Below are 60,948 nucleotides of genomic sequence, written 5' to 3'. Positions count from 1 at the left end.
GAAACTCAAGTCATTAACCTCCTGTTTGCAGAACTGGTGTATAAAAACATTACCACAGTCGATCACACTTTGAATCTGAATATCAGCACAAGAGCAATCTTGCTTTTGATAATGTTGTTGTTACTGTATAGAAAGATGTTTGAACACAATTTCAGAAATGTTTTGATAGGCCAAATTTTGTATTCTCACAGGAAAACTTTTCAATTATTATCTTTTTTTTTATTATCTATTATTATTATAACTTAAAAGGTAACAAGGCCACTATAATATTTACATTTATTTTCCTGGCAGACGCTGCACCCAAAAGAAAAATAGTTGTGGCTTGATAAACAGTGAATTTAAACACACAATGGAGATAAAGTGAGCTCTGACTTGGCAGTAAACTGACATTTTACCCAAACTGAAAAAAAAAAGTGACCATATACAAAGTGGGTGGCATGCAAGTGATGTGTTACTGTGAGTGACAGGCCATTGTTGGTTGGCTTTCTTTCTTTACTCATTTGGTGAAGTTTGGGTTTAGCATCACAGTCCCTGACCCACTTTCTGCTCTAGCCAATAAAGCAATCCAGTCATCAACAACAATGACGACAACACACGGTTTCAATCTATCAACACCGCCAAGATCGTTTGAGTCAGAGCTTAAACGATGCTCTGCTCTTAAAGAACTATATTTTCAAAGGACAAATAGGTCATATCATCAAAATTTCTTGGTTACGTATGTAACCCTCATTCCCTGAGTAGGGAACAGAGACGTTACGTCGTGATGACGAATGGGGTTTCGCTTAGAAAGCCTCTCACCTTTGAGTATTACAAAACGAGCCAATGGCAAGGAAATGTCATGGGTCTGCCAGAATACACATATGACCCGGAGGGGGCTGCATATGGAGAATCACTGGGGTGTCCAGCCCGCAGGGTGGAATGTTTCAACCCCAGGGGTGGCAAGGTGGCTTGCCAAGGGAAAGACACATGCTCACAGAGGCTTACAGTGGAAATACACATGTGGGGGTCGCCCAAGGGGCGAACCATGCACATAGAGGCACCTAGCCAACACGAAAGCTGCCGGTGGCATAACTCTGGCGTTGACGTCAACAGCGCTGCAGGAACTCAGGGCTTCTCGGGGAAGCTCACCTGAGGAGAATATCGCACGTATTCAGTCCGAGGAGTGGAATGGCGAGCAAGCGAAGACACTTGAGCAGATCCTAGTACCGGCTAGTTGAAGCGAGTACATGAGAAGAAACTGGCTCCACTCAGAGATTGTAGAATCTCGCAAATGTATTGGGTGTCGCCCAGCCTGCAGCTCTGCAGATGTCTATTAGCGAGGCGCCATGCGCTAGAGCCCAAGAGGAAGCCACACTCCAGGTGGAGTGGGCCGTCACACCAAGGGGGCACGGTCGACCTTGCTGCTGGCATGCCAAAGCAATGGCATCCACTATCCAGTGAGACAACCTTTGCTTGGAGAGAGCCTTTCCCTTCAGCTTTCCACCATAACAGACAAAGAGCTGGTCTGAGGTCCTGAAACACTGCGTTCTGTCTACGTAAGTACTTAGGGCACGTACTGGACAGAGCAGTGCCAAGGCTGGGTCTGCCTCCTCCAAGGGCAGCGCTTGCAGGTTCACCACCTGATCTCGAAAGGGAGTGGTGGGAACCTTGGGCACGCATCCAGGGCTGCGTTTCCCAAAAGCATCGTAAGCCTAAGTTGATCGTAAAAACGATCGTACGACTGATCTTAATATTACGGTCTGTTTCCCAAAAGCATCGTAGCTTAAGTAGCACTTGAAAAACTTCGTAGATCTACGAGTGCTCTGGAGTAATCGTACATCCCCAAGTGCATCGTAAGAAGACAGATTTATGAGGACACCTGCAGGACAACCGGCAGATTACACCTTTAACTTTATTCAAATGTATGTGATTATAATATAAGGTTTTGATTGTACTTTATTGTACACTTTATTACTCTTTTTTGTTGTTGGTTAAATTAATGTATAAATTAAATATTTATATAATTTAATCTAATAATTTTAATCAAAATTAAATGAATGAATAAATAAAAAAATAAAAGAAATCCTTTAAATCTGTTAAAAATTACATCTTTGTTTCGCTCTATCTCCTCTAAAAGGACATTAATTTAATCTTTTTGAAAGGTATCTTTTCGTGTGTTTTTTTTTTTTTTTTTTTCAGCCATTTTGTCAGTGCCTCCGCCTTTAGGTGCTTTATATATACTTGTCTTGATTGCTAATCCAGAACAGATGACAATTATTAGGTTAAACGTTCAGAATACGATTCCATATAAGGTTATATTTCAGCACTTCGCGAATGGACAGCGACTCTTAAGTAGCACGTAGAGCGCGTTCATGTTAAGTCCATTTTTGGGAAACGCTCGTGGAATTGCTGCGAGCGTTCGTAACTTTGCACGTAGAAAGCGCTCTTAAGAGGTAAGATACATTGTTATCGGGAAACCCGGCCCAGGTCGGGGTCTCAGGATCACGTGAGGATAGGCCAGCCCGAACTCCAGGCACGCTTCGTCAACCGAAAATGCCTGCAGGTCCCCTATCCTCTTGATGGATGCCAATAAAACAAGGATTGCTGTCTTCATTGACAGGAACTTAAGCTCCACTGATTGCAGAGGCTCAAAGAGAGCACTCTGCAGGGCGTTTAGAATCACTGAGAGGCCCCAGAGGGTACGTCAGGGCAAAATGTGCTTTATAGCCTCAGTCTGCTTCTGGGCGGTCGAGAACTGTTGGGCGAAGTCCTCAGCCGCGCAGCCAAAGAGGCCAGCCTGGGATATGGGAGTGTCGAGGAAACGGGTTCACTTGTCATCTCTAATATTGGCCTGGTTGAGCCAGAGGTGTCTCTCCTGGACCACGTTTGTGGACATCACCTGGCCCAGGGAGAGTGCAGTCACCTTCGTCGCTCGGAGAGCGAGGTCGGTGGCGCCACGCAGCTCATCAAAGAGCCCTGGGTCAGTCCTACCCTCGTGCATGTCCCTGAGCATCCGTACCTGATAGACCTGCAGGATGGCCATGGCATGCAAAGAGTTCCTGTTTCGCAGTTTGCAGTTCCTGCGGCTGCCTACCCCGCAGCTCTATAGGACTTTGTGACAAGAGTCGACGAAAACCTACAGGCTTTGGAGGGATGCTTAGGGTCACCACGGGAGGAAGCGCTCTGAGGACGCAGTTGCATCGCAACAAAACGTTCCACCCAGGGAACCCCAGTGTACCCTTTGGCAGCGGCCCCGTCGAGGGGAGGAAAGGCATAGAAGGTCGCCGAGCGATCACGGGAAGACAATGGTGCCTACCAGGACCTCCTCATGCACTTCCGGGAAGAAAGGTATTGGTATACTCAAAAACCAATCGTCCAGCCGTAAGCGCTCAGAACAGGGTGGAAGGTTCTACTCGAGCCCGATGGTGTGGAGTGTGGAGCGTGGAATAGTCGCCACTTTGTTCTACATGTCACCCTCAGGTCACCTGTTCACCAGCCAAAGTACCACCTCTCGAGGAGGGGGTAGATTGGGGTGTGGATGAGGGGACTCTCCCTCTCCCTCAAAAAAACAATATGCTTTCTCAATAAAACAACTCTTGGCTTCAGTTTGTATATTTTATCAGTGAATTCTTGAATTTTTTGGTCTATTCTGCCATTTGCAGTGTGATTATTTTAAGTTCTTTGATGATGTTTGTGTAAAATTCTCAGCAAAGTCACTAAGGACACGAATATATATATATATATATTTTAATCATAAATCTACTTTAAAGATAATTTTGATAGTTGATAGTTTTAAGAATATTGCAAAACCATAACAATGTACTACTACCCAACAAACTGTAGTTGACGGGTAATCATTACACTCCTTGACAATAGGTCATTGGAGATAAACTATAGAAAATTAAGAGGATATTTTCCATGTGTTCAAAATATCCGCCGCAGAAAATGACATCACATGATGCTGGTCATTTGTTTTTGGGATAAACACTTTTTTGTCTTTTTTTTCAGGGGGATGTTTGGTTAGTAACATAGTTTGACAGAATATTTGCGGAAATGGATAAAATGAAACATTTTATTATTTATAATTTGAAAAATTTAATAGTTTTGAAATGTACCCTAAATTATAGAATGGCCCATCTTAAAAAAAAAAAAAAATAAAAAATCATTGAATACATTTAATGTGTATTGCCTGTTTGGTAACATGACTGCAAAAATACAAACCTTATATCATGTGAAAAATTAAAACAGCTCACCTCCCTGAAAAAGAGTTGCATGCCCTGTTTTTTTACACTATTCCTGGAAAGTGTTTTTTCCCCACTGTACGACTCTGTACAAGCCAAATTTGAATGAATGCAGTCAGAGAGTTAGAAAGACTGAACGTTTTATTAACTATTTTGATCATAATTTTAAATCTTGTACACACTGCCCAAACACATTATTTATGACATGCTTTAACCAAAAATAAAAAAGGCTGGACAACCTCTTGTACTACACAAAAATGTGTGTGGATGGCAGAACTGATCTGGAACAAATAATCTACCGCACAATCCTTTCAGGTGAAAAGATAAAGCTACACATATTTAAGATGCTCTTATAAAATCTAAAAGCAATGCAAAGAGCAATGCTAGTATTTTAGCCTGTGAAATACTTAAAACCCTTTCCATGAGCTGGCATAACTTATATGTTTAGTTTTAGAATGTAATAAAAATATAAGCACAGAACTGTAATCGTACCTTCATAGTTATTGCCCCATATGACCCTTCTTCATCCTTTGGTTACATGATATTAATAGAAGATATTGGTTGCACTTTATTTTACAGTGCGTGCACTTACAGTGTACTTACCTAATAAAGTACAGGTAATATAAGGTAACTACATGGGTTAAGGTTTGGTTTAGGGGTAGGTTCAGGGTTAATACCTAGTTATTGTAATTAATAAGTACATAGTATGTATATGGGGAACAGGACTGTAAAATAAAGTGCTCCCAAGAAATTTTTGGTTAATGCTTTGAACGGAAGTTTCAGATGATATAATCTTTATTCATGTTTATGCACAACATAATAATGTAATCATGAAATTTAAAAATCACAATATTTGAATCAAAGGAAGTACATAAGCATTTTGATTCCAAATAAAGTAGTATATAAAATAAAACCCTTTTATACCCAATAAAAACAAAAACATAAGTGAAAGACAGAAGACAACAAAATGGTCCCATGGAAACGATCAAAACTGATGGTGGCGTTGTATGGGGCAGACGCTATGAAACGCATCATACTTCATGTTCTCGCTTTCTCCTCTGCGTCCTTTGGCAATACTACTGTAAACCGGAGACACACTCACAGTCTCCTCTGTAACAAGACCTCTGAATCTCCCAAAATAAAGGAAGCCATGCGTATATTTCAAGCACACGACTAAAGTGTTGATCTCAGTAACTGATTATAAATATCACACTCATACAGTAACAACAGATACAGTGTTGAGTCACCAAATGCAGTGATTCACTATCAATATCTGGGTTTAAAACATCCTTACGAACAGACTTTTTTGCGAACCAATAGGTCTATTAGTATTTGGTACTTCAAATACTACAATATTCAAACAATTCATTCTCTTCATCAATCAGTAGATTCCCTTGTGCGAGATCAAACCTAACCTAAACTTCATTAAAATGTCACCATGTACTGTAAATCAGATCATACATTCACGTCATATTTGACCCTTTGTGTTGTAGTCATTTTACCTTCCTTTCCAGCAGGGATTTCATTCATTTCATTGCAACAAGAATGAAGAAACCACTAAAGATAATAAACATATGTATTTTAGGGTAACAGTAAGTCTCCATTTGCTATCATTAGATCACTCCGTAAGCAGCATGAACATTTTTTACAGTATTTATTAATCTAGGTTCATTTTAAGATATAAATATACTATTCATTGTTCATTCATATTTGTTCATAATACATTAATGTTAATTTATACATCTTTAAATTGTAAAAAATTGTATTAGAATACATAGAAATAAACATGAACCAAGATTAATGAATGCTAATAAAAGTACTGAACCTTATTATAAAGTATTAGCCTACTATTTTACAAACCATGAAAGTTATGTTTTAAATCATTGGATTGAGAAGACATGATCTCTAGACCGAACTCTAGTGGACATCAGCATTGGTTTAATATCAAATTCAGATAAAAGCACAAATGTGTCAAAGCTCCTAAATGCCGCTTTATGCTCTGAGCAAAGGAGGTTATCTATGGAAATCCCTGTGGATATGAAATCAGTAACAAGTGCATCCCCTTAAATAGCAGCAAACCGGATAAACTTAATAGTGTGCAAACTACCAATAAGCACTGATTCACAGTTGTTGTTTTCAGTGCCACATATCACTAGAAACATGTTTTTTTTCTTAGAGAAAAGCCTCTCGTGTAACTAAACGCAAACTGGCACGCCATCTTTGCTACACAAATGCATGTGTATTTGATGAGAAGCATCTAGATGTTTTTCTGGGACAAACAAAAATTATGAATAGAGCAATAAACAGCCGTAAGAGAAACGTGTTATTAGCCACACAGTGTGTGACATCAAGTGTCGCCACCCCATACCACGCCACCACTAAAAGACAAAAATGAAAAATAAATCACATTCCAGTCAACAGCAATGACATGAAGCCAGAATCATGCTCTGAGACGAGATACAGGTATAGGAGGTACACTTCAGGTTCTTTACGATCGTTCAATGAAAGCTGGCATGTATAAAACTCATTGTCTTCATGTTTTGATGTTCTGTACTTGCGCATATATGCGCGTGTGTGTGTGTGTGTGTGTGTGTGTGTGTGTGTGTGTTTGGGGCATTGATCAGGAAGTGTTTACTCAACAGTCACAGACTTGGCCAGGTTTCTTGGGCAATCAACCTGTGTGGGACAAAAAGAAAGAAAAAAAGAAAGAAAGAAAGAAAAGAAAAGAAGAAATATTATTACATTTTAAAACATTTTTAAGATGTAATTTATTCCTGTGATGCAAAGCTGAATTTTCAGCATCATTACTCAAGTATTCAGTGTCACATGTTCCTTCAGAAATCATTCTAATATGATGATTTGACGATCACGAAACATTTCTTCTAATTATCAATGTTGAAACAGTTGTGCTGCTTAATATTTTTGTGGAAATCATGAATGTTTTTTTTAGGATTCTTTGATAAAACATTCAAAATAACAGCATTTATTTGAAATAGATTTTTTGGTCACACTTTAGTTTAGGTCCAATTCTCATTATCAACTACAACTTTTGCCTCAATAAACTCCTAATTACTCCTTATTAATAGTGAAGGTAGTTGTTAAGTTTAGGTATTGTGTAGGATTAAGGGATGTAGAATATGGTCATGGAGAATTAGACATTAAAGGGATAGTTTACTTTGAAATTAAATTTTGGTATGTTTTAGCTTACCTCAAGGGCATCCAAGATGTAGGTGTGTTTTTTTCCACAGTAGTTTAAATTTTGATATTTTTAGGTCAAACCGTTCTTGTCTGTCAGTCATATAATGCAGGTCTATGGTCACTGTCTCAAAGAGCATGCACAGCCACGTCCAAGTGATCTGAGGGCACGCGCGCATCCTGGTGTGTGATGTGTGCACAGACTGGTGCATAGATATATACACTAGATGTCGCCTTAAAGACATTCGTTCCAATGAACTGCCGTAGACAAGGCGACATCTAGTGTATATATCTATGCACCAGTCTGCGCACACGTCACACAGCAGGATGCGCGCGTGCCCTCAGATCACTTGGACGTGGCTGTGTTATAAGAGGTAAAAACTATATAAATACTGTTCGTTTTCTCACACAAACAATGCCATCAATGTGTACTTACGATGGGGAATTGTTTAATTTGGACGATGGGGAATTGTTTTAAGACTCTGTGCATGCTCTTTGAGACAGTGACCATAGACCTGCATTATATGACTGACAGACAAGAACGGTTTGACCTAAAAATATCAAAATTTAAACTACTGTGGAAAAAAAGACACCTACATCTTGGATGTCCTTGAGGTAAGCTAAAACATACCAAAATTTAATTTCAAAGTGAACTATCCCTTTAATATGTGCTTAAGTAAGTACTAATAAACAGCCAATATCCTTGTACAGTAATATGCATGCTAATAAGCAACTAGTTAATAGTGAGAATTGGACCCTAAACTAAAGTGTTACCGTTAAAAAACATGAAAAGCCTTTACGGTCACTATTAAAAATGGCCTCCACAATCGCCAGATTGTGATCTATCAAATCCAATAGAGCACCTTTGGGATGTGGTGGAACGGGAAATTCGCATCATGGATGTGCAGCCGACAAATCTGCAGAAACTGTGTGAATCTATCATGTCAATATGGATCAAAATCTCTGAGGAATGTTTCCAGCCCATTGTTGAATCTATGCCACCAGGAATTAAGGCAGTTCTGAAGGCAAAGGGGGTCCAACCCAGTACTAGCAAGGTGTACGGTGAATTCAGGGTGATTAGGACACTTTTTGTATTTGAGATGACTTGGAAAAAGTGTCCCAATCAGCCTGACTTCACCCTACATAATAAAGTGGCTGGTGAGTGTATCAGTGAGAGGAAAGCGAGCGCTTGAGACTCACGTCGAATCCGCGCAGCACAGCGAGGTGGAAGGAGAGCAGCTGTAGAGGGATGACACAGAGGATTCCCTGCAGGCAGTCCAAACAGTGAGGCACTTTAATGGTGCGACTGGAGTTGTTGATGGTCTCATAGTCCTCCTTATCGCAGATTACGATTGGACGGCCCTACAACAGCAACAACCATTTCATATTAAACAGCAAAAACTGCAGAGATAACTAGGGCTGTACATAAATAGCAAGCTTTTTAATGATATTCAATCTATTCCTTCTTAAGCCACGGGCATAGTAGACACCTTATGTGCTTTTGTGTACTGAAACTTGGTTTACAACGTATTTAATCATTATTTTATATCTTGCAAGCATTTGCAGAACATGCAAATCTAGTAATGATAAATCTGAATGGCTCTTACCTGTCTCGCCACCACCTGCTGCAGTGCGTTTTGGCATTTGTTGTACGTATGGTCTCTCATGATGATCATTATGACAGGCATGAGTTTGTCCACTAGAGCCAGCGGCCCATGCTTCAACTCTCCAGCTAAAATCCCCTCTGAATGCATATACGTGATCTCCTTGATTTTCTAAATGACACACAAACAAGAGCAATATCATGCTACCTGAGAAGACTGACTAGACAGGAACAATTAAACCAAACTAAAACAAAGACAAACCCCAAAACACAACTGTTACATAATCCTAATTAGGGAAAAAATTGCTGCATCACATCTTAGGTTCAAATGCACATTTTTGTGGTCAGAGCTGGCTAATGCCTCAATGACAGTTTCCCCATCCTCACTTCCAGAGTAAGTGGGGTTTTTTCTTAACCAACACAGTCTAATTGCTTCCTGTGTTTATCTGCGGTTAAAATAAATGAGGCCAAACCTCTGGTAAAGTCCATCAGTTAGGACTCTTATTTTCTTCTTTGTTCTTCCTTTCCTGGTAAGACTTAAATGTACAGGTCTAATTATTCTTGAATGCGTAAATTACTCTCCAAACAGAACTAAAGCTAATCACCTTCATGTCTTTCCAAACCTGTACTTTTACTTTATTCTGCAGAACATAAAAGATATTTTGAAGAATGTTGGTAAATAATTTTGGTGAACATGTATGGATGGAAAAATAACCCAGACATTTCTCATAATATTTTCATTATATGTTCAGCAGAAGAAAGAAAATGACAATGTAAATGATGACAATTTTCATTTTTGGGTGAACTATCGCTTTTGTCCACTTTTTCCCACTTGCACACTGACACACACACAGCTGATTGCATGTGAACTGAACAAGCACAAATGAAATGTGAGAACTATGGAGGAGGAAAATTAAAAGCATTGTGTGAAGAACAGACCCAAATTAAAAGTCATTATTCACTATCATATGGCTTCAGGAGACTTGAAAAAGGGGTAAGAGGGGAGTGAGTGACAGATGGGTGGAGGAGGAGGAGAAGAAGAGGGATTGTGGTCTAACCAAAGCTCCCTCCAGGCAGGTGGCGTAGTGGTAGCCTCGGCCCATGATGAGAACACTCTTCTGTTGATACAGCTCAGTTGCCAACTTCTGAATCTCATCGTCCAGACTCAACACCTCCTTGATCAGATCTAGAAAAAGAGACACAGTGTAGCTTGTAAATTGTGCAAGAATTTGTGCTTTTGCACATTCACACATTAAATATTTAGTAACGGTGGGAATCACAGGGTACCTCACAATACTGATAATAATCACGACACAGCAATTCTGTGATAATCAATATATTGCTAGACAATAATGATACATCACTATAGCTGTCTATGAAAGCAACATGCCCGTGAAAAGGTTAAGTGCAGGTTTTCCCTCTTTATTCAAGTCCAAACTGTTAGAAAACAGCGCAAAAAATGTTCAGTCTGTAAATTAGATTAAATGAAACATTTTCAATGAAATCAGGGTGATGTCGTTGCAAGTGGCTTTGCGTGTTCATGGTATTACCTGTGCACTTTACTTTTACCAGGCAGTTCTTGTATGCCGCGTACTCTGTCAATTTTGTTTGTCCCACCAATGGTAAAAAAGCCTTTTAGTATAAAAGTGGGTCCAGACTTTGGACTTAAAAGTGGCTGGGGAATCTATTTTAATTAATCATTAATGTAATTTTATGTTTTATTTTTTCCCTTTAACTGTTTGTGGCTTAAAACTGGATGCTAGCTATAAACATGTGCACAGTTTAACTAACTTGCAAGAATCTTTCCAAACTGCTGCTCTACCACGACAATAGTTTAACTTAAAAGGAAACAACAGATATAATACCTGCTGCAGCACCCCTTGTGGCAAGACTGAGAATACAATACATACAATGTGTACACATTTCAGAATATAACTGTCATGTACTTGCATACAAATGTTTTGGGCTGTAAATACAGTGACCAAAACATGCAAGCATTAATGACAGAATCAGCAGTTTTTAGCATGAATAGGAAGCTGGAGTGCAGGGGGATCTGCCAACACATTCCCGACCTCACTGGCTTGGAAGCAGAACGAAAAATGCACAGAGGGAGAACGAAAGAACTGGAGAAAGGAGAGGGAGGGGCGCCCCAGCAGACACTTGTGGTCCAATAAAGACTTCCAACAATGACTGAGAGAGCTGGCCGAGGCCATCTGCTCCTCCCTGCACACCAATCCGTGAACACACACACTTAAACACACAGCTCTATGACATCAGCAACTCACCAACATAAATGTACACAAAGAGCACATGTGTACAAAAAAAGAGGTTTAGAATTCATATATTGTGAATTATGACTGGGACCACATTAGAAGCCATTCTTGCAGAATTCCAGACAATACTAAAACATTCACACACACACAGCTGTATTTGAGTTTACCTGGCAGCACTTTGAGGCCTTGTATGATTTCTCGTCTGCGCGGCTGCACTGAGATTCTGTCATCACACATCAACAGGGCGAACATGATGAGAGCCACAAATTGACTTGTGTACGCCTGCAATAGACAAAACAAACAGAACAAAACAGACTTCATATGAGCTCAACATGCAATTGGTTTGTATTGTTACATATGGTTGTCATTGTGTATTGACCCACAGTGGCCTGCAGTGCCGGAGACAGATCAGACATGAAATTATTTATTATATTTATTGAATAATCCACAATACTGCGCACCAAACAAGCAAACTATGAATTAGAGTTTCTGTGTAACTCTCAAAACGCAACTAACAACCATATGCAGCAGCAGCCAAAAGACACATCAGCAACATGAGACTTCCACTCTCACTTCATTCTCTTTCAAACAGAAAAAACAACAACCTTTTAATCTCATAGATTCTATATATAACCATTTGAGAAATGTATACACGTTTATACATTTCCCAGCTCATGATTTTTCTTTATATCGTTTTGCCTATATATTGATTCGAACACTTTTGAATGAATGTTTTAGTATTGCATAAAGTAGTTAAAATAATACACAGTTTTTTGTCATTTTTTGCAGATGTGTGTGAAAGGGGACAGTTGTCGTCTGTACGTGAAACTTTCCAAAAACGTACTGTACATTGTTGTTGCGTAAATGTACTCTCAGACATTTTGAATAGTGGCTTGCATATGCATATTTGATATATAGACCTTATGCGCCAGAGAAACGAGGGCGCCGCCATCTTTAGAATATTGTCTTTTAACTTCCGTTTTTGCGGTCGCTCTGTATATTTCAGTGGCATTGCTGCCCAGAAGTAATTAGCTTTTGAAGAGGATTTACTTAATGTAAAGTTAACGAAAGTTATCATGAGGACTGTAATGTTTAAAGCAGATGACTTAACAAATCAGTCAGTCGACCGGGAAGATTTTAAAACAAGCCGTTCATTAATAAACATGCAAAATCGCTGTGAAAATACAGACCGGAAGTCAAAAGACAACGAGCGCAGCGCACCTGGTCAAATGATAAAGCGAGAGAAATTGGGTTGCCAAAGACACTAAGAGGTGTTATAAAAAAATACCAAAAAAAATATTTGTTTTGGTTGAATGATTTGCCAAATAAGACCAGGAAAAAGAGAAAGGAACGGTGAATAACATTCTATCAGCTTCTTATTTGTTTCCTTGTCCCCATTTCTCACACGCGCCTGTGATCCCAAAGCCTCTGTGGTTATAAATCACTTTAACGGCATTCCTCAATGCATACGTTGTCACATTACATGTCTAACTGTAATCCAGCGCAATGCCATCATCGTTCAGAGCATATTAAAGCTACTCTCAGTCAAATATGAAGCACATTTATAAAGCATTCAGGACGTCTGACAACATGCTCTGGCTCACTTAAGGTTCTGTGAGTTCACGCAAGATATTTCCAGTGACGGTGGAGGAGCCATGGACAATAAACCCACCCTGACAAATCACTAACACATGAGAGCTGATCTATGGACATTACTGTGTCTCTTATTATTTGCAGATGCTTTTCGTCTGTGAAGGTTCACTACCTGCTCTAAGTCTGAAGTTAAGTAGCTTGGTCAAAGGTGTGATGGTAATTAGGGTTGACAGATTGATCTTGGTAAGTTGCTAGAACTCATAAAACCAACAACCTTTTTGTCTTTAACCAATTTACCAGCACCCCAATCCATAGTAATCCAAACCCTCTACGAGTTTTGTTTAAACTAAACAAACCCAAACCTGTAAAAGAAAAGTTACACATAAAAAGAAAGACAAACTCAAAACCAGTCATTTTGTTTGGTCCCAGTGGATTCAGGTCAAGTAACAGAGTTCTACTTTGCACTTACGTCCACTACCTTGCATGCATCTATGCAACATTGAGTCACCAAAGCATAGTATTGCTGACTATAAAGGCCGAGAGCCCCATTTGGGACCAAATCATAGTGTAAAAGTTTGTTTCCTCTAGTTGTCTCGAAAAAAAAAAAAACATTCTTGCTTTTACAATGCTATGTGCAGAGCTAAATGCGCTCGCTGTATGTGCATGCATATGTTGTTATATGATGGAGTTGACAATTCGTGAAGAGCTTATTAAATGTGTAAAGTAGTCAAAACAGCAGCCATCATCCCTCAGTCACAGACACAAACGAAGATCTGTCCTTTTTATGGTCGCATCTTGTGACATCATGTCCTGTTTTTAGTTTGTTTACATGTCATTGGTCCGTGTTGTGTTCATATTTCAGTCAAACCAGAGTTTGTTTGAAAGCAGACCAAGACCCATCTGTTCAGCGGTCTAGGTCCACTTGTTTGGTGCACACCAGGGTTCAGATGACTACGTTCACACTTATTCAAATGAACTGCACAGACCAATCGCTGCCAAATGTGAACACACCCTAAAAGAGGGGTTGACACTGACAGTGATTTGCCGTGACAAAGCGAACAGACACCAAAAAGGACAACCGTTTGGCAATGAAAAAAATTGATTTCAACTTTATGCACATGAGCAGCAATGTAAAGCAGGACTACCAATGGGAGTGCAGGAAGTAATCCGCCCATTACTGATACTGTTGGATACCATTGCAAAGTTCAAGTTCTACTTATTTCAGTAGTAGCTGAATATGAAGAGGCAGAAAAGGACAAGCAGAGCACCAATAATCTTGGTTTGGGGGGTGGGGGCTTTGAAAACGGTGACATTCCAAAGAAAAGAAAAACTTTTAGGGGAACACTGATGTTAAGTATGGAGTCTTGAACGAAATCAAAGCTTGCCACAGCAGGAATATTCTGGAAGAAAAGTGGCCTTGTGGAAGAGGGAGGACTGCAATCACAGCAAAATCAGGCAAACCAAGTAATATGTCACATCTACATCAAATACAGTGGCTCACAAGACGGGCCAGGCATGAGCTTACAGGCTGCAAGCTGTGCTGCAAAATGGTGCCTCTTGGTGCAAGTGGAAAAAAACATTTGGAGGGTATCTGTTGCCTGGAAAAAAGATGACTGGAAAGCGCAAACACGTTTGACCGGCAGCTCAACATTACATATAGGATGTTTTGAAAATGAGGTCAAAAGAGTCAGGAAAAGAGAACTGCCGTGTACTAGACACTCCCATTTTTCAGTCAGCAGAGAGTTGTCTTCTCCCCCAAACTTAAACTTCCCAATTATTACAGCTGAAATCTGGAAACCCAGGAGCGCAACACTCCAAAGTAGTTGTGGGTGTGTATTTAGAGGTTGCCCTAAGGGACTGCTCTGGTGCTGTGTAGACATGGGTGGATAGAGCAACGGCATGCATCTGTGGAGCAATCCCACAATTCTCAAAGGTCCTGACATTTTAAAAATGTGGTTTAAGAGTAATTTAGACAAGCAAAGAAGGCCAGATAACTTTCGACTTGAGAGAGCATGATTGTGCGTGTTTGGTGGGTGTTCTGTAAAAACACCCACTAAAGTCCTGTGCTTACACTTAATGCCCATGATCTGGAAAAACATGAATCTGGAACCAAATGGTAGGAGGATAAAAGAACAGAAGGATGGATTTCTACTTTCATTGATGGATAGATGTGAAAGTCAGAGTGTCATTCTCTTTGTGATGAGAGTTCCAGTTGGGAAACAGCTTCCCGAATGATCATGGTGTTTTGTAATCCCTCCGAAGGGAATTCATTTGAGACTCTTGAGAAATTATTACAATGTCAATGCACCACAGGAAAGAGACCACCATTTTACAGAGCAACAAAAGTCACTTTTCCACCATCCGGCCAAACCGTTCTCATTGATTAAACCGTTCCATTCTGTGCCGATCGGATATGGTTTCATCTTCCACAGTGGGGCTGATATAAGAGCTCTTTGGAATGTAATACAAATGTGTCAGTCATTGCCCTGGTACAGCAAGGATTTACAGATGATATAAGATGAGAATGATCAGATTTTTTTTTTTTTTTTTTATAAAATTGCGTTACCTTCACTCAAATAGCGCACTTGGCCAGCTACAGAGAAACTGGTAGCCAGGCAACAGACAAGTGACCAATCCTGAGTGGTAACGTCACGGTTTGTAATCGTGCCGTGCCGAACTTTGCTTAATTGGAAATAATAACTGGAACCGTTCCTTACTGATCTTAGAACCATTCATCCCCATGGTGAAAAGGTGCCTAAGTGTCAAATTACATTACATTAAATACAGTAACAAAACACAACAGAATCTTAATTTATCACCACACGACCAGGGCCGGTGGAACTGACTTCAGGTAATTTTACTTCCTGTCACCTTAGACTGGCATCATGAACCTTTTACCAGGACAGACAACCCCAGGAACCTCACTCAAGGAGACAGAGGTGATGGTTCATCATGGATCACTTCTTGGAAGTAGCAATAACCCAATTAACAGGTTTTCACCTTAATCACAACATGATTGCATGTTTATCATTAACATAACCAGTAATCTTGGATCTGCAAAAGTGGGCATCAATGCCAGAATGGAACTAAATAAGATTTTGCAGCTGACTATGCAAACACCATCTTTGGAGTAATGTGAAAAGGGCCCATTTTGATTTCATACTGACTTTAATATAACCTAACGAACAATCGGTTATGATCTATGCATATATTCACTGCTATGTGACTATAAATCCAATATAATACCTATAAATAAATTTTTATGGTAAGAAGGGGTACTTTTACAACTATGTAACACCTGGTCATTAACAACCTTTGGGAGTTTCTTAAATCACAACCTCATTATAATTGTTTTTGAAAACAGAAACAATTAAACCACAGATAAATCCAATATAATACCTATAAATACATTTTTATGGGGGGTGGGGTGGGGGGCACATCGAGGGAGTCTGTAACATATCATTTAAACTCAGTGAAAATGGCATGCACAGAAAGTAGAACTAAATACCAGTGCAGGATTTTGCCAGATGTCCTGGCTCCTCACCCTCATTATTTTACTCTGATACTTATATGAGCAATTATATCACCTAATTCAGCCTGCAGGCATCCATGTGAAGCTCTATCATAAATCGACTGGAGCTCTCGTCTTTCTTGCATGACAAAATTACAATCATCTTCCTTTTAAGAAGGGTGAAGGAAAGCAGGGGTAGAGAAAGGCTGAAGCAGCAAGAGTATGATGAGTGCAGTCTAATATGCATTCATATTTCTTCTCTCCATATTAATATCTCTTATCCAGCCAAATCCAGCTGCTCCCCAGACTCAAGATTCCAAAAACAGCTTTTTCTTTTCACATATTTGTTGTGACTTCATTTGACTTGTATGCAGTGGCCGAAACAATAGAACAGCGCTTAAAACAAATTCTCTAGATCTATTGAGCTGTAGTGCTCATACTGGAGACACAGGTTTGACATCCTTTTTCTTGCGCTTTTAATTCTCTGTAACTTGTTTGTGTGTTTTTTGCTCTTATTTTTGTATTTCCTTTTATGTACAGCAGTTTGGCCAACCAGGGTTGTTCTTCTCTTGGGTATAAATAAAAGTTTAAATTACACTTATAATAGTGAGAGTTTTAGAAAGTGGTCTACACAATAATAAATTCCCTTATCAGTCCAACAAATAGAAGCCTGTATACATAAATATACATAATTTAAATTTGCAGCAAACTACTGAATGCAAATTTAATAACAAAAGAAAGAAAAAATGAACAAAAAAAGACTTAATTATCAAAGCTTAGAAATTTATGTTCATTTATTCACTTCGTAGAATAATGGATAACCAAGCTCCCATGTCTACTCTAGTACTACTGCAATATAGGGCTGTGTATTGACACAAATTTCACAATTCGATTTGATTAACTTGGATATCAGGATATATATCAGGTACAGAACATTGGAAATTTCCTCTAGGGAAAAAAAAATCTCTCAAATAATGCTATAAACTATACAGGGTAGTACATTAATAAAATATTGAAGGTTAAAATTAAAGTTTTTTTTATATGTTTTTATTTCTACTCCAATTCGGGTTTGTTTAATAAAAAACATTTAAATGGAGGCTGTCATAAAAACTTGATTGATTTATTCAAACATACATTGAATATTGAAGAACAGTAAAAAAAAAAAAAAATATATATATATATATATAGAGAATATGTGAAATGGTGCATATATTCAACAAAATGCTCCTCTGTAGTGTTTTTCCAGCTGACTAACGAGTTTATGGTCATTGAATGGCTTTTCTGAGGTAAATGTAACGTGACTGTTTCCACGGTTAAAACACTGATTTCGGTAAGTTGTACTGTATCTTTCAACATGCCTTCTGATCTTTCCGTGCTGTAACTAGTGAAGCAGAAGAGATCAGTTCAAGTGATCCGTGACGTCACATTAAAGAGCGCCAATGCTGTATTTATTGTTTGAATAAAATGAACAGAATATAAAATCTGAGACTTTGTTTCATATTAACAGTGAATGAATGAGGCATTTATATAGAGCTTTCATATGTACTACTGTACACCCAAAGTGCTTTACAAACATATCAGGGAATCTCTCCTCAACCACCACCAGTGTGCAGCATCCACTTGGATGCTGCGACGGCAGCCACAATACAACGGCGCCAGTGCGCTCATCACACACCAGCTCCAGGTGGAGAGGAGAGAGAGTGATAGAGCCAATTCAATTGATGGGGATTATTAGGAGGCCATGATTGGCAAGAGCCAATGGAGGGAATTTGGCCAGAGAAGTGCTATAGGATTGTTAATGACCACAGAGAGTCATTAAGAGAGTCAAAAGTAACAAAGCCCAAAGCTTATTGGGATTTATTGGATGGGAGGCGCGCTAAAATGTTCCATCCATTTATCATCTGAAAACAGCATTGACTAAAAGATCGATTCTTGAGATTTAACAATCAATATCAATTCATAAAAATGAGAATCGATTAAAAGAGTAATGTATATTTTTTACTCATCCCTACTGCACCATATTGAAATAATTGGTTCTTGAACAAGGCCCCCTGGCTATGGGATAGCTGCGGTTAATAGGCCAATTTAAAGCACATAATGAGGGTTGCCATGTGGGATGTTCACTTGGTCATACAAAGTGAATGGTTAAAAGAATCTGTTGTACAGAGCATTGGATGCTAGCAAATTGGTGGAAATAGGTTGGAGAATGGTACGAATTATGAGGGGGTTTGTAGGGGGTCTGACATCCCTAATTAAGGCTTGAAATACCCAAGTGTTAACTGTTAAAAGTTTTAATCCTACATGCGACATATGGAAGATTTCAAACCATTTTCAAACAGTATTTCTGTAACTTAAAAGTTAAGATGACAAGAAAAAGTGTGTATTTTCAGATGCTTGTGAACAGAACAGGAAATTCACCCGTGGGCTGCTTGAGCATTAGTACCGGTATCAGATGGTACACAGATTAAAAACAGAACTATCATTATTTATGACTGGATTATACATTTACTAAGTAAATTAGTTACAATTTTGATAAAAATTAATTGCAATAATATGAGGATTGATTTATTGTCAATTAATCACATAGGGTCAAAAGTAAATACCTATATATATATATATAGAGAGAGAGAGAGAGAGAGAGAGAGAGAGAGAGAGAGAGAGAGAGAGAGAGAGAGAGAGAGAGAGAGAGAGAGAGAGAGAGAGAGAGAGAGAGAGAGAGAGAGAGAGAGAGAGAGAGAGAGAGAGAGTCATCTTCATTCATATAGCGCTTTTAACAATGTAGATTGTTTCAAAGATTTTTTTTTTTTTTTTTTTTTATGTATAATTAGTGCAAATTAATTGCACTTAATAAACATGTTAATTTGACAGTCCAAAATCTTTTTTTTTTTTTTTTTTTTGAATGGCAGACGACAAAAAAAGTATTTGATAAATTAAGAAACAAACAAACAAAAAAGCAGAACCCACCTTGGTGCTTGCCACACCAATTTCTGGGCCAGCGTTGATGTGAACGCCACAGTCTGTTTCCCTTGAGATGGAGCTGCCCACAGTGTTGGTGATGCCGACCGTCAGAGCGCCTCTCTCCTTACAGTAGCGCAGAGCCAACAGACTGTCTGCAGTCTCCCCTGAACACACACACATCAGAGTTCAGAAACCTGCCTTTTCCCAAAACACAATACACAGCTTCACACACAGACACACGAGCTAACCTGACTGACTGATGAAAAAGCACACATCATCTCGGAAGACTGGTGTGTTTCGGTCCAGGAAATCACTGGCTAGCTCCACCATGACAGGAAGTTCAGTCAGTTCTTCCAGTACCTGACGAGTCTAAGCAGGAAACAGAACCAGCAGGAACCAGTTATTATGTCCTAATCAGGCATGACAATAAAATGACAATAAATGTGATCAAGTGATAAAGACATTTTATTTGTCATATCCTATAATTTTTTTTTTTATCATTTTATTGTTTTTACTCTGAAGTCCACTTATGACTTAATCAGGCCTTTCTGCAGCTAAAGTTTTTTTTTTTTTCATAATTTCCATTCTTTTTGGTGAAATTTTGCACGCAAAAAGGGATTATTGTTTGTAATCAATGTAGTAGTGTATGAAATCACTTTCAAGCCTTTTGGTCAACACAGTGAATCTGAGTAACCAACTTGAACCAATCGCAAAATCTGAGTTGTGAAATCAATAGCCCTCATGCAAAATTCCACATCATGTTGATTTCTATTGAAATTACTGGATTTCTCCCACAAAAATTCAAACAAAGGCAAATGAGATTTTTTTTGTAAATTCCCTCTTTGCATGTAAAATGAGTAAAAGCAGGTCAAATATTCTGCGCTTCCCCATCTTTTCATAGCAGCTATTAACATATCATTATAATGTTTTTGCAGTGGGGGCGCTACTGAGTTGCGCATGGAGTAGACGCGTTTCATCAAGCTCCAAGTTTTTAAATTGGTGAAATTAGGTGCCGTCTTAATATTTTATTTTGTGTAAGTGTATTGTGAACTTCTACATAGCTTGTGTCTCTCACATGGTCTACACCTGGATATGCGAAAATGCTTTTAAAACCAGCAAAAGCCTTGAAAAGTTCTGGCCCTCAACCAACGGCTAACGTTAGCTATGACTGAACAAATCTCGCCGATAGTCATGATTCTACCGACGATATGCCACTGATGAGGGAAAAGATATCAAACAAGATTCTTGCAACCATAAATGAAAGATTCGACAAGTTTGAGGAAGACTTTCGATCTCTACAGAATTCGGTACGGGAATTTGCAGAGAGAGTGGAGACTGTCGAGGGTCACTAGGGCCCCTCTCTCGAAACGGCTTTGTCAGATTTGCAGAAGAAGAATAAAGCTCTTCAAGCGAAGGTCAATAGCCGCGTTTCCATTACCCTTCAAATTGCGCAAATTGAAATTGCGAATTGAAAATACGCTCAATGGAGGTGGTTTTTCAGGCAATTCGAAAAAGAAATATTTCGCGAAACTGCAATGGAAACAGTTTTTGCGCATTTACAGGTCACCTGACTTAGAAGGCGCGGTGTGTTTGGACAGAATACGAGACGGAGTTCTTTATTGAATTCATAAAAGACAAAAGAATGACAGGAATACTGGATTCTAAACCTCAAGAAATGCCACAATCAAGACCTCGAGCAGAAATGAGTGAGAAAAACCCAGAAACACTTCATATGTGCTGCTCACAGACACAGTATAAGGGTCTTTCCTTGCCATTAATGCTTGAATAACACGCTCCATTAATAATAATAATGTCTAGTGCGGTACGTGGCTGTGATATATATAAACTTACCAACATCCGTTGCCATGATTTTTGGAATGACTTATAGCGAGACAAAAAAAATTATGTTTTAGTCGCATAACATCGGTTAATGGAAACGCCGTCATTTCTCAATCGTTTTTTATCGATATTAAAAAAAAAAAAAAAAAAAAAAAACGCTAAAGTTTTGCACGAATCTTTAATGGAAACGCGGCTAATGACTTAGAAGGACGATCGCAACGCAACAATATACAAATAATTGGTATCCCCGAGGGAGAGGAGAAAGGGAGATCAACTGAGTTTGTTGCAGCGTTGATCCCAAAACTACTGGGCGAGACTCACTTTCAGGTACCGCTGGTCATTGACCGTGCTCACCGTGCCAAGGCCGTCAGATGGGGAGAGACCCCGCATCATCATTGTACGAGTGCATTTCTTTCAAGAAAAAGAATTAATCCTTCGACTTCGCCGAGATCGCACCCTGGACTACAACGGACACAAGGTGTATCTTTCCAGACTATACTGCAGAAGTGATGGAACAGCGAAGAGCGTTCAGTGATGTGATGCGTGAGATGAGAGAATTAAAGGTGGCACACAGTCTCCGCTTTCCTGCGCACCTCCGTGTTCAGCACAACAGACAGTTCAAGACCTTCACTGACCCTGCAGAGGCTGCGAGTGTTATTAAGAGTGTTTACAAAATGCATATACATGTACGGCGCTACTGTTAATTGTTCTAGAACTTGAAATTTTTATTACTTGGAAGTGGAGTTGAGCGGAATCGAAGTGACTGGAGATGGATCCTCTTACTACTTACATGTGAGTGGTGTTCTCGTTTGAAAAAGGGACCAAGTGCTTCTTTTCGGGGAAGCCAGATGTGTGTGTGTGGGGGGGGGGGTGACTTTGTTCTAAGTCCTGAAGAGTTCTGTAGAGTTTAGTGACTCATCAATGCAGACTCTCAGGAACAACTGGATATCTCAGGTTTACCAGGCCCCATTCAATGCCAAAGCTAAAGGTGTAGCTATTATTTTCCGTAATGTTCATTTTCGATTTTCATCCATGGTTGCTGATCCTCAGGCTAGATATATAATGGTATCTGGGCATATCAATTCTCTCCCCATAACTTTGCTTAATATTTATGGCCCCAATTTTGATGACTCGGAATTTTTTCGCAAAATCTTTAATGTAATTCCAGATGCAAACTCTTCAAATGTAATAGCAGGTGGTGATTTCAACTGTTACTTAGATCCCTATATGGATAGACTTTCCCCAAAACCACCACCTACAATTACCTCCATAAAAACACTTCATAACTTAATCAAATCTAGAAATATGGTTGATATTTGGAGGCTGCAGCATCCGACAGATAGAGATTATTAATTTTATTCTCATGTTCACAAATCATACACTAGAATTGATTACTTTTTGGTAACGTCTGAATTGGTTTGTAATACTAAATATCATAATATATTAATATCTGATCATAGCCCAGTTACATTTCAACTTGAAAGAATTTTTCCAAATAAAAATTACTGTTGGCGTTTCAACCCAATGTTAATCAAAGGTTCAACTTTTATATCTTATTTAACTGGAAAAAAAGAGATGAGTTTTTTGCAACTAACGAAAATGGAGAGGTTTCAGGTTAGATTTTGTGGGATACGTTTAAGGTTGTTATGCGAGGCCATATCATATCATTTGAGTCATTGAGTCAAATTTCCACTAAGGTGGACAATAAAGTCTAATGAATGAATCTGAACTCTCAATTGAAAATTTATTAGAGGCAATTCATGCTTTTCCATATGAGAAAGCTGCAGGCACGGACAGGTTTGGCTGTGAATTTTTTTTTTTTTAAGGTTTTAGTAAGAGGCTGGCTCCTTATATGCTAAGAATGCTACAGGATTCAATCCAAAGGAAGAAACTTCCTGATTATTTATATGATGCAAATATTTGTGTCGTTTAAAAAAAAAAAAAAAAAAAAAAAAAAGGAAAACCTGAGACCGATCCAGCTATTATAGCTATTATAGACCCACTGCACTCTTACATTTTGTTAAAAAAGTTTGGACTAAAATACTGGCTTCCAGGTTAGCACAACACATCTCAACGATTATCCATCCTGGCCAGACTAGGTTAATTCCAGGAAGGTTTTCATTCTGTAAAGTCCGCCTATTTCTTAATATTTTATACGCAGACCGTCAGTTAGCCAACAATTCTGCAGCTATTATTTCACTAGATGCCCAAAAGGCCTTCGATCAGATTGAATGGCCATTATGTTTGAGGCATTAAAAGAATTTGGATTCGGGGACAGATTTATCGACTAGAACCTCATCCTCATCAATTTTGACCAATGGTATTAGATCCAGCTTTTTTTAAATGCACCGGGGTGTATGAAAGGTGATCCTTTATCACCTCTTCTTTTCAACATTGCACTTGAGCCATTAGCTGTAGGAATCAGAACTCATCCACATATTCATGGTATTTCATTGGGCAATGCTGAAAGTCTGATAAATGTATATGCAGATGATCTTTTACTGTGTGTTACTGATCCTGTGGTCGCTGTCCCTAAAATTTTAGATTACATTGACACATTTAGTAAACTTTCAGGATATTCAATAAATTGGAGTAAAAGTGAATTTACGCCCCTAACAAATAACTTAAGTGATACCTTTTTGAACAGTACACCATTTAAAATAGTGGAGGATCAATTTACATATCTTGGCCAGAAAATTCCAAAGAACTTTAAATATTTGTTTAAATAATTTTTTAGACATTAACAAACTCAAATTAAGCATTGAAAGCTGGAAACTGGTTCCTCTATCACTAATTGGCCGTGTGAATGTGATAAAGATGGTTACACTCCCTAAGTTTCTATATCTCTTTCAAAATCTTCTTATTTATTTGCCGGCAACCTTTTTTAAACAACTTGATTCAGTTATTCTGTCATTTGTACGGAACTATAAAACACCTCGCATAGCAAAAGCCCACTTGCAAAAACCTACTGATTGTGGAGGCCTCGGCCTTCCTATTTTTAAGCATTATTATTGGGCAGCAAATGCCAGAGCTCTCACTTTCTGGCAAAGATTTATGCTGTATAGGAGATCTCTATAGATGATCAATTTGCGTCTTTTTCACAAATTAAAAGCAAGATGGCGGAGAGGACATTGGCACATTTATTTTGGTTTTGCCCTAATTTGCATGATTTCTGGTCTAACATCTTTTAATTGTTTTCAAGCGCATACATAATTAACATTCAACCTGACCACAATCTGGCTATTGGATATTGGCTTTTCTGATGTAATGGATACTATCCCTCATACTCTTCAGCATGCTCTAATGGTAGGCTTAATTGCAGCCAAAAAAGTAATACTCCTTAATTGGAAAAATTCACAAGCCCCTTGTTTCTGGAGATGGTTAAATGAGACGCTGTATATTATTCAAATGGAACAGTTATATTTTGGTGAGCTCTGCTCACAAAAAAGATTTGAAACCACATGGGGATCTCTCCTGAGACTTTTGGAAGTTTAACAATGATATATTCTGTAAGCCTCCCATCTATTTATTTATGTATTTAATTATTTTTTATTTTCTTCTCCTGTGGTGAGGATTTATAAAACAATTATGAATATTGTAATTCACGTTTATATTATAAACATGAATTACAATATATTTTCAATAATTATTTTGCATATATTTGCTGACTCAGGCAATCCAGATGTTTTTTTGTTTTTTGTTTTCTGTTTTCTCTGGTAAGTGTTAATGTATCTTTTGTTGTCCTAACTGTTTTATGCTTTTTTGTTAGTTAATTTAACTTCAAAACTTTAAACTGCAAAAACATTATTATTATTTTATTTAGTGTCAGTAGATGATCCTTTCAAAATGAGGTGGAAAAGTTTTGAAAGTTACTTAAAATGTTTCATATTAGCACACTGAACTCTAATTTCAAAAGATCAAGGAGAAAAATGTATTTCTCCAAATACAAGCCCGTTTAAAAGCTGAACTTGAACTTTTACATGTCTCTGTGGGCCCTTCACACCAGACATTAACATGCATTTCATATCCGGACAGTCTTCAGCTGGATTGCATTGTCACCTCGGACTCCAAGTCTCCAATGTGATCGGATTCAAATATTTCAAAATTATTTCTTTCATTTGACAGACAATAAATAAGAAATAGTCTATTGCGTTTTCCTACTTAGAAGCTGTCTGTGAAGATTCAGCAAATATGGAAAACTCACACACAGAGAAAGGCAAAATCTATAATACTTTTCATACATTTACTTTCTTTGTTTAACAATTTGGACAAATAATTTCTTAGCAAGTACTGTTAAACAAAGAAATCTAATAAAGATGGAGAAAAGGTGATGTTCTCTGCGTGATCATGTTAAAAGTCCCGCCACTATCAATCATTATGCAAATTATCGGGGAAACAGAAAAACTTATCAGCTGATAATTAAGAAATCATTTATATTATATTGACATTCCAGCCATTGGCGATATATATTGGTTGCTCACTAAATGAAAGTTTTAAAATCAAATGTTTTCATGAATGAATTAGCATGTACAACTCAATGTTGTTAGAATCTGTCCCTGAATAGCTCCGAATGTGGCGTCACACTGTGTCTTCAGTGTGTGATCCATTTGCTGGAAAACCCAAAATAATGTCAGGTGTGAAGTGAGCTTGTGTTTATTTGTTTGGTGCTGTACATACTGCAACTCCAGCATGATAACTGGTCCCACAGGCGATCAAAATGAGCCTTCGACATCTCTGGATCTCTTTAATGTGATCTTTCAGCCCTCCCAAGGTCACTGCGCACACACACAAACACACGTTAAGAAAATCTGGCATAACAAGTAGAAAATCCAGGACAAATCAGCTATTTCCAGTAAATTTGCTACTAATCATTCTACTGAAATCTGACACATTGCTACGGAAGCCCAGAACCGCAACGAAAAGAAAAAAAATTTAAGTCTAAATATTACGAGAATAAAGTCTAAATATTTAGAGAATAAAGTAAAAATTACGAGAAGTCTTCCGTAGAAGTTTGTTTGTTTGTTTTTGTGTGTGTGTACGTGTGAAATCACGGGATCCAACCAAATGATTGGATACAGAATGAGGCACTTAAAATGTGTCCAGAAAGGATTTACGGTGGAGAGGGAGACAGTGCGGTTACTGTTAAGTGTTCTCAACCCAGATGGCGATTGCCTATAGACGAGCACGAAGACACATAGGCTTTGAGTCAACGTGCCACATAAAGTTTGGACCAGGATTGTGGTGCCTACTCCGGCGGAGTCTTTGTGCTCGTTCATAGGTGTCCTAAGACAAATGGTAATGCCATGTTGGTAGATTAGCACCTGTAGAAATTCCTTTTGTTGATAGCTCAGATAAAAGTAAAAAGCTACTATTATATTTAGCAGTTTGACTTCACGAGCGCATTTCTTTACAAAAAAAATATGAATAAATAAGAACTTCTACTGAAGACTGTATTCTCGGAATATTTCGACTTTAATCTCAAAATTCTAGAAAAACATTTTTTTACAGATTATTATTCTTATTATTATTTTAAATGTACACATGTTGCGGTTGAGGGCTTCCGTACATTGCTCATGAATCCAGTTTTATGGACAATAATGCATTTTACTGCAAGTGTAAAAAAAAAAACATTAGTGTCATTGTTAAATGTTGGGAAATCATTCCTTTGGAATGATTTGTTTGGAAATGTTTGGAAATCATTCCTGTTAAATCAATGTAGTTGTTTCTAAGGAACTGTGAATTCCCTAGAAACTTTACCCATATCTGGTCTGGAAGTGATTCACTGATCTGAGCACAGCTGGGCTCACCTGTGTTGTTCTCAAAGTTAACTCTTCCTCTCATGGTGTTGACCACTGACTCTGGCTGCTCAAAGATCTCCTTCTGCATGAAGGAACTGAAGTTTCCTGTTTTAAAAGAAGAACCAGAGAGATGTTAACAAGTGGTAAACTACATTAGAATATCTTAGAATACTGTGCTGGAGCATGAAAAGGAGTTTATTCGGTTGTGTTGAGTGAATTGTCATATTTTTGAGGAAATATCATCTGGAACTGTTCTCGTCTCAAATGGCATCCAGGAGGCGTTGTAAGCCACGACTGAAAAACTATTATCATAAATTGCCGATTACAGACAGTCTCTTTGACAGGATTAAGAGATTTTAGCCACTGACACCAGTCAAAAACAAAGCCCTTAATGTTCTGCTCAATTACAAACTCTCAATTAATTATTTTCTCACATAATCATTGAGGAACACAGCAGGAATGCGAAAACAACTGAGGGAATGCTATACCCCGAATTTAGGTCATGAGAATTGGGTTATTTCACAATAGGCCAGATGAAATGTAGGGGGTGAGGAGAAAGGGGGGAAGGAGTGGATGGAGGAGGAGGAGGAGGAGCAAAAAAGGAGGAGAAATACATAGCAGTGCACATCTGAAGCGATGTACTGCCCTCTGGTGGCCAGAGAGCAAGTTGCACATTTGTTCTCTAATACAGGGCAGCTCCACATGATCAACAGTGCTATATGGACTGCTATGTAGTCTCCATCTCAGACCTCAGTCAGTCAGAATGCTCAACTGCAATGTCGAAACTCTTCCCTGACAGGAATTACCTGGACGGAGACATCTAAAGAGGAACTCAGCTGTACACAACCACAACCTTTTGTTGTGTTTTCACCATTTTTCTAATGACAGCTTTATGAAACATGCAGTTCGATGCAGGTCAGATGTTATAAATGATAGTAATAACAAGAAAGGTCTCAAATAAAGAATAACCACCATAAAACGTCCTGAACAAGTCTTGGTTGCGAAGGTGTATTGTATGTTTTATATTTAATATATGATATATTATATGTCTCTTAAAGACACTTTATTTTTCAAGAAGCTGTTTCACTCAGATATATGTAACAATAGGGAAGAAAATACTATTACAACTTTCGTTTCATGCTGACTTCAAATCAAAACTTATATATTAATACAAGTGCACAAGACATGAATGACCCATTCTTAGACATTTCTAAGATGCATTTGATCTTATCAAATAATATTAAATTGTAAATAAATTAAAAGATTCATCTATGACGGTTTAGTTTTTCCCAAATTCTGTTTTCTGTGTTTCATTTTAATGTTTTGATTCCATTATATATATATATATATATATATATATATATATATATATATATATATATATATATATATATATATATATATATATATATATATATATATATTAGTGGTGGGCCGTTATCGGCGTTAACGCGAGACTCTTATCGCGCGATAAAAAAAATATCGCCGTTAATCTATTCCCCAAGTTGGGTTGGGAGATGGCTCTACTACACAAGCTATGATGACGCAATCTACCCGCGGCCGCGAGGTAAACCCGGCTGCAACGCATATTCGTCGTCATCTTAAGTAAACACGGCTGAAACTGAAAGCTGCAACGTCCATTATTTGGACTTGGTTCGGATTTAAGCCGTCCGACAAACAGCAGCAAACTATCCGAGTGTGTGGGGTAACGGTTCGGTAAGTTAACACACGACTAATCCGTTCTACCACCTCAAATTCAAAACGAAACTGAAACTGATATCACTGAATACCAGCGCGCGCGTATTATTCTCATTCCAATATATCTTAGTGGTGTAACGTTAACACATAATCTCTGTCTACGCCCGATTTTAAGAATCGTTGTTGTGTTTCTTTTTAACTGAAAAGACATCAGTTAGACAATATTATAACTTTAAATTTGGGGTTTCATAAGCTCAAAGCTATAATAAACATTAGACCTACTTAAAATCTCTGCAGCTAGTGTACTTAAATTTTATTTATCTGCAAAATTATGTTGTATACTTACAGTTTTGCACAATATATGTTCTCAAAACTACATATACCCTTTAAAAAAAATAGCAGTTGTTTAGCAGGGTCTGTGTAACCTGTTCTGTAATGGTTTTATTATAATATACTGTATATCGTTATCGCAAAAGGCTGCAATGTATATCAAAATATAGATTTTAGGCCATATCGCCCATCCCTAATTGATAGCCTATAGTAGTTGATAATAACATAGGCCTATGTTGCCTACGGACGGTAACAGTACAGAAGTAACCTTTTACAGTCTATGAGTAGAACAGCTTTCTCAAGCAGTTTGTGATGCATTTTGGAAACAGGAGATGAGCCCCTGGTCTAATCCGCCACCTGGCTTGAGAAACCCGTTCTCAAAGACTTAGCCTACTTTTATAGTCATTATTTGGGTAGCACACATATTCTGAATGCCTTCGGCAGAATTCAAATGAGCCATTTTAATCTAGATTAATCTAGATTAATTTCAAAATTAATCTAGATTAATCTAGATTAAAACAATTAATCTATGCCCACCTCTAATATATATATATATATATATATATATATAGATGAGTTTTTTGCAACTAACGAAAATGGAGAGGTTTCAGGTTAGATTTTGTGGGATACGTTTAAGGTTGTTATGCGAGGCCATATCATATCATTTGAGTCATTGAGTCAAATTTCCACTAAGGTGGACAATAAAGTCTAATGAATGAATCTGAACCCTCAATTGAAAATTTATTAGAGGCAATTCATGCTTTTCCATATGAGAAAGCTGCAGGCACGGACAGGTTTGGCTGTGAATTTTTTTTTTTTTAAGGTTTTAGTAAGAGGCTGGCTCCTTATATGCTAAGAATGCTACAGGATTCAATCCAAAGGAAGAAACTTCCTGATTATTTATATGATGCAAATATTTGTCGTTTAAAAAAAAAAAAAAAAAAAAAAAAAAAAAAAAAGGAAAACCTGAGACCGATCCAGCTATTATAGCTATTATAGACCCACTGCACTCTTACATTTTGTTAAAAAAGTTTGGACTAAAATACTGGCTTCCAGGTTAGCACAACACATCTCAACGATTATCCATCCTGGCCAGACTAGGTTAATTCCAGGAAGGTTTTCATTCTGTAAAGTCCGCCTACTTCTTAATATTTTATACGCAGACCGTCAGTTAGCCAACAATTCTGCAGCTATTATTTCACTAGATGCCCAAAAGGCCTTCGATCAGATTGAATGGCCATTATGTTTGAGGCATTAAAAGAATTTGGATTCGGGGACAGATTTATCGACTAGAACCTCATCCTCATCAATTTTGACCAATGGTATTAGATCCAGCTTTTTTTAAATGCACCGGGGTGTATGAAAGGTGATCCTTTATCACCTCTTCTTTTCAACATTGCACTTGAGCCATTAGCTGTAGGAATCAGAACTCATCCACATATTCATGGTATTTCATTGGGCAATGCTGAAAGTCTGATAAATGTATATGCAGATGATCTTTTACTGTGTGTTACTGATCCTGTGGTCGCTGTCCCTAAAATTTTAGATTACATTGACACATTTAGTAAACTTTCAGGATATTCAATAAATTGGAGTAAAAGTGAATTTACGCCCCTAACAAATAACTTAAGTGATACCTTTTTGAACAGTACACCATTTAAAATAGTGGAGGATCAATTTACATATCTTGGCCAGAAAATTCCAAAGAACTTTAAATATTTGTTTAAATAATTTTTTAGACATTAACAAACTCAAATTAAGCATTGAAAGCTGGAAACTGGTTCCTCTATCACTAATTGGCCGTGTGAATGTGATAAAGATGGTTACACTCCCTAAGTTTCTATATCTCTTTCAAAATCTTCTTATTTATTTGCCGGCAACCCTTTTTAAACAACTTGATTCAGTTATTCTGTCATTTGTACGGAACTATAAAACACCTCGCATAGCAAAAGCTCACTTGCAAAAACCTACTGATTGTGGAGGCCTCGGCCTTCCTATTTTTAAGCATTATTATTGGGCAGCAAATGCCAGAGCTCTCACTTTCTGGCAAAGATTTATGCTGTATAGGAGATCTCTATAGATGATCAATTTGCGTCTTTTTCACAAATTAAAAGCAAGATGGCGGAGAGGACATTGGCACATTTATTTTGGTTTTGCCCTAATTTGCATGATTTCTGGTCTAACATCTTTTAATTGTTTTCAAGCGCATACATAATTAACATTCAACCTGACCACAATCTGGCTATTGGATATTGGCTTTTCTGATGTAATGGATACTATCCCTCATACTCTTCAGCATGCTCTAATGGTAGGCTTAATTGCAGCCAAAAAAGTAATACTCCTTAATTGGAAAAATTCACAAGCCTTGTTTCTGGAGATGGTTAAATGAGACGCTGTATATTATTCAAATGGAACAGTTATATTTTGGTGAGCTCTGCTCACAAAAAAGATTTGAAACCACATGGGGATCTCTCCTGAGACTTTTGGAAGTTTAACAATGATATATTCTGTAAGCCTCCCCTCTATTTATTTATGCATTTAATTATTTTTTATTTTCTTCTCCTGTGGTGAGGATTTATAAAACAATTATGAATATTGTAATTCACGTTTATATTATAAACATGAATTACAATATATTTTCAATAATTATTTTGCAAATATTTGCTGACTCAGGCAATCCAGATGTTTTTTTGTTTTTTTTGTTTTCTGTTTTCTCTGGTACGAGTTAATGTATCTTTTGTTGTCCTAACTGTTTTATGCTTTTGTGTTAGTTAATTTAACTTCAAAACTTTAAACTGCAAAAACATTATTATTATTTTATTTAGTGTCAGTAGATGATCCTTTCAAAATGAGGTGGAAAAGTTTTGAAAGTTACTTAAAATGTTTCATATTAGCACACTGAACTCTAATTTCAAAAGATCAAGGAGAAAAATGTATTTCTCCAAATACAAGCCCGTTTAAAAACACGACTAAGTTAACACATGACTAATCCGTTCTACCACCTCAAATTCAAAACGAAACTGAAACTGATATCACTGAATACCAGCGCGCGCGTATTATTCTCAATCCAATATATCTTAGTGGTGTAACGTTAACACATAATCTCTGTCTACGCCCGATTTTAAGAATCGTTGTTGTGTTTCTTTTTAACTGAAAAGACATCAGTTAGACAATATTATAACTTTAAATTTGGGGTTTCATAAGCTCAAAGCTATAATAAACATTAGACCTACTTAAGATCTCTGCAGCTAGTGTACTTAAATTTTATTTATCTGCAAAATTATGTTGTATACTTACAGTTTTGCACAATATATGTTCTCAAAACTACATATACCCTTTAAAAAAAATAGCAGTTGTTTAGCAGGGTCTGTGTAACCTGTTCTGTAATGGTTTTATTATAATATACTGTATATCGTTATCGCAAAAGGCTGCAATGTATATCAAAATATAGATTTTAGGCCATATCGCCCATCCCTAATTGATAGCCTATAGTAGTTGATAATAACATAGGCCTATGTTGCCTATGGACGGTAACAGTACAGAAGTAACCTTTTACAGTCTATGAGTAGAACAGCTTTCTCAAGCAGTTTGTGATGCATTTTGGAAACAGGAGATGAGCCCCTGGTCTAATCCGCCACCTGGCTTGAGAAACCCGTTCTCAAAGACTTAGCCTACTTTTATAGTCATTATTTGGGTAGCACACATATTCTGAATGCCTTCGGCAGAATTCAAATGAGCCATTTTAATCTAGATTAATCTAGATTAATTTCAAAATTAATCTAGATTAATCTAGATTAAAACAATTAATCTATGCCCACCTCTAATATATATATATATATATATATATATATATATATATATATATATATATATATATATATATATATATATATATATATATATATATATATATATATATATATATATATATAAAAAATTTCTACTATTTTATTCAGTAAGCTCATCATGTATATAAAAATAGGCTATGCACACATGCTATTTGTAGTCCAAAATGTGTGAGTTATACTAATGCCATTTAAATTATTAATAATTAAAACCTTTTTCCTGAAAAGAGACATGACAATGTTACATCTATAGTGCTTCCCTTGAAAGAAATTATACAATTTGGATAATATATAATTTATAGTACATAAATTTTTCTCAGGAGAAAAGAAAATCTCACAACTAATGCTGTAAACTATAAGGGGAACCCTGTAAAACTATATTAAAGGTTAAAGTTAACAACTGATTTGTGTACAAACATTATAATTGCAGGCAGGTTTTATAACAATAAAGCTCCTCTCTAGAATTCTTTTATTTAATTGACTAACAAGTAATGGTCATTGAATGGCTTTTCTGAGGTAAATGTAACGTTATGTACTGTAACATTGTTTACAATCTGTTTTACTGACGTCTTTCCGCGGTTCACTGACTGAGTGATGATATATTTCCGTAAGTACTACGGTGTCTTTCAACATGCCTTCTGATGCTCATTCATGTTTATTTCATTCTATAAACAGTAAAGAGGAAGAGCCAGTCAATCAGGTTGGAACTGGGGATTTCAATCAGCTCTTGCTAGGGTTGGGCGATATGCTCCATTTTCATATCGTCCTATCGTCAGCCTGTGAGATCGGCGATACACGATATTATCGTGAGGGGGGCGGGGCTTACTTATTTGATTATTAACTTGCTTATTTACTCATCAATTTGCTTGTTTTATTACTTCGTTTTAAATGAGAATCTTTTTCTATTTTGCTAGCAAAGGTGGAGTGTTTATTAATAGGCTAAATCAGGTTATTTCCTGGTATAGTAGTGAGGTAAAAAAAGATCCTAATCATTCTTGTATCTGACTCTGAGTATTCCAACATGTCAGCGGGAAATTTACGGACACACATTATCCTCTCATGCCATTACAGATGCAGCATTTTGACTGTAGGCTACTTCTACTTCTATGAGAACATGTTTTAATTTATTGGGTCAAGAAAGAGTCGGAGTCTGCGATATGTCCTCCTACCAGTGCTCTCTCTGTCTGGATGCACTTCACTTATGCGCACCGCACTTCAATAAGCCCAAATAACGCGGGTTAATGTGTTTTAAATGCCGGGAGAAATCAGAGGCAAAAATCTAAAAGTCGATCGGTTATACTTAAACTTATGACTTGACTCTGATAAAGGAAAACGGGTTAATCCGTTTACATGACCACATGCATTGTCAGTTTATTCAGCATAATCGAGTTAATAACGTGCATGTAAACGTGCTCATTCCCTGAAAACGAAAGCAGAAACGCACTGCGCTTTCGCTGCATTAACGGCGCGTTCTCTCAGAGACACGGTGGATATAACGGTAGGCTACAGCAACTATCTTAATTTACTGGCTTAACATTTCTCTTGTGGACTTACATTATTGACAGTGAAAAAATTAGAAGAATATTTCTTGTTAAACAAGTTTGAAGTTTCTTGTGATTTTCACAGATGGCAGAGTTTCACAGATGCTTCGTGAACTAAAGAATTTTATTAGGCCTAGGCGGGCGGCCTATGTAATTTTATTGATATTATTATTATAATTAATATTTTGTAATTGTATTGTTTTTAGTGTTATTAGTGTCATTAAATATTTTGTTAATGTGCTATGGAAACAAAATACTGACGAACAGCGATGCCGCGTCTTCATCTAGGCTCTGTATAAGAATGCGTCTGTTAAAACAAGCACTCTTGACAATTTGTGAATGGATCACCTTGCAATTAAATTTCGTTTTGGGGTGTAGTTTTTTTAGTCTGTTTTAAAAACATTTTCTTTGAGGAGTCCTCATACGCGCGCGTCGGTGATGTCGCAAGTGTGGTTATGTGGTGTGGTGATGCCGTTATGAATTTAGGCAAGGCAAATATAATTGTAGTTCCTAATTAATTTAATAACTATACTAGCTTCTTAATAATAATAATAATAATAATAATAATGATTTAATACATTAATGGGAAAACGAGCCAATTATCGTATTGATATCGTCAAAGGCATCTGCCATCGGCGATATCTCTGTCTATCGTCGATACACGATACTATCGTCTATCGGCACAACCCTAGCTCTTGCCAATGTAGTGTACATCCTGCATCTGTCCTTACCCTTCATGATCTGCTGCAGTTCCATCTGAAGGGTCTGGATGGCACGGGCCGGATGGTCTCCCGCGGTGCGCTTGATCCGATGAATGGAGAGACGGCCATCACTCACTGCCGCAATATCATCGTCCTCGAGGAAGATGACCTGATTGGTGTGCTCGATGACAGCACTGCAGTGACAAAAGCACAGTCATATAAATACCAAGTTCGTCATGAAGCTCCAAATGGCGCAGGCTGATGGGTCCTTAACGCAACACTACAAACTACACGGCAGAAGCTGATTGGTTCCTGTTGCATCTGTAGCTGATGAGCTTACTGCTCAATTTTAATCTTACAGTTAAATCCGGTCTCTACTTCATAAACGCCAGAGGAGAACTGGCCCCCGACTGAGCCTGGGTTCTCCCAAGGTTTTTTTTTCTCCATTAGGTCACCTAATGGAGTTTTTCGGTTCCTTGCCACTGTTGCCTTTGGCTTGCTCAGTTGGGGATACTTAATTTGATTAATCGATTCAACAGTGCTATTGATCTGCATTACCAAACGTGGATGTTTTACACCAGAAACATACACTGATGTACTATTTTATTTAATACTGTGAAGCTGCTTTGATACAATCTGTATTGTGAAAAGCGCTATATAAATAAAGTTGACTTGACTTGACTTGACTCAACATTTAAAAAGTAGATCAATGTTGCTGTAGCAGCTTACGGCACGCTTTCAGAGATCCTCTGAATCTCTCCACCTTTCCCAGCTCCACCAGTATATGGTTTCATTTATACATGCTATTTTCAAATACATTAACACAGTCCAATCCACTACCATGCAAAACTTTTCAGAGAGTTGCCATGATTTAAATGCATTTAAACACCTATTCTGTTTAAATCCACTCAAATCTTCTTGGGTTTTGCCCCATGGGCTTCAAAAACAGTGCAAAGTGCAAAAAAATTCTCTCTGAAATTGCACAATATATGGATAAAACCAACAAAGAAAGAAAATGGATGAAACAGAGAGGAATGGACCTGGCATCAGATGCGAAGTAGTATTCCACAGCTTTCTGATCCACAGGAAATAGACACGTGTCCTGGTCCAACCTGGGCAGAGTACTGCAGCTCTTTTTATCTTTACCAGCTATATAAAAAATACAAACAACATTATCATTCATTATAGAACATAACAGGGGAATTTAACAGAAGCTTGCAACATTTTTTTGTTTACACTTTATTTTGGGTAACTCTAAAGAGAATATATGCAGGAATGATATTTATGACGCAAGTAAAAGTTGCACTGAAGCAGGATAATGCATGTAAACTACATGAGTTATGCATGATAACATACTCAAAAATGCATATTGTGCATGACTTGTTTTTGCCACTATATGAATGCTTAACAATCGGCTATCAAATTTGACTTTATTTTTGGACAAAGATGGGCCAATGGAATCTTGCTCAATTATACACAGAATGTGTCAGTTTTTTTGCAAATGTAAATTGTGCTGAACGCAGTGTGAGGTCTGTATGAAGACAGTGTGTGCAAACTCACAGGAGCGATACAGGATGGGGATGTGATCCGTGGAAAGCTTGTGGTCACTTCTAACTCCAATCAGCAATGGACCTCCTCTCCTAGATGGAAGCACAGAAACATCCGTTTGAGAAATTAAAATAAGACTTTTGTTTAAAAATTGATTTGGCTGATTTGCTTTTAGTTGTATAGTAATATGGTGCCATTGACGACTGCCAAGCGATTGGTCTTTTTTTTTATAAACGAATTCAACCACATCAGTTCAAATCAGTTTCAAAATAAAAGTCTGTTTGAAAGGTGATATTTGTGTTTGAACTTGATTTGAGGATGGCTTGAGTTGATTTGAACTTGACATGTGAAGTTCTCCTGTGTGTATGAATACAAATATTCCACGCAATAATAAACATTGTATATCTCTCAAACTGCAACAAAACATGGGGAAAAAACTGAAATCAAAGCAAACCTGAAATAATTTAATAATAAAACTACTTTGCTCAAACTTTTTGGACATCAGCTTACACGTATAAAGATAATTTGCTGCTGGACTCTGCACTAGCCCTCAACAGGTGTTGACATTGCATTTATATGAAAGGCCTTTCACTTGTGCCTTGATAATTACATTTTGGTAACACTTTACAACAGGGTCCCATTAGTTAACGCATTGACAAAAGTAACTAACAATGGGCAATTCATTTGTTACAGTATTTATTCATTTTTGTTAATAAATGTAGTACTGTAGTAGTTAATGTTAGCTCAAATCTATTAAATAATGTTAAAGGTACACAGTCGCTTTTTTTGTTCACAATTTCAATAATGAGGCAACACATCATCAATCCTTTTACCATTCACTATGGTAAGCCTATTAAGTGTTTATATTTTTGACCTGTCTGGATGATTTTTGTGGGAAATTGCGTACATGCGTCACTCAACTGTGCGCTTCTCGTCATATCTGTAAATAGAGAAAAGTTGCTCCGGCTACTTTGACATGTGTCTGATGTGGGAGTGGCAGAGGTTAGTCGTCAGAACAACAAGCGAGAAAGGCTGACATGAAGAAGCTAAATCATGAACCTACGAGGAATCACCCGTTTAAAACAAACGCAGAACAGAGGAGAGTCAACATTGCTTTGGCTTTTCGGAGATGGCAAGATGTTGTAAAAGTGACGCGGAGATGAGTGTTTTTATTACTCCACAGGTGAGTAAGGTGTTTTATTGAACAGATAAACTGCCATATGTAGCTCTCTAACAGAGTTCACTGTAAAGCATTATTTATTGTGAAGATAATTTCTTTATGGTTGTTGTAGCGCTGTGCTGGAATTTATTTTCAAGGAAATCCAGAGTAAATTAATGGGTAAAGCTACAGTAACATCTTCAGCTAGTCAGCTTGAGATCCTTTCCATCTAAACTGGTTATCTCTCTTAAGCCTAGTAGTGAATGTTTTATGAGCAGTAAAATAATCTCTCTCTCTTTTTTTAGTAATGAGAAAGAACCATATTCATCCGCACAGTCACGCAGAGCCGAAGCACAACCAAAAACAGTGTTCTTTACGCAAAATTTGCAAGGGCCAAAAGATACATGATATAACTCTAACAAAAAAAACTGGTTCATTTTTTTAGTAAAGTGTTACCTAAATTTTTACCATACAAAGACTGTAAATTACTTTTGTTAAACATCCCATCTGGTTTAATTTAGAATTGCCCATAGAGAATGAATTTCACCTTCTTTTAACTGATAACAGGAGAGTGTGCATGTAAGTGTGTGTGTGTGTGTGTGTGTGTGTGTGTGTGTGTGTGTGTGTGTGTGTGTGTGTGTGTGTGTGTGTGTGTGTGTGTGTGTGTTGCTCAAAAGGTTACGATCAGGTCTTCATCAGAATAGAAAGAAACACCTGAATTGAATAAATGCACTAAAAACTTAACTTAAACTTAAACACATTTAAACACATTTACAACTTTATCAGGGTGATGTTACCTGCTGCCAACTGTCTCTCCTGGATAGTGCACACTTTTGAAGACAAGGACAAAAGCTCCTTCCTAAATAGAGAAGGCATTTATTACCACATCATTCTCATTATGCATGACCTTCAGATCTTCTCTTGTCAAGGTTACAGAAAAGGTGTTTACTAGTTGCTGGGTGACTTGTTCCACGAGGGTGGCGAAGGTGATGTCGCTCTCCCGGTTGTCATACATGTACTTCAACAGCTTGGCGATGGTCTCTGTATCTGTCTCAGACTCAAACTCATAACCTTTACTCTCCTGTAAAAACACATCAAAACAGAAGTGGTCAAAATAAAGCCATATGTTGGTTGTTTGGATGAATGGATGGATAGATGATGCCAAAATGTTTTACTTGCCAGAAACTTCTTCAGGTCTTTGTAGTTGGTGATGATTCCATTATGGATGACAATAAACTCTGCAAGCAAATAAAATAAATCACAACTATGAAATTATCCATTCTTTCACAGATTTATCAAACTAAACAATTGTAATGAAAAGCAGGCTGTTGGTTACAGACCATTGTTCTTGTCTGATCTTTGCGGGTGGCTGTTGACGGGACTGGGGGCTCCATGAGTGGCCCATCGAGTGTGAGCGATTCCCAGGTGCACATCGAACTCCACATCAAGATCAACATCCTGCTGCCCTGTGGAAGAGATGTTCAATACATATGCTAATCTCATATCAAACAAATAGTGACATGATCACACTTAGACTACAAAATAGAAATATTCTTTACACAAGTATGCATGCACTTGGCCAAGGCACTTCAAGTGTGCAACCCATTGTACATGTTAAAGAAAAAAAAGGAGAAATCTAGTTTAAAACACGTTCTTCGAAATGTACTCACGTTTATTTTCAAGTTGGTTTCACATAAAACGCTTATATCATTTTCAAAAAGTTAACCTGTTAAAACCTCTTAATTGTAATCCCCCTTTTTAAGCATTGATCTGAACTTAAATGCTTGTAATTAGGGCTGGGCGCTGAAACTATTACCATAATTATCTCAACTCAATATATTTTTCCTCGGTAAAACGATAACAAGAGTTTGATAAATGTTCAATATAATGTTGTTTACGTGCCAAAAGCGGAACGAAACAGCGCTGCTAATTTGAACCGCGCCACATAAACCATTCATCCGCTCGGCTAAAAAGTTTTATTAGAGCTAAAAAGCTTATTAGAGCAGATGCGTTTACTCACTGATCGGTCTCTGTGATTTAAACTAGTTTCAATCTAGATGAAACAGTGCTGACAAACAGGAGAGACACTGTGTCATTCCACAAATCGCCATCATTTACCATGGATTTACTGCAGGAACACTAACTACACCGTGGTATTGTGGCTGAAATGTGGGACATTCATATCGAATTTTATTACATGATTAAATGTAGACATACATTAAAGGAGTAATGGAATATAATTGCAGTATTTTTTGTGTGATTAAGCAATAGCATTTGTGCAGAAAAATGAGGTTGTTACAATTATTACAGATGTTACCGTTTTGGTTAATGAACATAAATTTACATCTGCATCCTAACTCAAGCTACTACTGTCAACTCAAGCTACTGTCAAATGTGCAATTCTAAGAGACAAAACATGTAATATTATTAATATTGCTCGCTGCACTGCAAACTGTAATGGAAAAATTTGATTTCCATTGATCTTCAACATATATTGCAACATTATGTGTCACATGTCACATTGTGGAATGTGAACAGGATATATGTATGTTTGTACACCTGACGTAAGCAAGACACACACAGTAAGACAAATGATTAAGAACCTTTAACTCTTTAGGTATGGAAGATAATTTAGCCAAGGGGGGTTAGACGGGTCATTCTATTCTAAATCAGCTGGATGTGGCCGGGTGAGTGGAAAACTACAGAGGAAAGACCTTGAAGGAGGAGTATAAGAAGGGAATTTCCTGGGCTGGGTGTCAGTCTTGTTCACGTCATGGGGTAGTTGCTGTGATTTTGTGACTAAGCCTCATGCATGAGAATAAATATCTTTTAAAATACAATTTGATTCTTGGTGTCTCTCATGCAGTGATGATGATTGTTTAATTATTGTTTTTGCCACAACAAAACTGTGCTGAAGATGTGTGTCATCAAAGTCAGGCAACACAGACCTGTTTCATGACTTGAAACTATCACCAGTTAGAACATGCAGAATAAATAGGATACATTTTTCAATTAAGATATTTATTTTGTTAAGGAAAAATGATTGGAAAAAACGTAAAGAATTAAAAAATGTGAAGTGTTTGTCATGTTCTGACAATAAAGAGGTTCCTACAGACTTTCACTTAGGAGCAAAAATCTGCCTTTAAACTTGAAAGAAATAGAGATTTAACATTTAACGTGGTAATTATCATTCTTTGGCCATATTGCCCAGCCCTAGTTGTAAGTCGGAATACAAACCTAAGGTCTCTTTATAAAGACCCTCAGCAGATTATTGCAGGAGTGAAAGCTGTACTGAACAATTTTATTTCTTGCATGCATACAAAATTTGGACTCTTCAACGTCTCTTTAATATGCTAGAAACTCAAAAGCCATATGTCTAACCAAATTTGTTGTGTTCCAAATCTGAAGTTTATTTAACAAACATTCAGCCCGCTAAAAGGTATTAAACTACCATCCATGATAACGCAATGTCCAACTGCAAAACTTTTTTTTCAAACTTTACATTTAGAGTGTTGAGTGGGGAAAAGCAGTAAAAAAAAAAAAAAGTATGCCAGGTGCTTGAGTTTAATGACTCAATGACACAAATAAATTTACCACACCTTAAATACACGTGAATGTGCACTTCTTAATATATTTTCCATAGTAAAAAGTATTTTTAAAATATAATGAATCAATAAATTTATAAATTACCACTGTTGTTGTGGGCCACACAGCACATGACTTTGATTTTAAGGACAAATGTTTTTGATATATTAATAAACAGGGAAGCAGATTTGTTAAAAAGTTTTTTTTTCTTGCAAGAATTGGATAGGCGTGTCATCTTGACATTTTTACTTGTCATTGTCACACTGTTTACAATTTACAGCTAAATCAACTGTAACTTGCTCATCAAGATTATTAACTGTTCATTTGTATGAGAAAACAGAAACTAGAAGACACAGAGCTTCTTGCAGCAATGTTGAGAATGAGATACAGGCTTGAATTTGTGTTGTGGTTCAAGCTGTGACATTTCGAAGCACATTAACTTGTCGACTAGAAGTCGAGCTTCTAAAAGTGTTCTCATATAGGCATGGGGTGTGTTTTGGGCCTTAACCTGAAAGTGCAAAATGAGCACAATTACTTACTGTGGATTTCATCATCCAAGGCTTTCACTTTTCCTGATTGTTTGATCAGGTGGATGCTCTTGGAGTTGGTTTCCCATTCCTTATTGTTTCCCCCATCAATGCCCACACCTGCAAGACAGAAAGAAGATGCTAGTTTCAAGATCAGTGGGTCCTGTTCTAGAAGAGCTGTGTGTGTGTGTGTGTGTGTGTGTGTGTGTGTGTGTGTGTGTGTGTGTGTGTGTGTGTGTGTGTGTGTGTGTGTGTGTGTGTGTGTGTGTGTGTGTGTGCGTGTGTGTGCGTGTGTGTGCGTGTGTGTGTAATCAGTTTTATGAGCCGTTTGTTCCTGACCTGCGGAGTCATAGCCACGGTACTCCAGACGATGCAGACCTTTGATAAGGACCTCAAGGATCTCACGGCGAGTGCGAGGCACGTGATAATTCAGATACGCAAAGATTCCTTCAGAGAGAAAAAGAAAGTGTGTTTTTCAGAATGGACAGTGCAGTCAAACTCTGCAGTTTATTTGTAAATTCAGTAATCAAATCAAAAACTACAAATACGATGCATAGTGTGATATCAGATGTAAATGCCATTTCATCAATTAAAGGACCTTAAAAGTGATTAGTTTATCTAGATATGTGAAAATGCAACAAAACTGGTTTGTGTATGCTATGCAAAACAGGTTGAGTGAAGATTTTAAATTGCAGATACAAAGTTATAAGAAAAGATGGGTGATGTAATACTAGTGGTGCAACGGATCACTAAACTCACGGTTAGGATCATATTATGGTTTCTGAGTCACAAATCGGATCATTTTAATGTAACTCTGATTTTCATTTATCACTTAAAATCCACTTTACGTACTTCGATACCACTGCAAAAATCTAGCTTTAATAAACATTATTAAATAGAAGTGAACAGCAAATAATAAAATGGAAAACAAATACACAAATTACAAGCATATATAAATACAATACAACAGAGTTAAACATAAAGTAATGTCTAACAGTAGTATTCAGGTACAGAAATAAAATCATTAAATGTAAAATTCACTGTAAGAGTTCACTGTAAACTAAATGGGTGAATGACATGAAGTGCATTTTTTTTGTCCAACTGCAATATTTACTTTTAAAATAGTTTGATAAAACGCATATCACTTTAATCTATAAAACCTATTTAGTTTTAATTAATTTTTACATTTAAATACATTTTATTTTATTTTATGTTTTGTTATCTTAAACCCCCAAAATGTCAGGTAATGCAACTGTCCGAACAAATGAACAGACTAAGAAACTATTTAAAATGGTGTCTTAATAATAAGAAAAAAAGAAATACTATGGAATCATTTTAGGTTTGAAACCTTTCATATAAACAAATGTGATAAATATCAGTAGTTTTAAAGCTGTTGGGATAACTGAAAAACTTTTGTCCAGCCATTTGTATATCAGGGTGGCACAACTGCACACATCATGGCTCTTTTATTATGAATTGACAAGGTAATAACAGTAGACATGATAATACATCATCCAGAGGAGCCCGACTGATCATTGTGGCGGAGTGAAAAGGTTTGTTGATCTCTCTCAAACACTGGTTAAAACTGCTAATTTCAAGCATGGTTGGTACACTTTCCATGGCAGGTGGTACAACTACAGTATGCATACAACTATTTAGTTGTGCCACCTGACAACAGTAAAAAAAAAAAAAAAAAATTGTTATTTAGCAACTGAAACTTGTTTAAACATTGTTTATGACTCAAACCTATGCATTAGGCTACATCAGTTTTGAAAAGACACAGTTTAAAAACACCTTTTTTGAAGCTTAATTTGTCAGTGACCCAAATATAGATTAATCTGTGTTAAAGTGGTGTTTTGTTGTTTGTTTAACATTAATTAACAGATAGCAGCAGGTATTTATAGGCTGCTGTCACTTTAAGACCTAATGCACAGATCTAATATAATGATACACATCAGATTTTTTTCTCAACTGTTAAACATAACCGACTGCGTTTACGAGAATACTTGCCAAGACGGGTATTTTAAAGGGTCCTATTATGCCCTTTTACGAAGTCTTGATTTAGCTTTTGGGGTGTACTAGAATATGTTTTCATGCTTGATTTTTTAAATATATTACATCATCCCAGCACCTCTCTCCCCAGGCTGTCTCGAACGTGCCGTCTAGGTCCTGTTTCGATGAAACCTTCCGAAATACGAAATGTGTTGTGATTGGTTAGCTGGCCTAGTGTGTTGTGATTGGCACCACGTAGCGCATGTTTAGGAAATGTCCCGGCCCTTTCTGCTCTAGTGTAAATATTAAGGGTGGCGTCAATTTCAAACCAATTTGAGTTCGATTCAGACCCTGACAATGTTAACGAACAAGAGGATCGTGCAGAACGGATTTCATGCATGGACTTTGCAAGCATGGATTTCACAGGACGTTTCAGTGTGGTATGTTTTTAGTCATTTTTTACACACCATTTAATCGTGATGTTTGTCAGAAAACTAAGGTAATACAAACAGTAATCTGTGACAAAACCCTGGTTAATTTTCCTAAGGAGTGGTGAACGGCCTTACAAAAAGCAACAGAAAACAAGCTGTTTGCACAGATAGCCTAAATGTTGGGGTTACAATGTTCAGGAACAGTGTTAAAAATAAGTTTAACCACTCTAAGTTTGTCCGCCTTAAGAAGGCCAAACAAAGGGGTTTTGGAACCGGGGTGAGGGGAAAAAGCAACATTCTTCATCTTATCTAGTGTAGCTCAACCAGCAGCTACTTCTGATTACTTGCAAATTTAAAGGACAAAGAAAAAAAAAAATACATGTAAGAAAAGCTAGAGCTTTCATTGATTTTCCATAAAACTTTTATCAAAATTAAAAAAATATTTCTGTGTTTAAGTCTTCGTCACAGTTAGAAAATATAAAACACCAACTGCTTTTGCTATTCTTTGGAAAACTTCAGTGTCTCTAAAAACAGCACAGCAAACAATCAGTAAAGAAAGCGCAAGACTCTCCCGGAAAAAGTGACAGCCAGGCAAAATAAAACAAGAAAAGCAAAGAGTGATGTCAATACTGATAAGAATGTTAAAGAATACAACCGGTTTGACTCCTTTTAAATAACACTGAGGACAGGCACTAGAAAAAGGCAAATCAACATATACATTGCCACAAACAAAGAAGTAATACTATGAGTATGCAATTAAAGTGGGGGTGAAATGCTCATTTTCACTCAATCTCCTGTTAATCTTGAGTACCTATAGAGTAATATTGCATCCTTCATATCTCCAAAAAGTCTTTTGTTTTATTATATTTTTAATTGAAAGATAGGCTGTACCGAGTCTTTCCGGAAAAAAACGAGCGGCTGGGGGCGGGCCGTGTGGGCGAAGCTTAGCTGTGCTTACCCGCCGAGCTAACAACACACAGAGACATTTGTTCAACAGTTTTACTCACCGTTCTAATGCACGACCGCGAACCTTTATCATTGTGACTGCTCGATCCTTAAGCATTAGACGATCTGCAAATCCGTCGATCTGGGCTTTTATAAAACAATCATCGTCGAAATGCAGGGAACAACAGTCTTACACAACTCCGTTTATGCTCAGGAAAACAAACTCCATCCACGAGTTCCTTAACGCTGGGTTCTTTGGGAATCTGTGCAGGGTTGTCTTGCCCTGGCAACCAAAAACACACTTCTTTGGTGACATTGACTTCCCAAAAGCCGAGCAGGGCGCTTTGATGGCGAACTGCTTTCACTCTCTTGCTCTGGTCTACGAGTGCGCGCGCGCCCGCGATCTTACCCGAGAAGTGCCCTTAGGACCCATTTCCTCATTTCCCATACCCATTTCCTTAGGAAATTCCGCTCTATCTTACGTAAGACAGAGCCATACTCGAAAAAAACTTTCCAAAACTTGTGACAAACCGGAAGGAGTATTTTTGGAACAAAAATACTCCTTCAAACGTACAACTTAGTTTTTGAAACTTTGTCCATGTTTAGCATGGGAATCCAACTCTTTACCAGTGTAAAAAACTCAGTATGCATGAAATAGCATTTCACCCCCCCTTTAAGAAAATCAAGAAGCCTAATGGAAAGAGGCATCCATCTGTGTGGATACACACAGTCAGAAAAAAAAAAATATATTCAGCTCAGCAAAATCTGGTGTAAATAGCGAGATATGGAAAGTGAAAATAAAGAAAATGACTGGTATAAATGTTCCTATCTTCATAGGGGGATAAATATACTCCAAGTACAGCACTATGAAAGGACAAAAACACCATTCAGTGGTCTGCACTCGTGTGTGTGTGTGTGTGTGTGTGTGTGTGTGTGTGTGTGTGTGGTAGTCAAACAAGGCTCTGCTTTATTAAGACCGATGACTCGCTAAAATGAATGAAGGGTGGATTGTTAATAGTTTCATCCCCCTACCTTTAAAAAAATAAATAAACCTGAGCCTAAATCCATCAAAAAGATGTACTCTAAAGTTTAAACATACTGTATAGCCTATTACTGTTGAAAAGTTTGAAGTCTGTGAGATTTTTATTTATGTTTTTTAATGTCTTTTATGCTCACCAAGACTGTGATATTGTGAAATATTATTACAATTTAAAATAACTGTTCCCTATTTTTAATTTTCATACTCCAGTCTTCAGTGTCACATCCTTCAGAAATCATTCTAATATGCTGATTTGCTGCTCAAGAAACATTTCTGATTATCATAGAAGTTTATCATAATTATCATATCATTACAAAAGTTGTGCAGCTGATTTTTTTTATTTATTCTTTTGTAGAAACTGTGAAATATTTTCTTCAGGATCCTTTGATAAACTGCTCAAAGGGAAATAAAAACAGCATTTACTTGAAACAGAAATCATTATAAATGTCTTTGTGTGTGTGTGTGTGTGTGTGTGTGTGTGTGTGTGTGTGTGTGTGTGTGTGTTAATAACCATCTATACAGCGTGTAAACAATATGTGCATGACCTTTAAAGTAGGCTATGTCTACGTAATATTGAACTCTTCCCCCCAAAAAGCAAGGAAATGCTGTTCTCTATTTCAGAGTTCAGACTCTGTTAGAACACATCTGATCCAAAACTAGTCTATAAATCACTTTGTGAGTTTGTGACGGCCAAAAATCCCTGCCGTTTGTCAAGGTTGTGTCTGCAAACCCCTGAATGTCTTGTCTATCTTAAGGAGAGGTCATACAGATTTAGCTTATCAGAAAAAACCTCTGGGAAAAAAACTTCCAGCTGGTCGTTCTGTCTCTCTTTATCACTTCCTTACCTCTAGCAAAGACGAGAGATATCCAAGCCCTTCTCCTAAGAGGTTTTAAAAGCACAGACTAAGTTAAAGGGATAGTTGACCCAAAAATGAAAATACTGTCATCATTTACTCACGCTCTAGTTGTTCCAAATCTGAATAAATGTCTTTCTTCTGCTGAACACAAAAGAAGATATTTTGAAGAATGTTGGCAACCAGACAGTTGATGGTAACTAACTTACATAGTAACGTTAGTTTTTTGTTTTTTTTTTCAACTGTGGAAGTCAGTGGCTACCATCAACTGTCTGGCTACCAACATTCTTCAAAATATCTTCTTTTGGACAAAAACAGCCTGTCTGTGACTGCCACCAAAACAAACCTGAATTAGAGGTGTGGTCCTTTATATGACGTTTTGTGACCTGTTCCACTGGAAAGAGTGGTCTGATCATCTTTAAATAATGGGATGTTTCATGTTGAATGAATAAACACTATGGTGAGCAATATTTATCTTATCAAACAAGATTGCACAGTGTGCTTCGCGATAATATAATTATAATCTAGATGGTTTATACACAGAGTAAAAAGAAACAAGAAATGTACAACAAACTCATAGATTCAAAGCACTTTAAATATTAATACATTAAGGACTAGTCTTACTAGAAAACGTTTTAGCATCATAACCGCGTTCGTGATGCCCAAAAATGCTGTCTATGTAGTATGTAGGCGGCTCACTATTGTAGATTTTCAGACAGAGCCTCTGTCAGATGCTAAATGCTAGTAGATTTTCCCTCCAACGGCATTTCTATCTGACTATTGCAGCCCAAACGTCTTTAATCTATGACGCGTGTAACTTAAATAAATGTCACGTATATTATCAGTGTAAATATAACATAAAAATGTCGCTTTCATTGCTGTACTCACCACACATGTCTCCGTTTCTGCTGCCAAAAGCTGTTTAGTTCCTCGTTCTGAATCGCTGTCAGTGAAAACCCGCCCACAACGCTTGTTGAGAAAGAAGGTTGCGCCTTGATCTTGGGACCGGTGATTGGCTGATTTGGCTGTCTGTACTTCAGTTACCTGCCAACAGAGTGAGTTTAGACGTGGCAGCAGGATGCGAGTCCGCCGTGTCGCGGCCAGTGATGTCAATGGCATCATCTTTAGTTAAATATTTTCTTATCTGGCAAATATGTTAAAGTTGTGTATTTCAACAACAACAACAACAACAACAACAACAAAAAAAATATATATATATATATATGTGTGTGTGTGTGTGTGTGTGTGTGTGTGTGTGTGTGTGTGTGTGTGTGTGTGTGTGTGTGTGTGTGTGTGTGTGTGTGTGTGTGTGTGTGTGTGTGTGTGTGTGTGTGTGTGTGTGTGTGTGTGTGTGTGTGTGTGTGTGCTTGCTTAAACAGTGGAGCGTTTAAGTAGTAGTTTATAAGTAGTAAAATAATATAATTATAATTATACTATAATTTAATACTTATAATTTATAAGTATAAGTAGCGTTTATAAGTAGTGCTTATATATATAAACTACATGTGCTTTCCTGTAGCTTAAAGAGTAGAGTGTTGGCGCTTGCAATGCTAATGGTATGGGTTCAATTCCCAGGGAAAGCAAGAGCTATGATAAGAATGTAAATGTGTACCTTGAAATGCAATGTAAGTCATTTTGGATAAAAGCGTCTGCCAAATGCATAAATGTTAAATGTATAACCTTCAAATACTCTGAGGCAGGGCTATTCAATTAGTTTCATTCGAGGGCCGCATTATCAAATCGAAAAGTTGAGGTGGGCCGGTGGTTTGGGGGTTTATCTTATTTATTGAAACATGACAGTTTCAATAAATAAGCTAAAGTAACCCTAAAGAAGTGTGGTATTTACTTGGAAATGTGGTACCCAACAGTATGCAAATATATAAAACCATAATAAATAAAAACTTGATAATTTACAGCTGTGTACAACTATTTTCATTGGAACAAATAAATTATTTATACAAACTTATAGCTGTTGGTGAGAAATAATAATTATTTTATTTATAATTGTTATGCTTAAATGAAAATATTCTGACAGTGAGACTTGTTAACCACAGGCTACTCACTCCCACTGCATAAAAAATGCCTAAACACAAGTTAAAAACTATACGCACCTTTACAAAGAAACTGACATAATTTCATAACAAGCATTAAATATATATTCCTCTACCCACCTAATCTAATGCAATATAAATCACTATTTACTATTATACTATATAATATTATAGTATATATATTACTATATTTATTTATTACTACATAGTATTCAATATAAATATTGCACATTTCTGCCCAACCATGGTAAATTACTACAGTAAATGTGGTAAATGTTTGTAAGGGTGATAGGGGATTTAAAGTCTTATAATTTCGTTCATGCCACAATGTTTCTCCTGCTTTCCTCATCAGTCTTGTTGGGAATGTTGAGGCTGTTTCATCCGATTTAATACTAATTAAATCATCGAGTGATTTGTGGTTTGTAACAGAAATGTTTCTGTCGAACTGAAACGCTTCCACTGGTTGTCGCAACGCTGTTTAATATTGTGTCCGGGACCGGGAAAAAAACGCAACTCCGCGCTGGGCCGTGTTTAAACAACTAGTGAAACAACTGAAAACATCGCTATTTGTTGTAACTGTACTGAACGAGAAACCGCTTCAGATGATTCAGTGACGGAGCAGTCCGAATTAATCCGAATAGTTTTAGACCGTTATGCAAGCGCGTTTAGAAAGAATCGAACCAAAAGAATGATTCATTCACGAATGATTGGTAGCCTATCGCTGGTTCAGTCGACATAAATTCGGGACACATATAATAACTGCTGAAATATTCACACGTAAAACGTTTCTCAGGTCAATCGGAGCGAAAAGAGGAGGAGGGAGGTTGGTGCCGTCGGGCCGCATGGAGATGGTTGGCGGGCCGCATGTGGCCCGCGGGCCGCCAATTGAATAGCCCTGCTCTGAGGGATTTAAAATCACATTTACATGAGGATTTTGAAGGCAAAATTTAACACAGAAAATAAAGCGTTAGAAGTAGAACTATGATGATTTTTTGCAATTAATTTAGAAAAATGCTTTCTGAAAAACACTAAGGATCCAGGATTCAGCATCCAAGTCAGGTAAAGATGACTCCAGGGACAGAGACAGACACACCTCGTTAAAGGTGTTAGTGAAGTCATCACGGAAACAGGGAGAAAAGGAACGAGTCCATTGTGCAGTAGGAGTAATGTGCGATCTTGGACCTCTTCTCATGCTACCATGGGCTTTTCATTACAAACATGCACATGCGACATTTTAATTAGTTCAAAATTTAATATATATTGCTTCAATTATATTGCCTTGTTTTTTAGCTTTCCACCATCAGTCTCCCTATGGAATCAAGTTTTAGTGATTATGGGCCATATTGCACCCAGCGCAATTGACTTTGTACATGCACCGACGCATTTATCATTCCTATTTTGCACCCGCGCACAGTGGACTTTTCCCTCCACAGATGCACGTCGATAAATTAGGAAATAAACTTGCGCTCCAGGGGGCGGTTCAGCGCAAAGAGGAGGCGTGTTCCGGCGCAAACGTTCCCTGGTGCTATTTTGCAGGTTTAGAAAACAATTCCGCCACTGACCAGGAAAAACCTAGTCTAAAGTCAGTGGGGCGTTGCGCATGTTATTCATATGCTATTTTAAGGGCGAATGCTTGGCCATAATCAATGTAGCGTCGTGTGCACAACACGCATGCTTTGCTTCTCTCATCTACACACAGACGCAGCAGTTCTCATTTTTAGAAAATCATACATTATTACAAGAAAAAATATTACCACATGAGGGAAATCATTGTTGTGTCCATGAAGATGTGAAAAAATAGGCATAAATCTAGCTTACACATTTACGCAAATTTTTATACGCCTGTTTAACCGAAGCTAATTTGGGTGGGTTTCTTCCATCCCCAAATGTCACTTCTCTGTGTTTTACGGCCCTGACGAGAACGTCGGTCTCCTCGGCTGTGAACTGCTCCTGGCGTGCGCCTGGCAAATCCGCCGTTATAATAGCAATCCGCCATGGAACAAGCGCGCCTGCTCTTCAAGGGGACCTATTATGCAAAATTCACTTTTGCATGCTGTTTGGACATAAATGTGTGTTGGCAGTGTGTGTACGCAACCACCCAATAGAGATAAAAATCCACTCACTCCTTTTTTATTAATCCCCATAAATCACCAGCAGTGTCTCCCAACGACCTGTTTTCAGAATGCGGCTTTAGTGACGTCACTAAAGCCACAGGCCCCACCCACGAGTGTTGACAGACACTGCCGTTTTAACATAGAACCGCCCTGACCGAGTTCACAGCTGCTGCACTGACGAGAATGTCTCCCAAGCGTTGTAGGTGTTGTGTGGCTGGATGTATTAATCCACATCTCTATTTACTCCCAAAATCTGAGGCAGCCGCTGAAGATGATGTGGAATTATTTTGTTTTCAAAGAAAATGCTCCCTCAACTCTACCGAAATTTGTTTATGTACTTGCGCACTTCTTATACTGTGTTTACTCAGCTCTTACGGTGATTTTCTGGAGTAAAACTGACACTTCATCTTTTGTGTGATGTACAATAAACTTTATTAAATTCATCAGTATATTTTTGCACTGATCTAGTTTCTGATGAAGTGGAACTAAAAAGTGGGAAAGTGCAAAGGATGAAATTGAATCCGTATTGAATAATGTGGAAATGGAGAAGGAACAGTCTGGTGATGAGACTGTCTGCATCACAAGTTTCTATGTGTGAAAATGATGGTAATTCACAGGGAGTTGTATTTAAAGGTATAGCGGAGGATCTTTCCGAATTTTAGATAAGACCCGCCCTCTCCACTTTTTGAAAAGTTTGATTGATTCACCAGAATGATTAACAATTAGGAGGACCAATAGTATAGGGTATCCACCCGGAAGTAAAAAAATCCTCCGCTATACCTTTAAAGCTACTTTGTGTAACTTTTTAAGTTGATTCTTTGCAAAAAACACTTTGTTCTATCAAAAGTATATGTGCTCATTCATGTGTAATTACTTCCACCAACTAATAAAGTATTCTCGTACTCGTAGAATCTGCCATTTATAATACGAGTGAGACGTTCGAATGGTGGCAGCCATGTTGCGCCTCCATCTGGAAAATACATTCGCCAAAGAGTGACATACCTGGAAATTCAAGCTTCGCCTTTCGCGTTTTACACTCATTGACACTCATGGAGGAAGTCGAACTGGAAGCCATGTTAATCTTGGAATAACACGGCCACCGTAGGAGTTAAAACGCACTCGGAATTGAAAGGAACAGAAATTAATATTCACTGGGTAGTCATATACCTGTAATGTTGCTGAGAAAGGCAAGCGAAGACGAGGATCTAAACGCAGGTTGATTTAATAAAGTAACAAGAAACAGGGAACACAGAACTCAAAGATCAAAGGAACAAAACCAGGGGAATCACAGAGGCAACCATTACACGTACAACAACTGACAAAGTAACAAGTGAAACAAGATAACAAGGGGGTGTGGCTAATTAGAAACACCTGGGAAGACTAATAAACAAGGAAAACTACAAAGGACTACAAAACATGGCACAGAACAGGAAATAACAAGTCCACACAAGACAGGAATCATGACAATACCATTTCACTGCTAGATGGGGGAAAATATCACAGTGTAGCTTTAACTCTGGACCATTTCGACATCTAAGTGCACTTCACCTCACACTGATTAAAAGCTTAAACAAATACTTATACTTAAATAAATGTTATCTTATTTCATATTTCTTTTATGTTTTATTTGTCAGTAATGGTTTTATTCTTAAACTCATTGTTTCATTCTCAGACATTACAAATTTAACCAGATAGACGCATAAAGATCACCTCATGGTAAATTCAACATGTTTAAAACTTATACCGTACTTTAAAATACTTATACTAGGTCCGTGTACTTTTTCGTTCATTCATTATTCTATTTCGGAATGAAAGATTAAATTTAAAAAAGGGTGCAGCTTTGTTTTTTGTTTAAAAGAAAAAAAGCAGAAATGGCTGTATTTTGTTTTCCAAATGTATTGTTGTCATCAAATAATAGTATTAGAAAATTGGACGACATTTCCGATCGTTTTTTAATTTGTAATATTTATTTGTATGTTTATTGTATTTCATTTGACTGATCCTATCTTTACCCGGAAGTAAATTACACCGTCGTGTGAAGTCACAGATATATACACTAGATGTCGGACATGTAACCTATTTATGTTCGACACGGTCATTGAGTCCAGAGAATTATTATTTATTTATTTATTTTTTGACGGTCCTGTAAAATATGATGATATGCTGCTCTGGACCCTTTTCATTGTTCCCAGCTAGCTAGCTAGAGTTTTCGCGCTGAAATATTTCATAAATATTTGTACTTGGTGACATTCTGAAAAGCCGTGGATGGACAGGATCAGATAAATTAGCCGCAATATGTCATATTGTCATATATCAGCCTGAACCACGGATTGATTGCAAAGTTAAACCATCACAGTAAGAGTTTTACTGCTGCTGTTAACGTAATAACTTTAACTTTACATCGCGATGCTGAGATACAGTGAAATGATAGAAAAGACAGATGCATTATAAATCTGTGTTATGCCGGGCGTACACCAAAGGATTTTCACAGTCCCAGACTAAAGACCGGCATTTTTTAGGAATCTTACTGGAGTCTCGGCGCGCTCCCGTCGTCTGATCGTTAAATGTGAGGTGATAATCTGCAGTCGGCGACCCGATTTATGCCCGTCTTTCATATCAAACATGTTTGATATTATCGCAAGTCTTAGCGTAGTCATAGTGACGTAAAACAATCAACAACCAATAAATACGCTACCTTTGCTGTGAGTAGGCCTATTATCCATTCTCTGTATTCTATAGTAGTAATGTATCTTTTCTTGTATTATGTACCCTCGAATATTCACTGTGAAACACTTGTTCATAATTTCAACACAGCATTTAAAATTATACCCTTTCAAGATATTTAGTTCAAACTATTGTTCTCATCATATAATGATAACCCCCATATACAGTCATGTGAAAAAGTTAGGTCATACCATTAAATAGTCAACTCTTTATTAAGAAATGTTCACATAACAATGTCTAATTTGATTTTTTTTTTTCATTCCTGGAAAAGAAAGCGATTTATTGTAATTAAACAATATAAATTAGGCCTACATATTTTTTACTCATCAAACTAAAAATATGCATAAAAATGCCTATGGATCGAGGAAAAAATTAGGACCCCTAATAACTAGTGATGTTGTTGAAATTACTTCAGTGAGGTAAAATTGTGGAATGGCTGATGTCAAAGTCCTTTGATATCTTTTGAAATCCTTTTCCACACTCATAAGCAGTGTGGGGGAAATATATGGGGGTTATACCCTCAAATTTATTATTTGTCCTAATTTATTCCTCCTCAAAAATTGCATTCTTTTAAAATTACATTTCACAGAGAGTCTTAAAAAGGCCTTCCTTATTTTTAAATAGTTTAGTTAAATCACTGGGTCCTTCAGTATTGTTCAAATTGTTATTACATGTCCATATGTTGAAAAATAGACAGGCTTTCGTGGTGTCCTATTTTTTTCACATGACTGTATGGTTGCCTTTATATAATTTAATAATAATGATCATTTATTATTAATATTATTATTATTTTAATTATTATTTAATGATGATAATCACATAATTTGGACAGTGACTCCCACCCCCTGCAGAACACCATCACTGCACTGAGCAGCTCCTTTAGCGATATACTCCTTCACCCCAAATGTGTGAAGGAGAGATCTTATCTGATATACCACCACCGTAGGCCTACCTTCAGAAATATTTTGGATCATGCAACATAATGTGATACATTATGATATCTAACTTTAGCTGCTTCTCCTCCATTTTTGTTAAATCACTGCTGAGCATGATAGGAGGAATTTGATGGGAATAAAAAGCTAATATAACCTAGTTGTAGTCTTGTAAATTGTGACACTACAAGATTCAGGCCCGGTTTCACAGACAGGGCTTAGACTAAGCCAGGATTAGACCATAGATCAATTAGGACATTTAAGTAATTTTTATAAACATGCTTAGAAAAAAACATTACCGATGTGCATCTTAAAACTAAAAAGGCACTGATATATTTTTAAGATCAGTCAGTGCAAGTTTATTTCAGTGGAAACAGCTCAGACTTACATTTTAGTCTAGGACTAGTCTTAAGCCCTGTCTGTGAAACCAGGGGTACATGTTTGTAAAATCTTTAGCCTGAGACTAAAAACTGTGAACCCCAAGTCTTTAGATGTGAGCTGATAATCTTATAAAGTCTTTTCTAAATCTTTTCAAAGTCTTTGCGCTAAACACCTCATTCAACGCCTCATTCAGGACCTCTAGACGCGTGTAAACGCGTCTTTACATTGGCATTGAAATCACTCGCGCCAGACGCTCAAGAGTGAGTGAGCAATCAAAAAACCTTTGCTTTAGCCCAGGCACGGCGCCAGGATTCCAGCTTTGGATGGGCCAGACCAATTAGCCTTTCGCCGAGCCCCGCCCCCCTTAGTTACTTCCGACAAACAAATGGTCAAACACGACACAGGCACACAGCGCGACACATTGCCATTTCAGATCGAGGCAAAAGGGGTTACAGCAGTGGCGGTTCTAGGATTTTTCTGTAACAGGGGCCATTAAGGGGCCACATGTTACAATCATGGGGCAAATACAGGGTACATTCAAGCACACAAAATAATTTATTCAGTACGGTGCAAATACATTTCGGCAGTCATTCCTTTTTCAAACGTTTTAATAAAAAATTATGAGCCAGTAAAGTTCTTAATGATTTTTTTCATTTATTTATACTGTGCATAAAGGACACAATGCACTTCTTTCTGAATTCCACCTTTTAAGTTTCATAATCATGTCGTCGCTTATAAACAGTAAATTATTGTTAATTGTTTGGGGGTGGAATTGCATCTGTGATCGTTGTGAAGAATTCTCCGGTTGCTCTTCTCGTCGACGATTGATGGGTGGGAATCTCTAGGCACCTCACGATTCGATTCGATTACGATTCAGAGGGTAACAATTATCAATTATTAACGATTTTTTTTTTTTACTACTTGGTACTTTTAAAGCAAAGTATTTATGATGACCAATAACGAACTTACTTCCAATACTTCCTATATTAATTTTAATAATAAAACAAATGGAAGTGATTTGGCAAGTCAACTGTAAGGTTACATTTGCCAGCATATGTCCCAACATTGCAACCAACAGGAAAATAAATGTGTGCCTGTACTAGCAGCGTACTTGTAGTAAATTAATACAAACTTCAGCATATTCTGAATCTCTAGCATTTAATAGACTTCTAACCAACATCCTCTTGTTATTTCCAATGAGCAATATAATCCTTCAGACAAAAAAAAAAACATTTTGCTGGAGCAAATTCACAAACAGTTTTCGTTTTTGAAAAATATAGAATTATGTACCAGCAGCTCTCATTTAATGCTTGTGGACTTATGCATATTCTGAATGAATAATTAGTAACATACAAAGCCACTCTTAATCACAACTAAATAATAAAGAGTTATGACTTGAAATGTTTGCTGTATACCACAATCAAAAACAGCTTATACAAAAAAAGTGAATGAACATCTGCAGAGAGCACAGTCAAAATGTAACTTTTTGTGACTGGCATTGCATATTGCAGGGCAGTAGCCTATAGGCTAACGTACTTATAACAGATCGGTTTACAGCATATTGATAAATATCAGCTCTCATACAAAAAATACTAAATAGGTAACAATGAAATTGCCAATTTTCCATACGTTAGCTCAGTGGTTCTCAATCCTGGTCCTGGGGACCCACAGCTCTGCACAGTTTGTATATCTCCCTCATTTAACACACCTGATTCAGATCATCATCTCGTTAGGAAAGAGCTCTGAACTGAACTGGGTGTGTCAGATAAAGGAGACATATAAAATGTGCAGAGTTGTGGGTCCCCAGGACCAGGATTGAGAACCACTGCGTTAGCTTTTAACGAAGAGGGTGCCGTTCGGATTTGGCGCTCAGCCATCATCCCAGCAAGCAATAGCCGTCTTTTCAACGTCTGGGTTAAATATAGACCCGATATAGTCCGGCTATGTGTAACCCACTTTTAGCCCAAATAACATTTAATCTGGATAAATGTATTTTTTTCCAAAATAACTTGTGAGATGTATGATATTCCATCATGTAAGCAAAGTCTACTGTGATTACAAGTTGTTTGGTTTGCTTTATTTTACATGTTATATGTGTAGGCTGTGCGTAGCCACGATTTAGCTCGTATTCAGACCCGGCTATGCGTAACCCACTTTTAGCCCAAATAACATTTAATCTGGATAAATGTATTTTTTTTCCCAAAATAACTTGATAGATGTATGATCCATCATGTAAGCAAAGTCTACCGTGATTACAAGTTGTTTGGCTTACTTTATTTTAGGCTACATGTTATAGGCTGTGCGTAGCCACGATTTAGCTCGTATTCAGACCCGGCTATGCGTAACCCACTTTTAGCCCAAATAACATTTAATCTGGATAAATGTATTTTTTTCCAAAATAACTTGTGAGATGTATGATATTCCATCATGTAAGCAAAGTCTTCTGTGATTACAAGTTGTTTGGTTTGCTTTATTTTACATGTTATATGTGTAGGCTATGCGTAGCCACGATTTAGCTCATATTCAGACCCGGCTATTGTAGCCCACTTTTAGTCAAAACTGATTAATTGTAGTTTTTTGCCAGGCAGTGCATGAAATGGTTGATATTGCATCATGTTCGCATTGGTAATGATATCTACAAGGTTCAATGTGTCATTTCAAGACATGGTCGATCTGTAATCACGATTTAGCTCTGAATTGGACGGGCTGCGGTCTGCTTTAGCCCACCTGGCGAAATGAAGGCAATCTGGTCTACGTACGGCTTGGCTATAGCCCTGATTCAGACCAGCGATATAGTATAAGAATATTAGTCTTAAAAATGTTTTCGCTCACACAGCTTAATGTTTGCTGTCACACATAAACATAACATTCATACATAATCTACGATATGGCTGTCTATCATTTCAAATTAAATCAAATGCAATTGCATTTCTCAACCGCTAGATGGCACAATCGAAACACTACTGAGACATGACTACTGGGACTACTGGCATTGCGCGACTAGATCACTTTAGCCAGATCTCGCGATACACATTTCCTCCATTTTCAATTTTATTTTACACGAGGCAGCTGTCGGAGAGCAACGGGCGAGCGACACTCTGAAAACCTTCAAATTTCTACTTCGATCTTGTAAGTATGCGTGTTATTTTTGTTATGTTTATTGTTTAAAGTAGTTAGTTTTTATAATGTGTAGACCGTGACATTTTAACATTACCAATGCAGAGTAAGCCTACTATTTTTCTCCAACAAGTTAACGTTACCTGCACGTGTTATTGCAACTGTGCCCTTAATCTAAAATGTATCTAAATTCAAGGTGGTAAGCATGAAACTATGAAACTTATTTTATTTTTAAAATGAGAAGTTTCATGAAACTGAAACTTATCATTTTATTATTAAAGATACTAATATATTTTTGTTTTTATATTAGATTAGAGTAAGTAATAATAGTTTTTGATTTAATGCAAATTTTCAAAGTACTTTACATAAAACTTAACAGCAACATATGCAACATGAAAAGAAATTATAAAAAAAATATTTGTTCCTTTCCAATTAATAAAAGGTAGTGGCAAACAGTAAAGTCTTTAAACTTGATTTAAAAGAATTCAAATATGCAGCATACATTCAGTTTTCAGTGAATTTGTTTCAGATATATGGTGCATAAAAACTGAATGCTGCTTCTCCATGTTTTCTTTTGACTTTGGGGATATAAAAGTAGCTGGCTAGTGGCTACTGTCCCAGATGACCTGAGAGGTCTGCTCTGGATGGTTCATAATGCATCAGAAGATTAGAAATTTACTTTGGCCTTAAAATGTTAATTTAATAACTAACTGTAGTATTTTGATATTAATTCTTTGACAGACAGATAGCCAGTGTAAAAACATCAGAACTGGAGTGATGTAATCCACTTTAAAGACACTATCGCAAATTATCCAGCAATCAGTCAACAAACTACAGCAATTGAATATACAGAACACTTGTCACTGACTACCATTAAATGTCTTGTTACCAACATTATTCATAATATATATTTTTTGTGTGTGTTCAACAGAAGAAAGCCATCCAGGTTTGGAACCAAGTGAAAGTGAGTAAATGATTACATGATTTTTTTTTTTCTTTTTAAGTGAACTACCCCTATAAGTATCCTTTTATGTTTATTAGAGTTATATGAATAAGTGATAAAGAATGATTTATAGGGATAGTTTGCTTTGAAATTAAATTTTGGTATGTTTTAGCTTACCTTAAGGGCATCCAATATGTAGGTGTCTTTGTTTCCGCAGTAGTTTTAATTTTGATATTTTAGGGTCAAACCGTTCTTGTCAGTCAGTCATATAATGCAGGTCTATATGGTCACTACCTGAAAGAGCATGATTGTTGTCACGATTTGTTATGATTTCTCTTACATTAAGAGCAGGCTTTTTGACGTGCCTACATTTGTAATTAAAAAATTTTGGTTAGAAGGAAAAATTGTCTAATGAACAGTTCTGTTTAAAAATCCATACTGAAATCGAACCAAAAGCCTCGTACAGAATCGTTCAATACGTGTATCGTTACACCCCTAATATATATATATATATATATATATATATATATATATATATATATATATATATATATATATATATATATATATATATAATTAGTGCATCACCATTATGCAGGCAAAAAATTTCAATTATTGATATTAATTTATTAATAATATTGATATAAATTATATAGTCTCAATCTATATTCCGTTAACTCTATATTGGCCAGCTCTAGTGTGCAACCTAGCAAAAGTGAATGACTGTAATTAGTTAAAAATGATTGTCAACAATGCTTTTCTTGAGCAATAATATTTTTCTTTTTCTTATTTGACAGACGCAGTGATGACCAACTTTCCTTCGGCGACTGAATGGGAAATAAAAAATTAAATTTCTGGTCTTTTTAAACAAGCATCAGGGAGAGCAGGGAGTGGTGGTTATGAATATAAAGCTAACAATTAATTTTTAAAAATTTTAGTATCTTAAGTCGTTTTACAAATTTTCCACTATTTTATGTTCATTTTTATGTTTGAATGTTGTCTAAGTTGTTAATATAATTGTTCTAAATAAATCCTTTATATTCAATTAGTTTGGATGGATTTTCCTTTATGAGAACCTGTTATATTTGAGTGAAAATCCTTATGCCTCATTTTGTTGTCTATTACATGTATATGTAGTGTAATTGATGTCTATTCTTGGGCTATGGTTAGACGTCTATTAGATTTTCACTGACAGCCCAAATTCAGCCTTGGTTTAGCCTAGACCCATATTGCCTGTCTATTAGACGTATATATGTAGTCGTTTAATAGCCGTATAATTAATGACTAGTTCTTGGGCTATGGTTAGGCGTCTATTCTTGGGCTATGGTTAGACGTCTATTAGATTTTCACTGACAGCCCAAATTCAGCCTTGTTTTAGCCTAGACCCATATTGACTGTCTATTAGACGTATATATGTAGTCGTTTAATAGCCGTCTAATTAATGATTAGTTCTTGGGCTATGGTTAGACGTCTATTCTTGGGCTATGGTTAGACGTCTATT

General features: G+C 37.1%; 1 protein-coding gene across 1 annotated transcript; it reads right to left on the bottom strand.

Annotated features, from left to right (window-relative positions):
- Positions 1-4,997: 4,997 nt before the first annotated feature.
- Positions 4,998-48,195, bottom strand: gfpt1 (glutamine--fructose-6-phosphate transaminase 1). Its single transcript, XM_081349403.1, has 19 exons — positions 48,074-48,195; positions 42,264-42,371; positions 41,937-42,044; positions 39,153-39,278; positions 38,992-39,050; positions 38,762-38,893; positions 38,610-38,671; positions 36,666-36,745; positions 36,146-36,254; positions 35,136-35,299; positions 27,000-27,095; positions 25,870-25,967; positions 19,602-19,722; positions 19,360-19,517; positions 11,459-11,573; positions 10,077-10,204; positions 9,023-9,190; positions 8,616-8,777; positions 4,998-6,896 (listed from the first exon to the last, which is right to left on the bottom strand). Exons 1-19 carry the CDS (start codon positions 48,078-48,080, stop codon positions 6,852-6,854), a joined length of 2,046 nt encoding a protein of 681 aa, XP_081205529.1. The 5' UTR covers positions 48,081-48,195; the 3' UTR covers positions 4,998-6,851.
- Positions 48,196-60,948: the final 12,753 nt, after the last annotated feature.

This window comes from Scardinius erythrophthalmus (genome assembly GCF_964197995.2).
Source record: "Scardinius erythrophthalmus genome assembly, chromosome: 20".
Lineage (NCBI taxonomy): Eukaryota > Metazoa > Chordata > Actinopteri > Cypriniformes > Leuciscidae > Scardinius > Scardinius erythrophthalmus.
This window is presented reverse-complemented; position numbering and strand designations above follow the sequence as displayed.

Coding starts and splice junctions, on each gene's coding strand:
- gfpt1 (XM_081349403.1), bottom strand. Junction 42,045..42,263: donor CCGTGGCTATGACTCCGCAG/GTCAGGAACAAA, acceptor TCTGTCTTGCAG/GTGTGGGCATTGATGGGGGA. Junction 19,518..19,601: donor CTTTTTCATCAGTCAGTCAG/GTTAGCTCGTGT, acceptor GTGTGTGTTCAG/GGGAGACTGCAGACAGTCTG.